The sequence below is a fragment of the Scyliorhinus torazame genome, chromosome 23 (genome assembly GCF_047496885.1).
Source record: "Scyliorhinus torazame isolate Kashiwa2021f chromosome 23, sScyTor2.1, whole genome shotgun sequence".
Taxonomy (NCBI): domain Eukaryota; kingdom Metazoa; phylum Chordata; class Chondrichthyes; order Carcharhiniformes; family Scyliorhinidae; genus Scyliorhinus; species Scyliorhinus torazame.
This window is the reverse complement of record NC_092729.1, coordinates 65,543,804-65,615,892: the sequence shown is the minus strand read 5'-3', so window position 1 is coordinate 65,615,892 and position 72,089 is coordinate 65,543,804. Positions and strand designations below refer to the sequence as shown.

The following is a 72,089-nucleotide window of genomic DNA, read 5'->3' as shown; positions in this document are numbered from 1 at the left end:
AGTAGATCCTGTCTCGAAGAATTCACTCCAGTATTTTCCTTACCATTGACGTAAGGCTCACCAACCTGTAGGTCCCTGGATTATCCTTGCTACCCTTCTTAAACAGAGGAACAGCATTGGCTAATCTCCAGTCCTCCGGGACATCACCTGAAGACAGTGAGCATCCAAAGATTTCTGTCAAGGCCTCAGCAATTTCCTCTCCTGCCTCCTTCAGTATTCTGGGGTAGATCCCATCAGGCCGTTGGGACTTATCTACCTTAATATTTTTTAATACACCCCATACCTCGTCTTTTTGGATCACAATGTGACCCAGGCTATCTACACACCCTTCTCCAGACTCAACATCCACCAATTCCTTCTCTTTGGTGAATACTGATGCAGAGTATTTATTTAGAACCTCGTCTATTTCCTCTTGCTCCACACATAGATTACCCCCCCCCCACTCTGTCCATCAGTGAGTCAATCCTTTCCCGAGCTACCCTTTTGCGTTTTATGTACGCGTAAAAAGCCTTGGGATTTCCCTCATCCCTATTTCCTAATGACTTTTCCTGACCCCTTTTAGCGCTCCTGACTCCTTGCTGACGTTCCTTTCTGCTTTCCTTATATTCCACAGAGACTTCTGTTCCCAGCCTTCTCGCCCTGATAAATGCCTCATTTTTCATTTCACGAGGTCTACAATATCTCTCGTAACCCAAGAATCCCGAAATTTGCCATATTTATCCCTATTCCCCACAGGAACATGCCGGTCCTGAATTCCTTTTACCTGACATTGGAAAGCCTCCCACGTGTCTGATGTTGATTTACCCCCAAACATCCGCCACAATCTATTTTATTCAGATCTCGCCTAATATTGTTATAATTAGTCTTCCCCCAATTTAGCACATTCACCCTCGGACCACTCGTATGCTTGCCCAGCAGCACTTTAAAACTTACTGAATTGTGGTCACTGTTCCCGAAATGCTCTCCGACTGAAACTTCTGCACCTGGCAGGGTTCATTCCCCAATCCTAGCTCCTGTACAGCCCCGCCCCTAGTTGGACTATTTATATATTGTTTCAAGAGGCCCTCCTGGATCCTCCTGAGAAACTCAACGCCATCCACCCCCTTAGCATTAAGTGAGTCCAGGTCAATATTGGGGAAGTTAAAGTCTCCCATCACAACAATCCTGTTGCTTTTAGTCCTTTCTAAAATCTGTCTACCTATCTGCTCCTCTATCTCCCGCTGGCTTTTGGGCCGCCTGTAGTAAACCCCCAACATTGTCACTGCACCCTTCATATTCCTGATCTCTACCCACATAGCCTCGCTGCTCTCTGAGGTATCGTCCCGCAGTACAGGTCTGATACTCTCCTGAACCAGTCGCGCAACTCCTCCACCCCTTTTGCATCCACCTCTATAACGCCTGAAACATCTAAATCCTGGAATATTTAGCTGCCAATCCTGGCCTTCCCTCAACCAGGTCTCTGAAATGGCGGCAACAGCATAGTTCCAAGTACTAATCCAAGCTCTGAGTTCACCAACATTACCTGTTATACTTCTTGCATTAAAACATATGCACTATTTTCCCTGTCTGCTCCGACTATTTTCCCTGTCTGCTCTTCCTCAGAGCCATAGTGGCCTTATTTCCTTGCTCTCCCCCAATCTTTTCACCTTCTGACCTATTGCTCCGGCACCCTCTCCCCCCTGCACACTAGTTTAACCCATCCCGTGTGACACTAGTAAACCTCGCGGCCACGATATTTATGCCTCTACAGTTTAGATGCAACCCGTCCTTCTTATACAGGTCACACCTGCCCCAAAAGAGGTCCCATTGGTGCAGATAACTGAAACCATCGCTCCATTGCCAGCTGTTTAGACACGTGTTTAGCTGCTCGATCTTACTATTCCTAGCCTCACTGGCACGTGGCACAGAGAGTAATCCCGAGATTACAACCCTTCAGGTCCTTTCTTTTAACTCTCTGCCCAGCTCTCTGAACTCCTGCTGCACGACCTCATCCCATTGTCTGCCTATGTAGTCACTACCAATATGGAGCACGACCTCTGTCTGTTTGTCTTCCCCCATCAGGATGCCTGCTACCCGTTCTGAGACATCCTGGACCTGGCACCATGGAAGCAACATACCATCCTGGAGTCTCTTTCATGTCCACAGAAACGCCTATCTGAGCCCCTAACTATAGAGTCCCCTATGACTTTTGCTAATCTGCGCTTTGACTGTCCCTACTGTACATAAGGGACAGCCGTGGTGCCACTGCACTGGCTGCTGCTGTTTTCCCCTGATAGGCTATTTCCCCCGACAATATTAAAAGGGATATACCTGATCGAGACGGGAACTCCTACACTGACTGCCTGCCCCTTCTGCTGGTCACCCATCTCTATGCCTGCACATTGGGTGCGACCACATTTCTAGAACTGCTATCTATGACGCTTTCCGCCACCTGCCTGCTTCTATGTGCATCGAAATGCTGCTCCAACCGAGACATGCGGTCTGAAAGGAGCCCCAGTTGGGTGCACTTTCTGCAGATGAATCGATCCGGGACGCTGGAAGCCTTTCGGACCTGCCACATCTCACAGTCAGAGCACTGCACCCCTGACATTACGTTAATTAATTACAAAATATTTTTTTTAATGTTACTGTTAACTCTATGTTTCCTGTTTATCTGTTTCCGAGCACACGATTTCTACTAAAAATGCAAAAGCTAAATACAGTACTCTCCGGTCTCTGGCTTAGATACCCATCTAATTTATGATTAAGTAATTAATTAATTATGTTTAATTATTTTAACAATGTTTAATTTTTAAATTTATTGCAGATTCCCTACCAGCCAATCAGGTCACAGCTTTCCGGTGACGTCACTTTTCAGAACCCACCCCCTCCCACTCCCAGTCAGATCACTCAGAACAGCAGAATATCCCCGGCTCTCTCTCTCTCTCTCTCTCCTGCTCCCGGAAACGAAGGCCGCTGGAACCTAGGGGTAAGAATTTATATCACTTACCTGTTCCCAAGCTTCTCCCCGGCTATCTCTCTCTCGCTCTCTCTCTCTCTCGATCTAGCTCTCTCTCCCGCTCACGAAAATGAAGGCCGCTGGAACCTGGGGGTGAGATTATATATCACCTACCTTCCCAGGGTGCTCCCTGGTTTTTTCCCTGCTTCCCGGAATGCATTAAGGATCTCTCCCTGTTGATGACCAGTTACAAAGCCAAACGATGGAAACAGAACAAAAAGGGAAACAGCACCCCCTCCCACTCCGTGCCGAATGATCACACTGCCCAAATTACCAAGTTCCAATTCCCACTCTGGCTGTGTCTCACTCACTCAGGGTGTCTCGCCTTCACCTGCGCAAAGCTTACTGCGTGAGTTTTCTGTCTGTCTTTTATCGAGGAGTCAGCTCAACAAGATGAGTCACACTATGTAAGCTTCAAACAGAAGAATACAATGTGCACCCTTGTGCCACTAAACAGACCTCAGGTGACTGACAGATAGCTGCCTCTCAGCAATTAGTGTTGGGGCAGTTTCAGCAAATCAGACACTGAGCTGCACACTGACCTTTTAGCTGAAAAACTGAAAAACGGTTTTGAAGATTTCAATTCGCCACTTTCCTCTTAACTTTTCAATGACCACACTGCCCAAATTACCAAGTTCCAATTCCCACCTTGGCTGTGTCTCACTCCCTCAGGATGTGTCTTCTTCACATGAGCAAAGCTTGGGTGTGGGTGTGTGCGTAAGGCAGGAAACCTGTGTTGGAATGTGGGCGAGCATGCGTTTGGATATGTGTGTCTGAGAGTATGGGTGTGGGTTTGTGTGCATGTGGGTGGGTGGGTATATGTGAGAGTGTTTGCGCGATATATGTGTGTGTGTCTGTGCGTGGGTGTCTGTGGGTGCGAGTGTGTGTTTCTTTATGTGTCTGAGGGAGTGTGTGCATATTTTTGTGGGTCTGTTTGTGGGAAAGTCTGTGGGTGTGTATGTGGGTATGAGTGTGTGTGTGTCTGCGTCTTTGTGATTGGCTGTGCATCTGTGAGGGTGTATGTTGGTTTGTAGTATAGGTTTGATTCTGTGGGCTTGTGTCCTGTCTGTTTTGGGGGTTGTTTTCATCCAATGTGTCCGTGTGACTGTATGAGAGTGTGTGTATGCGTAGTGGTGCATGTGTGTGTATGTGTGGGTAGGCTTGTGTGTGATGCGTGCATACTTCTTTGTGTGTGAATTTTTGTTTATATATGTTGCTGTGTGTGGATGTGTGTGTGAGTGGGTATGCGTTTCAAGGAGGGTGTCTGCGTCTTTGTGTGGGCGTGTGGGTGTAAGATTGTTCGTGGTGGGTGAGTGTTGGTATGTGTGGGTGAGTAGGTTTGGGAGTTATTTGTGAGGGCGTGTGTGGGTGCGTGTGTCTGTATGTGTTCGTGTGTGTGTGCTTGTGTATGGGGAAATGTGTCTGCGTTTACGGATGTATGTGGGTGCATTTATGGCTGTGTTTGTGTGGGGGGTACTGTGGGTGTCAGGATGTGTTTTTGAGGGCGTGTCTGCATGAGCGGGTATATTTGTGTGTGTGTTTGTGGGCGTGCCCGTGTGAGGGCATGTTTGTGTAAGTGTGGTTGCATGGTTTCAAATTTGTTTGTGTTTTTTGGGGGAATATTCTTGGGCGTACGGGTCTGTGTGTTTGTGGCGGGGAATTTGTGTTCTGTGTTTGTTGGGTCTGTGTGGATGTATGTGGGTATGAATGGATGTGTGACTGCATGTCTCTGAGTATGGGTCTGTGCAGGGAAATGTGTGGCTCTGTCGCTGAGTGGCTGGGTGTATGTGGGAGGTGTGTGCGTGTGTGCGAGGGACTGTGCCTGACATATTTGCGCGAGTGTATTTGTGTGGGTGTGTGTTAGGCTGTGAGGCTGTGTTTGGGCGTGTGTATACGTGCGTGTGAGTGAGTCGGTTTGCAAGTGTGTAGGTCAGAAGAGGTGTGTGTGTGTACCGCTGTGTGTGCGCGGTTGTGAGGATGGATGATGGGTGTGGGTGTGAGTCTATGTGGCTGTGTGACTGCATGTATGTGGGTTTGTGTCTGTGTATGGGCATGTCTGTGGGTGTGTCTGGTTGTGTGTGAGTGAGTGGGTGGCTGTATGTGGAATTGCGTGTGCATGTGTGTGAGGGTATGTGTGCGTGGGCGTGCTTGTGCGGGTGGGTTTGTGGGTGTGTGTGAGGGTGTCGATGAAATCATAAGGACAAATTCCTCGAGGTTCGAATTAAGGTAATTTATTTACACAAATATATTTGCAGAAAGAGTGTTCTAGCTGCAAAGCCAGTGCACTGCACTCTGAGATTCGATTGAAGACAGCATATTTGTGTAGTCTGAAATAACAGCTTGACATAAACAGGCAAGTTTATATTAAAGAGACCTTGGAAAGCACGTAAGATGAAATACATAGTACGCATGTTATTGCCCTTGGCTAAAACGACTCGAGTACACATTTTGTTATCTTTCGGAGGACAATGTGTTTTCATAATAAGGCCGAGATCATAATATTAAGCAGTATTTCATTTATGTTACTTGACCTACTTATTTTAATTCAAAAGCAGTGTTGAACTATAGTCAAGTATTTCTCAGCATGCTTCTAAGTTGGCAACTCATTAATTTCCCTTCCACAATTCCCTCCTTGTTGATCTTTTGATCAACACCTTTTAGTAAATTATCGTGTAGGGTGGGTTATAATGTAAGGGGAACTGACGTATGACAGTTCCTCGCCTGCTTTGAGCCTGGTAGCAAGGAGGCAAGGCCATCGTACAATAAAAATATCTTGAGCAACATTAAAACTGTAACCATACGACAAGCAATATTACAATGGCGATTATAATCCAGAATACAATCCTCTGCCCTGACGATCCTCACCACCCAAAGCCAAAGTCCCATCCCGCCTTTTCATGTAATCTTGTCATCTCTCTACGAATGTAATCCACCAGATTATCATTTTTTTTCTGAGTTATCAGAGATGTATGTGCAACAGTCAATTCCAATCAGGGCACAAGTGCCTCCCTTTTCAGCTAACAAGAACTCAAGAGCCCTTCTATTCTGCAGGGCAACCACTCTTATAGCAAACATCTCAGTTTCTATCTGGTTAACAGGTTTTGCAGTGTCATTAGCTACCTGCTCAAGGATGTCTCACAGTTCGCGTAGTTCGTATGTATTAGTGGCAATTCCTAAAGTGGAATCACTATTCCCAGCATTTGTGCCAATGTCATAATACATTGTGTCGTCCTGTGATGGGGATGGTCCTGCAATTGCTGAATGCGATGCACATAAGGGACTACCTATGTCAAATAGCAGGAGCCTTCCCAAAATGTTCTGGTAAGGCCACAGATAAAATACGTGCCGTTATATGCGGTCAGGTTCAGTCATCATTCGTCTAATCGATCCCCTCCCAGGAGCCTCCACTAGTTTGATTTTCAATTCCCGAACAATCAAAGATGAATAGTCCTTTAGGTGTAAGGTTGAACATAGGGGGTTGCCAATTCAAAGTCTGATCACACTGACTCGTGCTGCTGAGTGGGTCCCATATGTTTTATGATTCTTAAAGCATATACTTCCTTTTGGGACTCCAGTATAATTGGGAAGGATCAACCAGGGCGGTTGACGTGTTACATTAAACGTAGGCCCCCACCATTCCTCACAGCTGTTCATATCGTATCCAGCTAATCTCCAATCTAACATATTCTGTGTATCGTTACCATGTCTTGTACTATTTTGTCCTAGAGCCCTTTCTCCTATTTCTTAGCAGGTGAACGGGATAGGTCGCACAGGGAAGCCCTCGCCCAAGCATCTGGGAGTTTGTGTACAAACCCAACAACTAAATTTGTTTACCCTCTCTGCGTATGAGTGAGACATGTATATTAAGGTGTTAGTATGCAGTTTACCCTTTACATGATGTTGGATTAATATGATAATATAAAAACATCAATACCGTCATTCTCTTCAGGTTAGCGTCTCACTAGTACTCTCAAAGTTCCTTATGATATAGTTTACACGAGTTGCGTGGATCCTATCTGGCTTTTCTTTAATTTAACGGCTGTTCGGGTTGTTAGCAGCACTTGGTAGGGTATATTCCACCTAGGAGAAAAATAATCTTTGTTTAGTGCTTTCACATACACTTGATCTCCAGATGTAAAGGGTGTATATTTACCTATTTTGGATGCATCTGAGGCCTGTCGCACCTTTTCATTTTTTTTTCAGCGGTTTCACACATGGCCTGTGTTATTGAAAATATGGAAAGATGTGTAATTGGAAACATGGAAGTCTGGCAATATCTGGTCTGAGAGAAACATGAGAGAATACAGGGAAAGATCCCACAAAGGGTTAACAGCAGCTGCCAGGGAAGGATTGTAAAATGCAGATATCCTTGGTCAAGCGGTCTTATCAAACAAGACAAACAGGACTTTGAATGAAGCCAAAAACAATGGCTCACACCTTCATTGAAAGTAACTATCTTTGTAAGGATCTGGAAAAGCATGGATGAGGTTCAGTTGAATTTGGTGATAATTCTAGGTGTGAAAATTTGCTAATACCAGGTAAATTAAAGAAAACTGGAGATTATCAGTCGAAGAGAAACTTAATTCAAAGCCAATATCAAAGTCAAAATTGAGCTGAGGACAATTGGAAAATAAAACTATAGAAATGACGGGTATTACAAGTAACACCTCTTGAAGTCAAAGCATTTCGAACATCACAAAGGAAACAATGTACTCAGATCTATGAGATGAAGTCATGTCAAAATGAACACTTAGTTGGATTAAAAGGTTTAGATCAAAGAAACATTTTACAATCAAAGAAAATAAGAGTTACTTCACAATAACATCATAAAAACTTAATTGTTAGAAAGCAAATATAAACCTCGAGACCAGAGCAGGAACTACCCAGAACCAGAACTCAGGGAGAGAGAGAGAGGAGAGAAGCAGCCAGACAGAATACAGTCAGCTCGGTCATGGGAAAGAGACAGGGCAGAGCAGCCGAGCTAAAATATCTAAGTACATCTAAGGAAGACTAGAATTTAAAGAGTAGGCAGATTCAGCTCAGAGATAGCTCTCACAGCTCGGTCCATGGGAAAGATAGGTCACAGCAAATGAGCTCATCAGCGAATACATTTAAAGAAGACCAGATTTTAAAAAGAAGATTGATTGTCACGTTGGGCCTGAAGGTCCCTTCAACCAACCAGAAGGATCCAGAAGCAAGATCGTTTTACTTTTCTGTAAAGGCAGTGATTGCATCTTTTAGAAAAAGAGAAGAAAAAAAATAATAATAAAATAACTTAAAAGTTTTAACCTGAAACAGTGGTTATTAGTCTACTTTACTTACTTAGGAATGCGGGACCCAGGATCGATGCTACTAAGTAGTAAGTAGATGAAATCTTCGATGAAGGTATGGGTTATACCAGGGGATAACTTGAAAATATAGTTTGACCTGAATAGCACCCACTGAAGCTTGCATCCGAGTCGGGGAGTGAGAATCCCTGATCACCGTTTAGAATGTCGGCCCTTTTTGGTATAGGGGGACTTCAAAGAATAGTGGTGAGTTTTCAAAAACAGCTGGGCATATTTTAGTGATGTCTCATCTGCCCATATTAAGGCTGCTGCCGCTGGAGTCATTGCGGGATTTGTTCCAGTTGTCATGGGACGTTCCATTAATTTTTCAAACGGGGTTCAACCCGTATTACGATTTTTCTGATTTCTCAGTGCATGCATTACTATGGGTATGGCATCTGGCCATAGCAGCCCATTTTGTTGACACACTTTTGTAACTGCAGTTGTAATTAATCCACCCGCCCTTTCCACCATTCCTCAGGCTTGTGGCTGATATGGTGTACGGAATTTGCAATCAAATCCATGGCTTCTGTTAGGGTTTGGTCAATTTGCTAGTGAAATGAGTTCCCCTGCCACTGTTAATAGCCATTTGTATCCCAAACCTAGGTATTATTTCCTTTAACATAATATTTACCACTGTTCTAGCATCATCTCTTTTGGTTGGAAAAGCCTCTACCGACCGTGAAAACATGTCCACTATCACCGATCATTCCTTTGACAAATCAAACATGTGTGGGCTACTTTTCAAATTGTTACCGTAATACCTCGAGCATAGCATTGTTGACATATGGCATGTGTCATTCCTCCTTTGCCCACATGAGCCTACCCATGGGCAAGGCGGCACAGTGGCAAAAACAGACTTCTGGGGCATACTGCGCGGGTATCTGGGTGGATCCAGATTTGATGATTGTCTTGATAGCAACCTGCTTTTAGCCAAGAGCGATGCTCCTGTAGAGAGGCTTGCTCCTGTGCCTGTTTTAACTTTGGTTCTGTTATGGTAGGTGGAAGTTAACTGCAGCCGCTTGCAGTTGTGGCTGCTTTTTGAGAGCCAATTCCTCTGCCATTTTATCAGCAAATCTATTGCCGCATGAGACTTCGCGTCTGCGGTAGTATGCGCTTCACACTTTAAAATGGCCATATTGCTGGGCAGCTGAACAGCACCTAGTAAATTTAAAACCAATTTAGCATGTTTAATAGGTTGGCCGGAGGAAGTTATGAGTCTTCTGTTTTTCCATAATTGTCCAAAATCATGTGCTACCCCAAAAGCGGATCGGGAATCAGTATAAATATTGACTTTTATTTTTAGCGACAATACATGGTTTAGTAAGGGCAAACTATTCGGCCGCTTGAGCAGACGTTCCCGGAGGCAGTGCAAAAGGTTCCACTATCTTGAATGGAGTTACGATTGCATAGCCGGCCAGGAGGGTCATATCATTTGGTCGGTTTGCTGACCCATTGGTGAGAAAGATGATGTCTGGATTTTCTAGTGGGTGACTCAATAAATCGGGTCGAGGTGGCTTCAACGAATTGTAAACAGTCATGACCACATATACGTTCTGCTTCCGAGGGCGCGGGCAAGAGTGCAGCAGAGTTGACAGCTGGCGCTCTCTTGTAGGTAAAGTTGGTTTTGGCGAGGATTACTTCGTACCCTGTCTGTCGAGCCGCAGTAGAATGCTGTGTTGCGGGTGAATTAAGCAGCAGCAGAACTGATTTTCTTCTACTCTGGCCGCTGTGGCTGCTAATGCTCTTAAGCAACTCGGCATACCCATTACCATAGCACATAGGGCCACCGAGTAATAGGCAAAGGGTCGTTTCACTCCTCCATGCTCGTGCACCAGGACCCTTTTTGCAAATCCCCCTGCTTCATTCACATATAAAGTGAAGGGCTTGGTGAAATTAGGAAGTCCCAAAGCAGTGGCGTTAATCATGGCTTAGAACATTGAACATAGAACATTACAGCGCAGTACAGGCCCTTCGGCCCTCGATGTTGCGCCGAACTGTGAAACCACTCTAAAGCCCATCTACACTATTCCCTTATTGTCCATATGTCTATCCAATGGCCATTTGAATGCCCTTAGTGTTGGCGAGTCCACTACTGTTGCAGCAGGGCATTCCAAGACCTTACTACTCTCTGAGTAAAGAACCTACCTCTGACATCTGCCCTGTATCTATCTCCCCTCAATTTATAGCTATGTCCCCTCGTGCTAGACATCACCATCCGAGGAAAAAGGGTCTCACCGTCCAACAAATCCAATCCTCTGATCATCTTGTATGCCTTAATTAAGTCACCTCTTAACCCTTTTCACTCTAACGCAAACAGTCTCAAGTCCCTCAGCCTTTCCTCGTACGATCTTCCCTCCATACCTGTCAACATTCTAGTAAATCTCCCCTGCACCCTTTCCAATGCTTCCACATCCTTCCTATAATGCGGCGACCAGAATTGCACGCAATACTCGAAATGCGACCGCACCAGAGTTTTGTACAGCTGCAACATGACCTCATGGCTCCGAAACTCAATCCCTCTACCAATAAAAGCTAACACACCGTACGCCTTCTTAACAACCCTCTCAACCTGGGTGGCAACTTTCAGGGATCTATGTACATGGACACCGAGATCTCTCTGCTCAGCCACACTGCCAAGAATCTTACCATTAACCCAGTACTCTGTCTTCCTGTTATTCCTTCCAAAATGAATCACCTCACACTTTTCTGAATTAAACTCTATTTGCCACCTCTCAGCCCAGCGCTGCAGCTTATCTATGTTCCTCCGAAACTTGTAGCATCCTTCCGCACTGTCCACAACTCCACCGACTTTAGTGGCATCTGCAAATTTACTCACCAATCCTTCTACGCCCTCCTCCAGGTCATTGATAAAAATTACAAACAGCAGTTGCCCCAAAACAGATCCTTGTGGCACACCACTAGTAACTGGACTCCAGTCTGAACATTTCACATCTAGCACCATCATTTGTCTTTTTCCAGCTAGCCAATTTCTGATCCAAACTGATCACCCTGAATCTCATGCCTCCGTATTTTCTGCAGTAGCCTACCGTGGGGAACCTTATCAAACGTTTTACTGAAATCCATATACACCACATCAACTGCTTTACCCTCATCCGCCTGTTTGGTCACCTTCTCAAAGAACTCAATACGGTTTGTGAGGCACGACCTACCATTCACAAATCCGTGCTGACTATCAAGTTACAAAATGCTTGCTCCCTCTCTGGGGTCCAGGTCACAACTGAAGGGGCATCCTGTTGGGTAGCCTTGCGCAGTACTGCGTCCATCTCTCTATAACCCTGTATCCACTGCCTGCAATAGCCTATCATGCCGAGCAAGGTGAGGATTTTCTTTTTCGTACGCTGAATTGCAACCCTTGCTGCAGCCTGTATTCTTTCAGACCCAAGCGTCCGCTGCCCTTGGTGAAGCTGAAATCCCAAATACTGAACTGTCTCCTGACAGAATTGCAGCTTGTCCATTGAGGTCCTGTGCCCTCTTTCTGCCAGATGTGACAATAACAGAAGGGTATCCTGTTGGCAAGTTACACCCTTCTCTGATTCCAATTAGAAATCCTATTGTAACAGCATTGAGCCGGACGACAACTGGCACTCACCCAAGTCTCTTTCAACCGCCGCAGCAAATACTACCGGGCTTTCTGTGTAGCTCTGTGGGAGGCGCGACGAAGTGTACTGCTGATTCCGATGAGTAAAAGCAAATAGATATTGACTGTCCGGGTGCAATAGTACGGAGAAAAAGGCTGAGCATAAATCTATGACAGAGAAGGTGTCTGCTGTTGGTGGTGTAGAAGATAAAATAACGTTTGTGTCCAGCAGCAATGGGGCAATTGGGATAACAATTTTATTGACGGCTCTGAGATTTTGCACAAATCGCCACTCGTTGGTCTTCCTACTTTTGGAATGGGGATCATAGGGGTGTTACGGGGGCTTTGTGTTCTCTTCAGCACCCCTTGCTGTAAAAGTGCATTGGTCACTCCCTCTATCCCTTTTTCTGCTTCCGGTGCCAACCTGTATAGTTTTAAGCAGGGCAGGGCAACGTTCTTCTGTAACTGCACCCTGTGCACTAGGGCAGAATGTACATTTCCACCATGATTTTTACGCTGGGCCCGTAGATGTGCAAGGACCTGGGCCAGGATTGAAGGGAGTAAATGATGGCTGTCTCGGGGCGTTTGTTGTCTTTCAAGTGTAGCGGGCCATTGTTCATCTTTCCAAATCACTCTTCCCTCCTGTTTGCCATAAAACTCTACCAGGCAATTTCGTCCGTCTATTTCAACATCAACCTGATGTATGACTTTTTTCTTTCTGCCCCCTTTCATCAGTACTCCCATTTACTTTGCCTTAGCGGGATGTCTGACGGCCGATGTTAAATGGGGTTCTGAAGTTAATCCCATCCTAAAGAGGTCCCTCTGACTATTGGTCAACTGTACGAACATTCCTAATCCCAAAACACCGGAAAAAGAAATGGGGTGACATGCAATGTTGTCTGCCTTCCTAGGTGACGTTGCGCTTGTAAATTGTATGCGGGCTCATTCTCACGAGCAGACCAAGCCGTACAGTGGGCCACTCTGCTCTCTCGGCTGGTATCTATCAGGTGTTTTAACAGTTGCGCCCAAGAGTCGGTAAGCTTTTGTACAGCTTCCTGTAGTTGTTTAACGATGGTGCTGTAAAGGTTAATGCCCAGCTGCCAGCAATATAACACAGACACAGAGCGATCTGGCTCTTGGTCAGAAGCTATTAAATTTAATAACTGATGAGCTCGTATCTCAGGTAGTTCCATAAACAAGCCACTGTTAGTGCAAAGTATTATTGCCTCCAATTTGCAGAGTGTCTGTCTGCCAAGCAGAGGGGGAGGTGTAGTTTTTGAAATAATCATAGTATCGACCAGGGGGATATAATCAATTTCCAGGTTAGTCGGCGTGATACAGGCTCCGTCATGGGAATGCCGGCTACTCCCCACAGTGACAACAGAGGACTCGCTGGGAGCTAGTTCCACGGACGACATAGTAGCGCCGGTATCGACCAGAAGGTCCACCTAATGAACTCCTATTTTAGCCGTTGTCATAGGTTCGTCTCTTACTGAGTTGGACAGTCTGATCGTGGCCGCTTGTACCATCTTTTCTCCGTGGCACCCTTATTGGTTTTGATCAGAGTCCGGGTCAGATTACGTAAAGCGAGGCGGGGGAGGGGGCATGTTTCCAAGTGGGACGTCTCCTTCATGTGGGTTAAAGTTATAATCATGAGCCCAATGTCACTTTGCCCCGCCTCTTCTACATTGAGCGTGGGATTTATCCCTCCTTTGCTAATGTCCTCTGCCTCTACCCCTACCTCTCTTCCCTCTGCTGGCCTGCCGACCCCGACCCTGCCTTGTCTTTCCTTGGTAGAATTTCCCTGTGATTCTAGGCTTTTGATCTTTTGGGGATATGAACAGTCCCTCTATGTCCATGTTTACCAAGGAGGTTCCCACTGCCTTCCATGGCTGTGTTTGCCAGGTGAGATTAATCAATTTGTAACTTTGTGCATCCTCTGGTCTCATGCAATTCAACAATGTCTGCACTGCTAAAGGGCAATTGTCTTCTAATGCAACACAGGCATGTTCCTCCCAACAATTCTTAAATCTGACCTCAAATTGGGGCAGCCTCTCACCCTTCTTCTGCAAACACCATGTCACCTCGCCTATGTCACTATGCTTCTTGGCCTTTTGCATGATAGCTTATTTCTCCCTATTTGCTAACCAGTGTTCAAGGGACTCATTACCTTCATTTAAATGGTCATCATTGTGAGCCCAGTCTCCGTTTATACCAGGTGGGACCGCGATCCTGTCTTTTAAAGCTGGCCAAGATGCACCAAAAGGGTATTTTAAAAGCAGCAAAACAACCCCTGGGAGGGTCTATAAATAGCACACATTCGCTGTAACCAGTTGTGGAATGCGAGAGGTTTCTTTATTGGGTGCGGAGTCTCATGATCCATAGCCCTTACTGCAGCAGGGGTCCAAGGTTTTAGGACAGGTACATCTCCTATTATTATCTTGGGGTGCTGACTAACAGGTCCTGCTGACCGAAGCTGTCTGTCGGGCACTGTACTGTTGGGCAAAGTCATACCCCTATGGGAGAACTGTCCGGAGGCCGCCGGTTCTACCTCCCCTGCAGGGGCGGCGGCTACATCAAGCTGATCATGTAGCAAACTGCTCTGTGCATTACTCCTTATCACCGGCTGCCAGGCCTGCCCCCCCTCCCCCCACTGGCTGCTGTGCTCTCATCGCAGCTGCCATCAGTAAAAGTGTGTTGCATTCTTCTGACGGTGCAGTTGCCTCACTTAAATCTTTAGGATATAGCCCTGCTGCTGTGCCGTCTCTGTCTGTTTATTGTCATTCTCATTCTTTACTGTATCTTTACTCTCTCCACCATTCTTACATTTGATCTTTGGGTTCTCATCCTTTACTGTATCTTTACTCACTTCGCTATTCGTACATTTGATCTTTGGGGGCTGGTGCCTCCTAGCCATTTCCTTCCATGTCTGAAAGCACCACAGCATATAATTAGAATCCCAATTAGGATCTCCACTCCCATGTTTCAATCAGCGGTAATTTAAAACCCCCTACGGTCATGCGCCGTGGGACCACTCATACAAATCGCTACTGAATGTTACCGCGTATCGAAGTTCTCCGGTTTCTCTTATCACAGTGTCAGTTGGTGATCCCGACGGGATGAGGGGATGTCCTATATTTCTCCGTTGCCTCACGATTGTTGTTATCCGCTGTCCTGGTATCTTACTCATTTTCGCTCACTTATCCGTCTCCTTTGCAGCGTCCGGCATCTTTATTGCCCCGAACGTCTGTACCGTGGCTTCGGGGTGACCTGTCAGGGGGCGTCCGAGTTTTTGGCTCATCGTGACTTCTGAAAAATATTTTAAAGCATACACATATAACAGCAAGGGCCGCGGTAAATTATTAACAAAAACTACAAGGAGCGCTCACCCGTGTTAGTCCTTTTGCGAATCTTGAAGCCTGCTGATTGTTCAGGTTTATTTTTAGTCTCTAACGCACCTTTGTTCTTCTCATTCAGCTATCATTAATTTATTAATTAAGATAGCTCTCCTAGCATGAGACACCTGGCCAGTAATTAAAGCTGCCGAGCAGACCCCCCTTTCAGCTGGTGTCGCGCTATGGCTCCCTCCCCTCCAGCTGAGAGAGTCCTGTTTAGAGATTCGTTTCGGCGTTGACTTCCCGTTAAATTAGGGAAACTGCAACGACTACGCCAATAGTCAGCCCTTCGAGTTTTGGCCAAATGTCCTTTATTTAACATTAAGATCGTGGGGGGATTAGATCTACGAAAGTCATTCCAAATGTCCCCGCTTTAGAACAACAAAGAACAAAAAAATGTACAGCACAGGAACAGGCCCTTCGGCCCTCCAAGCCCGTGCCGACCATGCTGCCCGTCTAAACTACAATCTTCTACACTTCCTGGGTCCGTATCCCTCTATTCCCATCCTAGTCATGTATTTGTCAAGATGCCCCTTAAATGTCACTATCGTCCCTGCTTCCACCAACTCCTCCGGCAGCGAGTTCCAGCACCCACTACCCTCTCTGTAAAAAAAACATGCCTCGTACATCTACTCTAAACCTTGCCCCTCTCACCTTAAACCTATGCCCCCTAGTAATTGACCACTCTACCCCAGGGAAAAGCCTCTGACTATCAACTGTCTATGCCCCTCATAATTTTGTAGACCTCTATCAGGACACCCCTCAACCTCCGTCGTTCCAGTGAGAAAAAAAACGAATGTATTCAACCGCTCCTCATAGCTAATGCCCTCCATACCAGGCAGCATTCTGGTAAATCTCTTCTGCACCCTCTCTAAAGCCTCCACATCCTTCTGGTAGCGTGGCGACCAGAATTGAACACTATACTCCAAGTGAGGCCTAACTAATGTTCTACACAGCTGCAACATGACTTGCCAATTCTTATACTCAATGCCCTGGCCAATGAAGGCAAGCATGCCGTATGCCTTCTTCACTACCTTCTTCACCTGTGTTGCCCCTTTCAGTGACCTGTGGACTTGTACTCCTAGATCTCTCTAACTTTCAATACTCTTGAGGGTTCTACAATTCACTGTATATTCCCTACCTGCATTAGACCTTCCATAATGCATTACCTCACATTTGTCCGGATTAAACTCCATCTGCCATCTCTCCGCCCAAGTCTCCAAACAATCTAAATCCCGCTGTATCCTCTGACAGTCCTCATCGCTATCCGGAATTCCAGCAACCTTTGTGTCGTCTGCAAACTTACTAATCAGACCAGTTACATTTTCCTCCAAATCCTTTATATATACTACAAACAGCAAAGGTCCCAGCACTGATCCCTCTGGAACACCACTGGTAACAGCCCTCCAATTAGAAAAGCATCCTTCAATTGCTACTCTCTGCCTTCTATCACCTAGCCAATTCTCTTCAGTAATTTCCCTACCACTGAAGTAAGGCTCAGCGGCCTGTAGTTCTCTGGATTAACCTTGCTACCCTTCTGAAACAAAGGAACAGCATTGGCAATTCTCCAGTCCTCCGGGACATCACCTGAAGAGAGTGAGGATGCAAAGAATTCTGTCAAGGCCTCAGCAATTTCCTCTATAGCCTCCTTCAGTATTCTGGGGTAGATCCCATCAGGACCTGGGGACTTAGCTACCTTAATATTTTTCAAGACGCCCAACACCTCGTCTTTTTGTATCTCGATGTGACCCAGGCTATCTACACACCCTTCTCCGGACTCAACGTCCACCAATTCCTTCTCTTTGGTGAATACTGATGCGAAGTATTCATTTAGTACCTCGCCCATTTCCTCTCGCTCCACACATAGACTCCCTTGCCTATCCTTCGTGGGCCAAACCTTTCCCTGGCTGCCCTCTTGCTTTTTATGTACGTATAAAAAGCTTTGGGATTTTCCTTAAACCTATTTGCCAATGAGTTTACCGTGACCCCTTCTGGTCCTCCTGAAATAATGTTATACTACCCAGGGACCACTGTAAATTATGAAATTAGATCTTCCAAAATGAATCACTTAACGTTTATCTCTGTTGAACTCCATCTTTCACTTATGAGCCCTACTCTGCATCCTGTCATTGTCCTGTTGTAACCTGTAACAGCCCTCGATGCTATCTACAACTCCATCAACCTCAGTGTTATCGGCAAACATACTAATCCACTCTTCAACATCCTCATCCAAGTCATTTACAAGGAGCAGAGGTTCTAGAACAGATCCCTGAGGGACACCACTGGTCAACGACCTCCAGGCGGAATACTTTCCACCCACTACCACTCGCTGTTCACTTACGGCCAGACAATTCTGTATTCAGACAGTCAAATTTCCGTGTATCCCCTGCCCCCTGACTTTCTGACTGAGCCTCCCATGCGGAACCTTAACAAATGCCTTACTGAAATCCATATATGCCACATCCACTGCCCGACCTTCATCAATGTATCTGGTCACAGCCTAAAATAATTCAACGAGGCTTGTGAGGCATGTCCTTCCCCTCACAAAGCTATGCTGGCTATCTCTAATCAAACTATGTTTTATTTCTAAATAATGATAAATCCTGCCTCTCTGAATACTTTCCAGTATTTTGCCCGCCATGGACGTAAGACTGAATGGTCTGTAATTCACAGGGATTTTCCTATTCCATTTCTTGAACAGGGGAACAACATTCGCATCCCTCCAATTCTCCGGTACTACTCCAGTGGAGAGTGAAGACGCAAAGATCATCGCCAACGGCGCAGCAATCTCATCCCTCGCTTCCCGTAGTAAACTTGGGTAAATCCCACCTGGCCCAGGGGACATATCTATCTTGATGCTTTTCAAAATTCCACGTACATCTTCCTTCTCAATATCAAACTGTTCGAACCTACTGACCTGATTCACACTGTTCTCACGAGCAACAAGGTCCTTCTAAAAGGTATTAAGGTGGACAAGTCCCCAGGTCCGGATGGGATCTATCCCAGGTTACTGAGGGAAGCGAGGGACGAAATAGCTGGGGCCTTAACAAATATCTTTACAGCATCCTTGAGCACGGGTGAGGTCTCGGAGGACTGGAGAATTGCTAATGTTGTCCCTCTGTTTAAGAAGGGTAGCAGGGATGATCCAGGGAATTATAGACCTGTGAGCTTGATGTCAATGGTAGGCAAACTTTTGGAGAAGATACTGAGGGATAGGATCTATTCACATTTGGAAGAAAATAGACTTATCAGTGATAGGCAGCATGGTTTTGTGCAGGGAAGGTCATGTCTTCCAAACCTAATAGAATTCTTTGAGGAATTGACAAAGTTAATTAACGAGGGAAGGGTTGTAGATGTCATATACATGGACTTCAGTAAGGCGTTTGATAAAGTTTCCCATGGCAGGTTGATGGAAAAAGTGAAGTCGTATGGGGTTCAGCGTGTACTAGCTAGATGGATAAAGAACTGGCTGGGGAACAGGAGACAGAGAGGAGTGGTGGAAGGGAGTGTCTCAAAATGGAGAAAGGTGACTAGGGTGTTCCACCGGGATCCGCGCTCGGACCACTGTTGATTGTGATATACATAAATGATCTGGACGAATGTATAGGTGGTCCGATTAGCAAGTTTGCAGATGATACTAAGATTGGTGGAGTTGCAGATAGCGAGGAGGACTGTCAGAGAATACAGTAAAAATAGATAGATTGGAGAGTTGGGCAGAGAAATGGCAGATGGAGTTCAATCCAGGCAAATGCGAGGTGATGCATTTTGGAAGAAGTAGTTCAAGAGCGGACTATACGGTCAATGGAAGAGTCCTGGGGAAAATTGATGTACAGAGAGATCTGGAAGTTCAGGTCCATTGTACCCTGAAGGTGGCAACGCAGGTCGATAGAGTGGTCAAGAAGGCATACAGTATGCTTGCCTTCATCGGACGGGGTATTGAGTACAGGAGTCGACAGGTCATGTTGCAGTTGTATAGGACTTTGGTTAGGCCACATTTGGAATAGGGCATGCAGTTCTGGTCGCCACATTACCAGAAGTATGTGGATGCTTTAGAGAGGGTGCAGAGGAGATTCACCAGGATGTTGCCTGGTATGGAGGGTGCTAGCTATGAAGAAAGGTTAATTAGATTAGGATTGTCTTCGTTGGAAAGACGGAGGTTGAGGGGGGCACCTGATTGAGGTCTACAAAATTATGAGAGGTATGGACAGGATGGATAGCAACAAGCTTTTTCCAAGAGTGGGGGTGTAAATTACAAGGGGTCACGATTTCAAGGTGAGAGGGGGCAAGTATAAGGGAGATTTGCGTGGAAAGATGTTTTATGCAGAGGGTGGTGGGTGCCTGGAACGCTTTGCCAGCGGAGATGGTAAAGGCGTGCCCGATAGCATCATTTAAGATATGCGAACGGGCGGGGAACAGAGGGAAGAAGATCCTTGGAAAATAGGTGACAGGTTTAGATAAAGGATCTGGATCGGCGCAGGCTGGGAGGGTCGAATGGCCTGTTCCTGTGCTGTAATTTTCTTTGTTCTTTATTCTTTGCTCTTCTATTTCGTGACCACTGAATCAAAATATTCATTTTGGGATCCCGAACCTACTCAGACACTAGACACAAGCCCCCTCCACTATCCCTGAGCATCCTTGAACATCTAACAACCATTCCTGCCCTACTCTCATTCTGATCGCCCTCATATTTCTCACATAATTGTAGAATGCCTTGGGTTTTTCCCTAATCCTTCCCACTAAGGCTTTTTCATGCCCTCTTCTAGCTCTCCGAAGTCCATTTTTGAGTTCCTTCCTGTCTACCTTGTAACTTTCTCGAGCCGTTCCAGATAATTTCTTCCTCAACCTTACGTAAGCTTATTTCTTCCCCTTGACTATAAGCTCCACTTCTCTTGTTGCCTGAGGTTCCTTCACCTTACCATTGCTTCCATGTCTGAGTGGGACACAACTATCCAGCAGCCGCAGCAAGCGCTCCTTAAACACCCCCACATCGCTGTTGTGCATTTCCCTGAGAACATTTGTTCCCAATGTATGCTCCTCAGCTCCATTCTAATAGTAATATAATTTACCCCCCCCCCCCCCAAATTAAATACATTCCCATACTGTCAGTTCCTATCCCTCTCCATGACTATGGTAATGGTGAAGGAGATGTGGTCACTGTCACTGAAATGCTATCCCGCCGAGACACCTGACACCTGGCCTGGTTCGTTGCCATGTACCAAATCCAATATGGCCTTCCGCCATGGTGGCCTATCTACATATTGAGTCAGGAATCCTTCCTGTTCGCAGCTCACAAAATCTGCTCCATCCAAACCATTTGCACGAAGGAGGTTCCTCCATGTCTCTGCTGCAATTGGGGGTCTATGGAAATATGCCAAAAAAGTGACTACTCCTTCCGTGTTTCTGACTTCCACCCATACTGACTCAGTAAACAAAACCTCTTAGACTACCTCCTTTTCTGCAACTGTGATGCACTCCCTAATTAACAGTGCCACTCCCCCTCCTCTTTAACCTCCCTCACGGTTCTTCTTTAAACATCTAAACCCCGGAACATCTAACAACCATTCCTGCCCCTGTGAAACCCATGACTCCGTAATTACCACAGCATGGTGGTTCCAAGTACTGATCCATGCTCTATGTTAATCTCCCTTATTCTTGACACTCCTTGAATTGAAACAGACACACTTTAACCCATCCCACTGAGTGCAACTTTGCCCTATCAACTATCGATCGTTTCTCACAGACTCGCTGCATATTACTGCTGCCCGTTCAATAGCTACCCTATCATCTGATCCGTATCTCTGGTTCCCATACCGCTGCCAAACTAGTTCAAACCCTCCCGAAGATCTGCAGCAAATCTCCCGGAGAGGGTATTGGTGCACCTTCAGTTTAGGTGCAACCCGTCCTTCATTAACAAGTCTCACCTTCCCCAGAATGTATCCCAATGATCGACATATCTGAAGCCTTCCCTCCTGCACCAGCTCTGTAGCCACGCTTTCAGCTGCACTCGCTCTCTGTTCCTTGCCACACTAGCACGGGGCACCGGCAGCAATCCTGAGATCACTACTCTGCTGGTCCTGCTCTTTAGTTTCCAACCTAACTCCCTAAAATCACTTTTTAGATCCACAACCCCATTCTTAGCTATGTCTTTGGTGCCAATGTGCACCACGACTTCATGTTGCTCCCCCCCCCCCCCGCACCCCCTCCTGCCCCCGCGTTAAGCATCCAGTATACTCGATCCATGATATCCCTGACCCTCGCACCCGGGAGTCTCGTTTCCCGACCACAGAATCTACTATCGTTCTCCGAACCATTGAGTCTCCTATCACTATCGGTTTTCTATTCTCTCCCCTTCCCTTCTGAGTCACAGAGCCAGTCTCAGTGACAGACACCTGGCCGCAAAGACGTTGCCCTTGTAGGTCCCCCCTCCCCCCTAACAGCACCCAAAACGACGTAAATGTGTTGGATTGAAAGGGGTTAACCTGCCCTGTTTGTTCAGTGACTGTAATTAATGTCAGTCTCTATGGATCCTAACCGTGTCACTGGAGGGTTTCCCTCTTCCATTAATAAAGGATTCCTTTCAATGTGTTATTGCAAACTGTCAGCAGGAGCATCAACCCCAACACTGACAGAGATCAGCCGCTCCAGAGAGACCGAGAGGAGGGAGCAGAATCTGAGAATAATCGATCGGAACGTTGCAGCAATGGATCAAAACCTGTCAAGAATCGATGGGAGCGTTGCAACAATGGATCAAAAGCTGAGAACACTCGAATGGAACCTTCCAACAATAGACGGGAGTTTAGCCCTGGGTTTCCTCTTTTACACTCAAGGTTATATCCCTTTAGCATGGAGGATCATGGACATTCTTATTAGAATTCAAAAGGGTTATTATCCCCTCCTGGCTATTGTTGGCGTCCCTGGTAAGTCTCCTTGCACAGTTATTCATTGTATGAACCACATGAAGTGGATTATTGCTGTCGTCATTTACTTCTTGGAAAGATTGAATCCGTGTTCTTCAGTTCCAGTCACTAATGTAATTTCCTGTGCTGTCTTTTCATTCCGCTCTCGGATTGATGTTGGAGGCTGGTTCTAACCTTCACCCTCTCATTGACACTGAAATGATTTATATCCAAATCGTCTCTACATTCCAACCCTACAACTTGCTATCGCCACCTCATTCTTAACACGGCTTAAATCCGGATTCGACTATTCCAATGATATTCTACGCACACAATTAATGTTTCAAAACTTCATGAAGCCCAGCTAATACTCCACTCAGCTGTCCATATCCTACTTCCCACCCAGTCCCTGCTACCTATAATCCCTGTGCTCACTCATTTACATTGGTTCCCAGTCTAGCAATGTTCCAATATAAACATTTTCATTCGGTGATTGAAATTCTCTCCCACCAATTGAGACCATTCCCATGTCAATTTCCAATCAATGTGAAATGAGTTAATGTTCATTACTTGTCCAGTTGTGTAACTGGAATGTTAGTGGAGTTTCTGGAGGTTTTATTGCGTGCTGCTGCTTATATTCAGGGAGGTCAGAGGATTTGATGACACAGCTTTGGAAGAGGTATGGGGACTGTAGTTACCGTGTATCTGGATCTGGAACATGACTAACACATGGAGCAAAGGCTTCAAAGAGGGGGAGCTCTGTGTAGAGAGACGTGGAGGGGGCTCTGTCCTAACAACCCGGTTTTCACAAGAACACTTTTACACTTTAGCCCACACGTAGACCAGGTGCAGAGTATGTGGCGACCCTGATTCAACCAGGAGATTGTCACAGCGCTGTGTCACCGCCTTCAGTACGAGCTGGAGTCTCACTCAGGGTGAGGATGGTGTTGCCAGTGTTCGTGTATGTGACTGCTGCATTGACCTTCTCTTTTTCCACAATGTAGAAGCTCGTCTCTGCCATGGTGACGATGGAACTACGGTAGCATTATGGAGGATTATTGTATAACAAAACTGGTTTATTGAGAACAAGGAAAGGGTGAACAATATACAAGCAAGGGGGGCTCAGAAACAGGTGTTCACTCCACAGCTGCCGAAACCACGTTGCCCCTCCCGTTCTCCCCCCCCCCCCTCCCACACACACACACACTTGTTCACCATTCACCCTAATGAGGTAGTATTGGTTGAAGTCAGAAATAGGAAAGGAGCAGTCACCTTGTTAGGAGTTTTCTATAGGCCCCCCAATAGTAGCAGAGATGTGGAGGAACAGATTGGGAAACAGATTTTGGAAAGGTGCAGAAGTCACAGGGTAGTAGTCATGGGTGACTTTAACTTGCCAAATATTGAGAGGAAACTCTTTAGATCAAATAGTTTGGATGGGGTGGTGTTTGTGCAGTGTGTCCAGGAAGCTTTTCTAACACAGTATGTAGATTGTCCGACCAGAGGAGGGGCAATATTGGATTTAGTACTTGGTAATGAACCAGGGCAAGTGATAGATATGTTAGTGGGGGAGCATTTTGGAGATAGTGACCACAATTCTGTGACTTTCACTTTAGTAATGGAGAGGGATAGGTGCGTGCAACAGGGCAAGGTTTACAATTGGGGGAAGGGTAAATACGATGTTGTCAGACAAGAATTGAAGTGCATAAGTTGGGAACATAGGCTGTCAGGGAAGGACACAAGTGAAATGTGGAACTTGTTCAAGGAACAGGTACTACGTGTCCTTGATATGTCTGTCCCTGTCAGGCAGGGAAGAAATGGTCGAGTGAGGGAACCATGGTTGACAAGAGAGGTTGAATGTCTTGTTAAGAGGAAAAAGGAGACTTATGTAAGGCTGAGGAAACAAGGTTCCGACAGGGCATTGGAGGGATACAAGGTAGCCAGGAGGGAACTGAAGAAAGGGATTAGGAGAGCTAAGAGAGGGCATGAACAATCTTTGGCGGGTAGGATCAAGGAAAACCCCAAAGCCTTTTACACATATGTGAGAAATATGAGAATGACTAGAGCGAGGGTAGGTCCGATCAAGGACAGTAGCGGGAGATTGTGTATTGAGTCTGAAGAGATAGGAGAGGTCTTGAAGGAGTACTTTTCTTCTGTATTTACAAATGAGAGGGGCGATATTGTTGGAGAGGACAGTGTGAAACAGACTGGTAAGCTCGAGGAAATACTTGTTAGGAAGGAAGATGCGTTTGGCATTTTGAAAAACTTGAGGATAGACAAGTCCCCCGGGTCTGACAGGATAGATCCAAGGATTCTATGGGAAGCAAGAGATGAAATTGCAGAGCCGTTGGCAATGATCTTTTCGTCCTCACTGTCAACAGGGGTGGTACCAGGGGATGGGAGAGTGGCGAATGTCGTGCCCCTGTTCAAAAAATGGACTAGGGATAACCCTGGGAATTACAGGCCAGTTAGTCTTACTTCGGTGGTAGGCAAAGTAATGGAAAGGGTACTGAAGGATAAGATTTCTGAGCATCTGGAAAGACACTGCTTGATTAGGGATAGTCAGCACGGATTTGTAAGGGTTAGGTCTTGCCTTACAAATCTTATTGAATTCTTTGAGGAGGTAACCAAGCATGTGGATGAAGGTAAAGCAGTGGGTGTAGTGTACATGGATTTTAGTAAGGCATTTGATAAGATTCCCCATGGTAGGCTTCTGCAGAAAGTAAGGAGGCATGGGATAGTGGGAAATTTGGCCAGTTGGATAACGAACTGGCTAACCGATAGAATTCAGAGAGTGGTGGTGGATGGCAAATATTCAGCCTGTATCCCAGTTACCAGTGGCGTACCGCAGGGATAAGTTCTGGGTCCACTGCTGTTTGTGATTTTCATTAATGACTTGGATGAGGGAGTTGAAGGGTGGGTCAGTAAATTTGCAGACGAAGCAATACGAAGATTGGTGGAGTTGTGGATAGTAAGGAGGGCTGTTGTCGGCTGCAAAGAGACATAGATAGGATGCAGAGCTGGGCTGAGAAGTGGCAGATGGAGTTTAACCCTGAAAAGTGTGAGGTTGTCCATTTTGGAAGGACAAATATGAATGTGGAAGACAGGGTTGACGGTAGAGTTCTTGGCAATGTGGAGGAGCAGAGAGATCTTGGGGTCTACGTTCATACATCTTTGAAAGTTGCCACTCAAGTGGGTAGAGCTGTGAAGAAGGCCTATGGTGTGCTCGCGTTCATTAACAGAGTGATTGAATTTAAGAGCCGTGAGGTGATGATGCAGCTGTACAAAACTTTGGTAAGGCCACATTTGGAGTATTGTGTACAGTTCTGGTCACCTCATTTTAGGAAGGATGTGGAAGCTTTGGAAAAGGTGCAAAGAAGATTTACCAGGATGTTACCTGGAATGGAGAGTAGGTCTTACGAGGAAAGGTTGAGGGTGCTAGGCCTTTTCTCATTAGAACGGAGAAGGACGAGGGGCGACTTGATAGAGGTTTATAAGATGATCAGGGGAATAGATAGAGTAGACAGTCAGAGACTTTTTCCCCGGATGGAACAATCCATTACAATGGGACATAAATTTAAGGTGAAAGGTGGAAGATATAGGAGGGATATCAAAGGTAGGTTCTTTACCAAGAGAGTAGTGGGGGCATGGAATGCACTGCCTGTGGAAGTAGTTGAGTTGGAAACATTAGGGACCTTCAAGCAGCTATTGGATAGGTACATGGATTATGGTAAAATGATATAGTGTAGATTTATTTGTTCTGAAGGGCAGCACGGTAGCATTGTGGATAGCACAATTGCTTCACAGCTCCAGGGTCCCAGGTTCGATTCCGGCTTGGGTCACTGTCTGTGCGGGGTCTGCACGTCCCCCCCGTGTCTGCGTGGGTTTCCTCCGGGTGCTCCGGTTTCCTCCCACAGTCCAAAGATGTGCAGGGTAGGTGGATTGGCCATGATAAATTGCCCTTAGTGTCCAAAATTGCCCTTGGTGTTGGGTGGAGGTGTTGAGTTTGGGTGGGGTGCTCTTTCCAAGAGCCGGTGCAGACTCAGGGGGCCGAATGGCCTCCTTCTGCACTTTAAATTCAATGATAATCTAGGCAAATGTTCGGCACAACATCGTGGGCCGAAGGGCCAGTTCTGTGCTGTATTTTCTATGTTCTATGTTCTATTCGTCGGGGTTAGTATATTCACACATGATATGGCCTGAGCTGGTTACGTGAGCAGAAAGAGGTCACCCGTTAAAGTAGCAGCGCTATCACGTTATCGCCTAACGTTCCTCTGTCACATGCAAACAACGTGGGTCATTTACAGTGTACAAGGAAAGGTTGAGACATGAAAATCAGGCAGTCCAGAACATTCTTTCAGAGGGTTAATCTGTCAGGATTTTCTAAGCCTCGGTTGCTCGCCTCAGTCCGCTACCCGGCTTCTCCAGCAATGAAGAGTGGCATTGCCAGCAGCAGGAATTTACCTGGAGGGTCCGACCACTACATTTGGTTCCCCCCCTCGACAACTCCCTCAGGGGTCAACGGTGAGTCCGCTTTTGAACCCTCCAATTGCTCCTTTCCGCATCTGATGCGAGGGCAATGTGATGCCAGATGGTTCCAACTGTTCAGCCATTGGTGTGTGGCCTCAGAGCTCCTTACATGGCCACCGGCTGTCTTGCAGGCCCACCATATATGAGGGTGGGACAGATCACCACAATTCTAAAACCAAAGTGCGCCTGAAACAAAATGTATAACAAAGACTTGGCCACCCACTTTAAATGACGTCTCCTTTAAACAAGTCCTGCTGCGTCTTTTGAAAGACCTGCTGCACCTCCAGTCTCCCCGCCATATTGGGAAAATTATGTTCCTTCGCTCTGCTAGTTGATTCCAGATGGTATAAGATTTGGTAGGAGCGCGGTGGGGGTTGTGTGATACGAGAGAAGGTCGTTAGGCAAATTGAACAAAGAACAAAGAACAAAGAAATGTACAGCACAGGAACAGGCCCTTCGGCCCTCCAAGCCCGTGCCGACCATGCTGCCCGACTAAACTACAATCTTCTACACTTCCTGGGTCCGTATCCCTCTATTCCCATCCTATTCATATATTTGTCCAGATGCCCCTTAAATGTCCCTATCATCCCTACTTCCACCACCTCCTCCGGTAGCGAGTTCCAGGCACCCACTACCCTCTGCGTAAAAAACTTGCCTCGTACATCTACTCTAAACCTTGCCCCTCTCACCTTAAACCTATGCCCCTTAGTAATTGACCCCTCTACCCCGGGGAAAAGCCTCTGACTATCCACTCTGTCTATGCCCCTCATAATTTTGTAGACTTCTATCAGGTCGCCCCTCAACCTCCTTCTTTCCAGTGAGAACAAACCGAGTTTATTCAACCGCTCCTCATAACTAATGCCCTCCATACCAGGCAACAATCTGGTGTCGTTCCTACCAGTATCCAAAGCGGTTCACTTGTTACTCAGGGGAACGACCACAGGAGATCCCTGTACTGACTGCTTCCTCCTGTATGTGTGTTTGTCTATCAGTATCTGTGCGTATGTGAGTCTATGAGCTTTTGTGCCTCTGCGTATGTGTGTGTCACCTGCGTATGGGTGGATGTGAGTTCCTGTGAGTCTCCGTGTGTTTGTTAGTTTGTGTAGAGGTGCGTGTCTCTGGGCATGTGTTTGTGTCAGTGTCTGGGTGTGTGTGGCTCTGGGTGCGTGGGTGCTAATGTGGGTGTGCATATGTTTGTGTGTGTGTTCATTAGCTTTGCATGTGCATGTGGGTGTGTTTGTCTGTGTGAATATGTGTGTGGGTCGATTCCGTGTGTTTGTGGTTATGAGTGTGCGTGCGTCTATGTGGGTGTGTTTGTTGGTGAGTCAGTATGCGTGTGTGCTTATGGGTGTGTGCCTGTATGCGTGAGTGTGTACAAGTGTGTGTGCCTGGCTGTGTGTCAGTAAGTGGATGTCTGTGAGTGTCCATGTGAGTGTGTGTCTGTGTGTAAGCGTGTGGTTTTGTGGGAGAATATTTTGGAGCAATTCTATGTGTATGAGTGCGTGTGTGCGTTTGAGAGTGATTATCTAAGTGTGTGTGAGTATGTGTGTGTGGTGTGTGTGCGCATGTGAGAGTGAATATGTGAGTGTGTGTGCCTATGTGTGTGTATTTACATGTGTGTGAGAGATTGTTTATGGATGTGTATGCCAATTTTCTTTGTAATTTTCTGACTCTGGGAGTGTGGAAGTTTGTGCGTGTGGGATTTTGTGTGTGTGTCGGAGTGCGTGTGGGTATCCTGCATTGTGGCGGCTGGTGTGTGTGGATGCGTGTGTGTGCGTAAGGGTGTGTGTGGGGCTGTTTGCGTGTGTGTGAGTGTGGATGAGTGTGAGTGAATGTGGGTGCATGTGTGTGCATCTGATTATGTACGTGTAAGTCTGCGTGGCGAAGTGTGAGAGGGCCTATGAGCATATGCGTGTGGGTGAGTATGTATGTTTCTGTGTGTGAGCGTATTCGTGTGTGTATGCTAGGTATGTGTGCGGGTGTATTTGAATGGGTTTGTGTTGGTGGGGGTTTGTGCAGGCATGTGCGTGTGCATATCTGGGCTTGCGTATGTGTTGTGTGTGTGTGTTTGTGTGAGTGAATGTTTGTGTGTCTGCACGTACAGTTAGATGTGCATTGTAGCTGTGTGTTTAGGTGAGTGTGTGGATGTATTTGTGTGGATGCCTGTGTGCGTGTGAGTATGTGTGCTTTTGTGTGTGTCTGAGTGTGTGGCTGTCTGACTGCTTGTGTGTGTGGTTGCGCATATGTTTGAGACAGAGTGTTTGTGAGTCTTTATGGCGGTGTGTGTGTGAGTGAGTGCTCATGTCTAGATGTGTGTGCGGCTGCTTGCCTAGGTGTGGGCGTGTGTATGTTTGGATTTTCAGTATGTGTGCGTATCTGTGTATATGAGCTTTTGGATGCGTGAGTGTATTTCTGTTTCGCTTTGAGTGAGCGCCTTTCTGTTTCCATGTGTGTGTGCTTGTGTCTCTCTGTGCGTGTGTATTAATTTTCCTGTGTCTGTTTGTCTGAGACTGTGAGTATCTGTGTCTGTGTTGCCATCTGTTTTGAGTGTTGTGTATTTGTGTCTGGGAGTCTGTGTATTTGTGTCCCTGTGTCTGTAAGAGGGCATATTTGTCTCATTATGTATCTCTGAGTATGTGTCTTTCTGTCTCTCTGTGTCTGCGAGTTTCTGTATTTTTGTCTCTGAGTCTGAGTGTGTCATAGTGTCTCTGTGTATGTGATTATATGTATCAGTCTCTGTGTAATTGTGAATGTGTTTATTTGTGTCTTTGTCTTTGCAAGTGTCTGCATTGTGTGTCTCTGAGTGTGTACTTGTATCTGTGAGTGTTTTTATTTGTGTCTCTGTTCTTGTGAGTGTGTGTTATGTGTCTCTGCTATCCCTTTGTGTCTCTGTGAGTGTGTGTATTTGTGAGTCTGTGTATTTCTGTCTCTGAGTGTCTGTGAGTTTGTGTATTTATTTTCCTGTGCCTGCGAGTGTGACTTTTGTGTCACTTTGCGTCTGTGAATGTGTGTATTTGTGTCTCAATATATGTGAACGCGTGCATTTGCATCTCTGTTTCTGTGTGTGTGTGTATTTCTGCCTGGGAGTTTGTGTATTTCTTTCTCTGTCCGTCTGTTAGTTTGGTATTTGTGTCCCTCTATGTCTGTGAGTGTATGTATTAGTGTCCCTGTGTATCTGTGACTGTGCATTTGTGTCGCTGTTGCTGTGAATGTGCTGGGATGTGTCTCCGTCTTTCTAAGTGGGTGCATTGTGTGACTGTGAGTGTGCATTTGTGTTGCTGTGCCTGTGAGTGTGTGCATTTGTGGCTGTGTCTGCGAGTGTGTGTATTAGTTTCACTGTCTCTGTCAGTGTGCGTTTTTCTGTCCCTGTGAGTGTGTGTATTCTGTGTCCTTGAGAGTGCGTGCGTATTTGTGCCTCTCTGCTTCTGATACTTGTGTCTCTGTGTGTCAATAAAAATATATTTGTGCCTCTGTATATCTGTGAGTTTCTGAATTGTGTCCCTGTGTTTCTGTGAGTGCGTGTATTTGTGACTCTGTGTCCGTCAGTGTGCATATTTGTGTTACTACGTGTCTGTGAGTGTGTGTATGTGTGTGAATCTATTTGTGTCTTAATTTGTCTGTATATTTTTGTCTTTGACAGCCCCACCTCAATCAACCTGGTAACTTTTTCCCCAGCCTGATGTATAATTTCATTGTTTATTTCCCTTCCTTTCAGCGAACCTCATCACAATTGTGATCCTGAAGAGAAAGAACTGCGGACTGTCCGAATGTGTCACTTGTTACCTCGTGGCCATGGCAGTAGGGGATCTACTAGTCGTGATTCTCGACCTGATATTGAGACACATTCCCCTTGTTTTTGCTGGAAGTTTTCAGTTCCTGTGGGACTTCCCCGTGTGTAATATCCACGCCGTCCTGCTTTATGCAGCCACTGACTGTTCTGTCTGGTTCACCGTCACTTTCACCTTTGATCGATTTGTGGCCATTTGTTGCCCGAAGCTGAAAAGTAAATATTGCAGCGAGAAAACGGCGGCTGTGGTTCTGGGAACAGTGACTGTGCTGAGCTGTTTGAAGAACATTCTTTGGTATTTTATGTTTACAGATGACTATAGGTTGGGGAACAATCCCTGGTTTTGTGAAGTTACAATGGATGTTCAGTACTCTCCGGTCTGGGGAGCGATCGAATTCATTCACAACATTCTAACCCCGTGTGTTCCATTTGTCCTGATTTTGCTGTTCAATGTTTTCACCGTCAGGCACATTGCCGTGAGCAGCAGGGCCCGCAGGAGACTCCGGGACCACGGCAGTGGGGAGAGTCCCAGAGACCCAGAGATGGAGAGTCGTAGGAAATCCATAATTTTACTGTTTGTTATATCGGCCAATTTCATCCTGTTATGGTCATTGTTAATGTTTTATTCTATATGGTGCCGGATGGATTATCTGGGGTATAAAACTATAAAGTTAGATTATTATGTTATGGAATTAGGATTCATGTTGGAGCTCCTGAGCTGCTGTACAAACACTGCGATTTACGCCGTGTCACAGACTCAGTTCAGACAGCAGTTGAAGAATGTGCTGAAATTACCCTTTAATACAATTCTTCAATTCATTAAATCCTGAGAAGAAAAGACACACACACTCTCTCACCCACTCCCACACCTCACTGCCGGTGAAACTGCCCATCGACAGCCATCCTCACCCTGATTTGCCACCCTGCGTGGCCAGGGGAATCAGTGGGCGGCCATTTTGCGTTGCAAGGTGAGAAGGGCATGATCATGTTGGTTGCCGAGGAGTCGGTCGGGGTCCATCTTGCATTGTGGGGGGAGATAGTCGGCGGCCATCTTGCATTGCTGGAGATACAGTAGGAAGTCATCTTGCGTTGCCGGAGAGTTGGTCGTCGTGTCTTGCACTCTCTGTGCGTGTGGGAGGCGCTGTCAGGTGTGCGTTGCCAAGGGGTGACTCCGAGAGGAGTAGCAGCCGACGCAGCGAGAACTGTAGCGGCCCCTGGCGGCACGAGAGGAGAAGGAAGAGGAGGAACAACGACAGCCACAATGGGGAAAAGACTGGAAGACATCTCAAAATAAATTTATCCACTAACAGAAATATTCTGTTGATGTTTCCAAACATATTCACAGAGCCAAGTTTGTGAAATGAAGATATTTCCCTTCTCAGCCATTTAATGAAAAACAGCAACAACATTTAGAATGTGTCAGGGAATGAAAGAGTTTCAGCAAAGATTCCACGAACGCGCATTCTGAATAGGATTAACTTCTGATAACTACCCCCACATTTACTAATTGCAGCCTGAGATCATGCCCTGCACTCGAGGAGTTTCCCTGATAAACGGTGGGTGGATGGCTGAGGGGTGATGGATACAGTTCACCAACAGTGCGCTTGATAAATGGGTGTTGGTGGGATGAGAGACAGAGTTCAGCGACAGTGTCCCTGAGAAACGGGAGGTTGGGTGAATGAGGGACAGAGTTCAGCGATAGTGTCCCTGATCGACGGGGGTTGGAGATAAAAGCACAGCGTTCACCGACAATGTCCCAGATAAAATGTGTGTGTGGGGGGGAGGGCTATGGATTACGAACAGAATTCACCGACAGTGTCCCTGTGATATGTTCTTGATTTATTTATGTATTTATTCATGGGTTTGAGTACTAATTGAATGCATGGGTGAAAAGCTGAAATGATTTAAGAAGACAATGACTGTGGCAACACAGTAATTGTTTCAACTATTCAACTTTGGTGTCATGGCTGTGCAGACATTTTTTCACAGAATGTTTCACGTAATTAATTGACTAGAGCATAATATGACAATGAACGTTTTTCAAAAATTGAAAGACTTGTATTTGGGGAACTTAGTAATAAAATGTGTCAATTTAATTTGTTACATCACGGTCTGTGTTCAGGCGCCGCGTGAGAAATGGTGTGAATTCTGCTGAGATTACGCTGAACTAACCTTGATGGTCATCTGTCAATCATAAGCATCGGCCTATGTTTCATCAATAAATCATCCTCTAGGTAAAGATATCCATTTGAACGAAGCAGGAGGTTTCAACTGGCTATTCGAAGCCAATGAGAGGGATTAGAGCTTAGATATGGATTCCCTCAAAAATAAGACCTCGTGGGCGATGGTTTATTCCGAATTCTTGAAACATCTATGGATTTATTTTTGTTTAAAAGTGATTTATTTATACTTTGTTATGAATTAATGTTTGTGCTTTTCGCTTTGTTCTGACCAGTTTCTGTATTATTTGATCAATATTTTTATTCAGTTACTTTTTGTATTTCTGAATCAGCAGAATGGCCCATTTTCCAAAGCATCGCCCGTTTTTCTCAAGTTCGATAGGTAGCCAATACACATAGGGGAACAAAAATCCTTGCCTAAGTGATAAGGAAGGCTCAGTGGTGGAGGTCTGCAGGTTACCCATTGACTAACTTTTCAGGGTGGTACCAACCAATTTACCATCGGCACCTGAATCCTCTCCCTATAAATCTACCACCACCTTTTCTGAAAACTGACCAACATGTTTGACAAGTCATCACCCGAGGGACAGGAAATGGGACACATTATTTTCATGTAAGTAGGGCTTACAAATACACTTTAGTGCTAATAGAGGATTCTCTTGTTTCCTCCCCACCGACAGGTCTGTACAATTTACTGCTGTTGGGAATTCCACAGACCGATGGCATGCAGAAGCTGTTGCTCACTTTACTTCCTATAATGGTGCTTATTTTGTTTGTATCTACAGAGTCTCTCCTTGTGTCTTACGTATTTGGAGAATGTTCTGTGGGTTATATGACACATGCTATTCGTCATTCACCTTGCACTTGATAAACAGGCGGTGGCTGGGGGGAATGACGGTTAGTGTTCACCGACAGTGTTCGTATCAAATGGGAAGTAGGGGAGAACTGAGGGACAAAGTCCACCGACAGTGTCCCGGATGAACTGGGGGGGGGGGGCAGAGTTCACCGACAGTATCTGTAGTGTTGGGTGTTCTGATGTACAGATGAACCAACACGGTTGTATTTGGTACAACGCTGTTTTATTTCAACTTGGTATTTACAGTTCTGTCTTGATACTCTGCACGTGGTGACTCCCTGTGTGTGATGTTAATCAGGTCTTGTCCTTGTCCTGGTCTTCAGATCTACTGGCCACCAGGTGTCGTGTTTCTTCTCTTATACTGTCTCTGTCCTTGTCTATGGTTGGTTGTCGTGTTGTGTGTGCTGATTTGTCTGTTGGTGTGTCTATCATGATGTGTGTGTTTGAATATCATGACATCTTCCCTTTTTTACAAAATTATGTGCCTACGTGGTTATAAATACGAATGTGTCGTGAGTGCATTTAAAAGTATGTGTGCGTGATATTTACAGCAGGTGCATGTGGCATAACTATATACATGGGGCTATGTCGGGTGTGTCATGCTAACGAGGTTGTACCATAACAAAACAGGAAGACGAAAAACTTTGAAGTGTGGTCCGGTCAAATGATATCTGGAATGATAAAACAGTAATATGTTACAATACATTAGTGTTTCAACTTTAACGTGTGAACAGCCTCATAAGTCCAATCTAGTAGGTGTGCGACGAATTCGGGTTGACCGTCAGTGTGGCACTCCATTCATCGGCCGGATTGATGGTGTTGACCCTGTTCACATCAATGACTGAAACCCGGAAGGCATCTTGGTCATCTGTGTCATTTGGCTGGACGGTCCTGACGTGTCTGCGAGGTTGTCGGCGATGTGTAGGATCCATCGGTTGAACCGCTCGACAGTAGGCAGCGTAGTGGCCCATCTTTCCAATGGTCTGAGTCTCAAAGTGGCATAGGCCTGCATTTTCATGATCGCCTTGAACGTCTCTAACAGCAGGTCGATTGGAAGCAGGGTGGTAGAGAGCTGTCCAACCATGTTGGATACCGTGGGTCTTCATGAGTTATAGCACTGAAGACTTGTGCTCCAGAACTTGCTCGATCCCGAGACAAGCTGTTCCAGGACGGCTATAACACTGGCATCTACCCGGCAATGTGGAAAATTGCCCAGGTGCGTCGTGAGATAAAGAAACAAAGCAGCCAATTCCCGTCCTATCAGTCTATTCTCCATCGTCAGCAAAGTTATAGCACGGTGCTATCAAGCGCCAGTCACTCAGCAATAACCTGCTCACGGACGCTCAGTTGGCGTTCCGACAGGTTCACTCAGCTGCTGACCTCATTACAGCCTTGGTTCAAACCTGGATAAAAGTTCTGAATTGCAGAGGTGAGGCGTGAGTGACTGCCCTTGACATCAACGCAGCATTTGACCGAGTAAGGCATCAAAGAGCCCTAGCTAAACTGGAGACAATGGGAATCAGTGGACGACTCTCCCCTGGTTAGAGTCATACCTGGCACAAAGGAAGGTGGTTGTGGTGATTGGAGGTCAATCATCTCAGCACAAGGACATCACTGGAGGAGTTCCTCCGGGTAGTCTCCCCGGCCTAACCATCTTCAGCTGCTTCATTAATGACCTGCCTTCCATCATGAGATCAGGAGATATTTGCGAATGACTGTATAATGATCAGCACCATTCACAACTCCTCAGATAATGAAGCAGTCCGTGTCCAAATGCAGCAAGACCTGGAAAATATCCAGGCTTGGGCTGAGTTATTCACACCACACAAGTGTCAGGCAATGACGATCTCCTACAAGAATGGTTGGTATCATATCCCTTTGATATTAAATTGCATTACCATCGCTGAATCAACCATTGTCAACATTCTGGGGGTTACCATTGATCAGAAATTGAATTGGACTAGCCACATGAATATTGTGGCTTCAAGGGCAGGTCAAAAGCCAGGAATCCTACGGCGCGTAACTCACCTCCTGCCCCCAACCCTCCCCCTCCCCCCAAAGCCAGTCTATCACCTACAAGTCACAAGTCAGGATTGTAATGGAATACTCTCCACTTGCCGGGATGAGTGCAGCTCCAACAACACTCAATAAACTCGACACCATCCAGGACAAAGCAGCCTCGCTTGATTGCTCCTCCTGCGTCTATTGCTGCGTCCGGGTATTTGAATGCCCATGCCAGTACGCCCGCACTTACGGGAGGTCACGCTGTGTATGTGCGGCACACCAGTCACTTAAGTCGCTGGCTGGAGAGAAAGTTCCAGATCATTTTTCCTGAAGGAATCTGTTGAAGTCATCCCGTTTACTATAGGGCCCTGTTTAAATACACACTGTTAATTATAGGGAGCTGTTTAAATAGACATTGTTTACAGAATGACACGATTTAAATACTTGAGTGGAACATAGAACATAGAACATAGAAAATACAGCACAGAACAGGCCCTTCGGCCCACGATGTTGTGCCGAACCTTTGTCCTAGATTAATCATAGATTATCATTGAATTTACAGTGCAGAAGGAGGCCATTCGGCCCCCCGAGTCTGCACCGGCTCTTGGAAAGAGCAGCACACCCAAACTCAACAACTCCACCCAACACCAAGGGCAATTTGGACATTAAGGGCAATTTATCATTGGCTAATTCACCTAACCCGCACATCTTTGGACTGTGGGAGGAAACCGGAGCACCCGGAGGAAACCCACTCAGACACGGGGAGGACGTGCAGATTCCGCACAGACAATGACCCATGCCGGAATCGAACCTGGGACCATGGAGCTGTGAAGCAATTGTGCTATCCACAATGCTACCGTGCTGCCCTTAAGAACAAATAAATCTACACTATATTATTTTACCGTAATCCATGTACCTATCCAATAGCTGCTTGAAGGTCCCTAATGTTTGCGACTCAACTACCTCCACAGGCAGTGCATTCCATGCCCCCACTACTCTCTGGGTAAAGAAACTACCTCTGATATCCCTCCTATATCTTCCACCTTTCACCTTAAATTTATGTCCCCTTGTAATGGTGTGTTCCACCCGGGGAAAAAGTCTCTGACTGTCTACTCTATCTATTCCCCTGATCATCTTATAAACCTCTATCAAGTCGCCCCTCATCCTTCTCCGCTCTAATGAGAAAAGGCCTAGCACCCTCAACCTTTCCTCGTAAGACCTACTCTCCATTCCAGGCAACATCCTGGTAAATCTTCTTTGCACCTTTTCCAGAGCTTCCACATCCTTCCTAAAATGAGGCGACCAGAACTGTACACAGTACTCCAAATGTGGCCTTACCAAAGTTTTGTACAGCTGCATCATCACCTCACGGCTCTTGAATTCAATCCCTCTGTTAATGAACGCGAGCACACCATAGGCCTTCTTCACAGCTCTTTCCACTTGAGTGGCAACTTTCAAAGATGTATGAACATAGACCCCAAGATCTCTCTGCTCCTCCACATTGCCAAGAACTCTACCGTTAACCCTATATTCCGCATTCATATGTGTCCTTCCAAAATGGACAACCTCACACTTTTCAGGGTTAAACTCCATCTGCCACTTCTCAGCCCAGCTCTGCATCCTATCTATGTCTCTTTGCAGCCGACAACAGCCCTCCTTACTATCCACAACTCCACCAATCTTCGCATTGCTTCGTCTGCAAATTTACTGACCCACCCTTCAACTCCCTCATCCAAGTCATGAATGAAAATCACAAACAGCAGTGGACCCAGAACTGATCCCTGCGGTACGCCACTGGTAACTGGGATCCAGGCTGAATATTTGCCATCCACCACCACTCTCTGACTTCTCTCGGTTAGCCAGTTCATTATCCAATTGGCCAAATTTCCCACTATCCCATGCCTCCTTACTTTCTGCATAAGCCTACCATGGGGAACTTTATCAAATGCCTTACTAAAATCCATGTACACTACACCCACTGCTTTACCTTCATCCACATGCTTGGTCACCTCCTCAAAGAATTCAATAAGATTTGTAAGGCAAGACCTACCCCTCACAAATCCGTGCTGACTATCCCTAATCAAGCAGTGTCTTTCCAGATGCTCAGGAATCCTATCCTTCAGTACCCTTTCCATTACTTTGCCTACCACCGAAGTAAGACTAACTGGCCTGTAATTCCCAGGGTTATCCCTGGTTCCTTTTTTGAACAGGGGCACGACATTCGCCACTCTCCAATCCCCTGGTACCACCCCTGTTGACAGTGAGGACGAAAAGATCATTGCCAACGGCTCTGCAATTTCATCTCTTGCTTCCCATAGAATCCTTGGCTATATCCCGTCAGGCCCGGGGGACTTGTCTATCCTCAAGTTTTTCAAAATGCCCAACACATCTTCCTTCCTGACAAGTATTTCCTCGAGCTTACCAATCTGTTTCAAACTGTCCTCTCCAACAATATCGCCCCTCTCATTTGTAAATATAGAAGAAAAGTACTCGTTCAAGACCTCTCCTATCTCTTCAGACTCAATACACAATCTCCCGCTACTGTCCTTGATCGGACCTACCCTCGCTCTAGTCATTCTCATATTTCTCACATATGTGTAAAAGGCCTTGGGCTTTTCCTTGATCCTACCCGCCAAAGATTGTTCATGCCCTCTCTTAGCTCTCCTAATCCCTTTCTTCAGTTCCCTCCTGGCTATCTTGTATCCCTCCAATGCCCTGTCTGAACCTTGTTTCCTCAGCCTTACATCAGTCACCTTTTTCCTCTTAACAAGACATTCAACCTCTCTTGTCAACCATGGTTCCCTCACTCGACCATCTCTTCCCTGCCTGACAGGGACATACATATCAAGGACACGTAGCACCTGCTCCTTGAACAAGTTCCACATTTCACTTGTGTCCTTCCCTGCCAGCCTATGTTCCCAACTTATGCACTTCAATTCTTGTCTGACAACATGGTATTTACCCTTCCCCCAATTGTAAACCTTGCCCTGTTGCACGTACCTATCCCTCTCCATTACTAAAGTGAAAGTCACAGAATTGTGGTCACTATCTCCAAAATGCTCCCCCACTAACAAATCTATCACTTGCCCTGGTTCATTACCCAGTACTAAATCTAATATTGCCCCTCCTCTGGTCGGACAATCTACATACTGTGTTAGAAAAGCTTCCTGGACACACTGCACAAACACCACCCCATCCAAACTATTTGATCTAAAGAGTTTCCACTCAATATTTGGGACGTTAAAGTCGCCCATGACTACTACCCTATGACTTCTGCACCTTTCCAAAATCTGTTTCCCAATCTGTTCCTCCACATCTCTGTTACTATTGGGGGGCCTATAGAAAACTCCTAACAAAGTGACTGCTCCTTTCCTATTTCTGACTTCAACCCATACTACCTCAATAGGGTGATATTCCTCGAACTGCCTTTCTGCAGCTGTTATACTATCTCTAATTAATAATGCCACCCCCCACCTCTTTTACCACCCTCCCTAATCTTATTGAAACATCTATAACCAGGGACCTCCAACAACCATTTCTGCCCCTCTTCTATCCAAGAAGAGGGCTTTTTTAGACTGTGTAAACGTTAGAGAGCTACTTAAGGCCGTTAACAGATGGACCCGGTTCAAATAGACTCTATTTACTGTACAATACTGTTTAAATATATTCTGTTTTCTTTAGGGCACGGTAAAAAATCAATTCAGATCATCGAAATAGACGCTGCTTACTGTAATTAACTTATTTACAGGATTGTGTTTACCAGAAGACTCTGGTTAATTACAGTCGGATTTTTTCATGTCGGCCACGTTTTAAACGGAGTCCGTTGACAGTAGAGGACTGTTAAAATATACTCTGAATTCTATAGGTCATTCTTTAGACCGTTTAATCTGGGGCACTGTTGATGTCGACTATGTTAACAAAGGACATTATTTAAAAATACTTCTTTTACTGTGGGATAATGTTTAAAGAGGAACTGTCGACTGTAGGATACGGCTTCATTCTACTGTATTTGTCCTGTAGAGCACTGTTTAAATACATTCTATTCACCGTCGGGCGCTGCTAAGAAATCTGTTTGAGGGTTCTGTTTTTAAAAAATGATTGCTATGAGTAAAGTAATACTGTAGGGTATCGTTTCTGTAGTTAGAGTTTACTGTATGTTACTGTTTCCATAGATGTTGTTTACAGTAGTTATGGTATACATAAACACTGTTTATTGTCGTGCTATGTTTACATACAATCGTTTTCCATTGGGCCCTCCTTCAAGTAAATTTACTGCAGGTCATTGTTTAATTACACTGTTTACTTTAGGGCAATGTTTCAATACACTCTTATGCCCGTAAGTCACTGTTTAAAAACAATCTGTATACTCCAGGGCCCTGTTCAAAGAGATTTCATTTACAGCAGGACACCATTTAAATAGATTGATCAGAAGAACATGGTAGCGTGCGTCAATGAATACTGACCGGTGGCCCTAACGTCTATTATCATGAAATGCTTCGAGCGGAAAGTCATGAGATGGATCAACGGCAACATCCCAGACGGTCTCGGTCTATTGCAGGTTGCCTACCGTGGCAACCGATCCATAGCAAATGCTATCTCTCTGGCCCTACAATCAACTCTTGAACATCTCGACAACAAGGACACCTACGTCGCACTGCTGTTCATAGACTACAGCTCTGTCTTCAACACCATTATCCCAAAAGACGAATAACCAAACTCTGCAACCTTGGACTTGACCCCTCCCTGTGCAGCTGGATCCTTGACTTCCTCACCAACTGACCGCAATATGTCAGTTTAAGTAACAACACCTTCTCCACAATAGTCCTCAACATCGGGGCCACACAAGCATGTGTGCTCAGTCCTCCACTGTACTCCCTGTACACACACGACTTGTTGCGAGATTCAATTCCAATTCAATCTATAACTTGGCTGATGGTGCGACTGTGGTTGGTCTTATCTCAAACAACTATGAATCAGAATACAGAAAGGAGATAGATCACTTGGTTACATGGTGTACTGAACACAATCTCTCTCTAAATGCTGGAAAGACCAAGGAACTGATTATCGACTTGAAGAAGCCGTCGGTTAATGATTTATATTATTATTGTTTACATTTATCAATATATATAAAGGAAAATAAAATTAAACGAAACTGATTTATATTTAAAAGATTTATATATATTGCAGACGGCTGCGATATGGATGAACGGACATCGCGCGACTCTCGCCAGGCAGGAATGTTCCCTTCCAGTTGGGGAACATGTCAGCAGTCAAGGGCATTCAGCCTCTGATCTTCGGGTAAGCGTTCTCCAAGTCGACCTTCAGGACGCGAGACAACGCAGAATCGCCGAGCACAACTTATAGTCCAGTTCCGCACATATAAGTACGGCCTCAACTGGGACCTTGGATTCATGTCGCATTACATTCACCCTCCCACCATCTGGCCTGGGCTTACCAAATCCTACCAACTGTCCTGGCTTGAGACAATTCGCACCTCTTTGACCTGGGACTACCCCTCACTATGGCTCTGTAAAGACTTAATTACCTGCAAATGCTCGCATTCAAAGTATCGTCTTGCATCTTTGACTTGGTCTATATATATATATGATTCTCCAATCCACCTCTTCATTCACCTGAGGGAAGAGCAGTGCTCCGATAGCTAGTGTTTGAAACAAACTTGTTGGACTTTAATCTGGTGTTTTAAGACTTACTACATAAAGTGAGTTTGAAGTCAGAGGAGATTACTTTAGCAATGGCTTAACATGAGGCTGTTAATTCCATTGTAGGAAGGATAATGGATAGAATGTGGTGCACACTCACTCTCCGGGAGATTGTCCGACTAAGATATACGGGTTCGCTGGCCCCGGGTTCTCTGGGTTCTTGTGTCATTGATGCGCCCGATCCTAGATCATCAACTTAAATCACTCACTTGGCAGCTGTTTTTAAAAGTTGGGATTGGCCCTTGAATACTGGTCGCGGGAATTGCTTTGTGGATTTCCTTTTTCCGGACCTCCTCTTGCCGTCGAGTGTTCCCGAAAAACCGTGATCCTAGTTAATGTATTTAAACGTTGCGAAAAAGTTAACAAAGTCTATTTAAACAGTCACCTACAGAAAATTGAATCTAGGTAATCATGCCCTAAAGTAATCAGTCTGTGTAAACAGTGCCCTGCAGCACACAGTCTGTTTAAAAAGTCAACTGCCGCAAATTGAATCTATTTAAACAAAGCCCTGCAGTAAATTGGGTCCAATTGCACAGCTCGATAAAGAAAACCGAGTCTATTTAAACAGCCTCCCTGCAGGAAACAGATCATAAACACCACTCCCGACAGTCGTGTATTTAAACAATAAACTAAACTTTACAGTGCTCTGCAGTAAACAACGTCGACATAAACGGATGCCTAAAATAAACAGCCTAATTAAGCAGTGCACTATAGGAATCAGACTGTATTCAAAAAGAGCTGTAGAGCAACCAGTGTTTATATGTAAATCGTGCACCGCATTAAAACAGTCGATGTTAACACTGTCCTACATTAAAGAGTCGATGTAAACTGTGCACTACAGTAAACAGTCAATGTAAACAGTTCCCAACAGCAATTAGAGTCGATGTAAACAGTGTCAAAACAGTAAACAAGCGATGTAAATCGTGTCCTACTGTAAATAGTTTTTGTAAACAGTGCACTACAATAAACAGAGGCTATGTAAAACAGTGTGTATTGTCACGTGTACTGAGGTGCAATGAAAAGTATATTTCTGCACAGTCTATGTTGAAAGTGCCCGACAGTAAACAGTGTTTATCTAAACCGTACACTATTGTAAACAGAGTCTATGTAAACAGAGCCCAACAGTAAACAGTGTTTATCTAAAGAGTACACTATTGTAAACATAGTCTATTTAAACAGAGCCTGACAGTAAACTGTGTTTACCTAAACAGTACACGATTGTAAAAAGAGTCTATGTAAACAGAGCCCGACAGTAAACAGTGTTTATCTAAACAGTACACTATTGTAAACAGAGTCGATGCAAACAGAGCCCGACAATAAACAGTGTTTACCAAAACAATACACGATTGTAAAAAGAGTCTATATAAACAGTGTCGTACAGAAAACAGTCTATATCAACTGGACATTGCTGTAAACAGGGTCTTTGTAAACAGTTCTCTAGAGTAAACAGTATTAAACCTTACACCACTATAAACAGTCTATAAAAACAGTGCCCGGCAGTAAATTTGAAAGGGAGTTGAGGAAAAACTACTCCCAAAGGGTTGTTAAACTGTGGAGTTTTTTACCCCAGAGTGAGGTGGATGCTGGGACAGTGAGTTACTTTAAAAAGGAGTTAGACAGATTTTTAATTGGTAAAGGATTGAAGGGTTATAGAGAACGGGCGGGACGGTGGAGTTGAGGTCAGGATGGGATCAGCCATGATCACATTAAGGGTGTTAGGCTCGGGGGGTTAAATTGCCTACTCCCGCTTCTAGGTCATGTGTTCTAGGGAGGAGATGCTCTGGCTGATTTCGCCATCCAGCTCTTGGCCTGGAGCACTGGAGGTAGAACATGAGGAACATATCAGCCATGATATGATGGCGGAGCAGACTCGACGGGCTGAATGGCCGAATTCTGCTCCAATATATCTGATGAACTTATATATCGACCACAGATAACTTGATGTATTTATCTGAGAGGAATCCTCAGTCTCCCCTTATTCTGCATATCTTAATTGTCAACGAGATCGGCTGATATTAAAATGATTTGTTCCGATCGAAGGGCAGTTTGTTAATCATTGACATATTTTCTTAGGATGCATTCCCCTAACTGCAAAAGAGTAAGCCGACATTTCACATTCACACAACATTACTGCTGATTGTTTATGATCACTAACAGCCTGAATGTTAGATTTACTTTTATACAGACAGGAAACGCCGTGCATCTGACGGATGCTGACATTGCCATTCAATTTAATCCGGATAATTTGTGCTCCTGGGGCATCTGACTTTCCTGATTGGGTTGACTACATACAATTTAACCAGATTTGTTGATATTTTGTGTTTGCCGTATTGGGAAATGTACACGGACTATGAGATTATGAGAATTGTGTACTGTGATTCGGTATTTGTGGTGAGGAGACATCCATGTATATATACGCAGCTATGTTGCATTGCGATTGAACTAATGAACTTCCCAGGAATATTGCAATGTGATGGTTTATGGGTTGATTAATGCAGTGAAAATAAAATTCGCAGTGAAATATTCAGATAGCCACGTTGCAAGGGAGCAACAAACCGAACATGAGCATGGAAATGCCCACACAGCCAGGTGTTTCCTGTTCCTTCAGACAACAGCAAAACATACAGTGACAGTTCTGAGCCTCTGCACACTGCGAGCTGTTTTTCTCATACTGGGCGTGTGGGCGTCTTTCTTGATTGCAAGCAATGCCTTGCCAGAAAGCAAATTCCTTCTTGTTAGCAGTGAACGCATTGCCTCCCGCCCGCTAAAGTTCAACAAGTGTAAAATTCCATATTTCGTTATTAACATTCAATGTAGCCATATGTTCTGATCTTGCTGGGAGTCACTACCTGATCATATTTCCTTATAATATTTTGCAAGCCATATCACCTATATATGGTATGTCGTTCTGCAACACTGCTCGCAGCTGGAGATCATAAAGTCTTCAGCTCAGTAATCAGCTCATAAATCTGTGTTTGTAAAATAAAAAGATCCCTTCATTGCTGTTTACATACAGAACGAAATTGACAGTGAGAGCTCAGACTTCAGTGCCGCATTTGGTAAAGACTTAAAACAAGGAGGCCCCTTTGCTACTCTCGGGAAAACCCATTCTCCAGTTTCTCCACAATTGTAACTGATATGTTCTAGTTTCTTTTAAATAACGTCAGTCACATCCTGACCGCTTTCTTTTTGCCAATGGTATTTACTTAGCTAAAAGGAAAATTCATGTTGTGAATGCTGCAAATTTGAAATATGAACTGACAATGCTGCAAATACGGGTAAGGCCAAACGCCATTCACAGAAAGGCAAACGGATTATATGATCAGCCACGTGACTTTTTATTAGAACATGAAAATTGATGTTCTCGCAATTTGCATTCTCACAGAGACATTGAAAGGGGAATTGACGCAATAGGTTAAAAGGACTGAAGAGAAACTCTTAGAATCCGGACAGTACAAAATGAGGCTATTTGGCCCATCGAAGCTCCTGTGAGCCTCCGAAAGAGCTCTCCACCTAGATCCACTGCGAGCTAAATCCCTGACCCCATAACCGGTATATGGACACTAATGGACAATTTAGAATGGTCGATCCACCTCACCTGCACATCTTTGCATTGTGGAGGAAACCAGGAAACCCGGAGGAAACCCAAGAGGAAAGTCCTTCTTGTTAACAGTGAACACATTGCACTCCCTCCCGCTGCAGTTCAACAATTCCATATTTCGTTATTACGATTCAATGTATCAGCATGTTCTGATCTCGCTGAGAGCCTCCCTGTCTGATCATGTTTCCTTATAATATCATGGGGAGAACGTGAAAACTCCACACAGACAAGGCTGGAAGTGTCCCTCGAGCTCTGGGGCCGCAGTGCTTACCACTCGGGCCGCAGTGCTTACCACTCTGCCACCGAGCCGCCTTAAGGTGATCAGCAGCAGTGACTAAATAAAGAGCAGTTTTAACTTATCTGATCAAAAATGAGGTCATTAAATTCCGGATTTCGTTGCACTTCATGGAGTCCCAGGCGGAGGAGAGAGAAAGATCAGTGGTGGTGCAGGACAGAAAGTTGGATTGTGAACTGACTGGGAGCTCAGTCTCACACCCGGAGATAACAGAGCGTCTCAGCAAACAATGTGATGATTTGTTTAACATTCCGCATCGTGCATATAAATAAATTAGCAGTTACAAATAGTGGACGATTTTATTTTGGATGGCGGGTTTACGGAACTGACAGGTCAGAGAGAGAACGTGAAAGCGCAGCTGCTGCACATCCGCCACTTCAAACAAATGTGTCCTTGAATGATAAGAGCGTGTTCTTCATGCGGCAATAATGGCGGAGATCTCGAGGAGGGAAGGTTGTGCGCCAAATTCTAAAAGTAGGGAAGCGGTGAGTATATGTCTGGTAGCATTGCATAGAATATAGCCACAGAATATAGCATAGAATATATCTTCCACAGACCCCAAGAGGCCAACAGCAAACCCAAGCAGACTACCAATGAACCGGAACAGCAGACCGATGCGGCAGCCGAAGAGGAAAGAGTCGAATTGGGCCCCTCCGGAAGGCCGCTGCCTTAGACTCGACATGGATGCTCAAGCCGTCAGGAGTCGCGTCAATGCCAGATTCACCAGTCGCATTCACAAGACAGCCCCGCCCGTCACCCAAGCACAACGCAATGCCATCCGCACTCTCAAGACCAACCGCAGCATCGTCATCAAACCAGCAGACAAAGGAGGGGCCACTGTCGTACTGAACAGAACGGACAACTGCAAAGAAGTATACCGACAACTGAACAACCAAGAACACTACAGACAGTTACCCGCAGATCCGACCAAGGAACACATCCGCCAACTTAACAGACTGATCAAGACCTTGGATCCAGATCTTCAGAGCACCCTACGTGCTCTCATTCCACGTACTCCCCGCATTGGAGATCTCTACTGCCTCCCGAAAATACATAAGGCCAACACACCAGGCCGCGCTATCGTTTCAGGCAATGGGACCTTGTGTGAGAACCTCCCTGGCGACATCGAGGGCATCTTGAAAGCCATCGTACAAGGTACGCCCAGCTTCTGTCGCGACACGACGGACTTCCTACAGAAACTCAGCACCCATGGACCAGTTGAACCAGGAACATTCCTCGTCACGATGGACGTCTCGGCACTCTACACCAGCATCTCCCATGACGACGGCATTGCTGCAACAGCCTCAGTACTCAACACCGATAACTGCCAATCTCCAGACGCAATTCTGCAACTCATCCGCTTCATTCTGGATCACAACGTCTTCACCTTCGACAACAAGTTCTTCATCCAGACGCGCGGAACAGCCAAATTCGCACCCCAATACGCCAATATCTTCATGCACAAGTTTGAACAGGACCTACTCACCGCACAGGACCTTCAACCGATGTTATACACCAGATACATCGATGACATTTTTTTCCTTTGGACCCACGGCGAAGAATCACTGAAACGACTACACAATGACATTAATAAGTTCCATCCAACCATCAGACTCACCATGGACTACTCTCCAAAATCAGTTGCATTCTTGGACACACTCGTCTCCATCAAGGACGGTCACCTCAGCACTTTGCTTTACCGCAAACTCACGGATAACCTCATGATGCTCCACTTCTCCAGCTTCCACCCTAAACACATTAAAGAAGCCATCCCCTATGGACAAGCGCTCCGTATACACAGGATCTGCTCAGACGAGGAGGAGCGTAACAGCCAACTACAGACATTGAAAGATGCCCTCGTGCGAACGGGATATGGCACTCGACTCATCGATCGACAGTTCCAACGCGCCACAGCGAAAAACCGGACCGACCTCCTCAGAAGACAAACATGGGACACAACCGACAGAATACCCTTCGCCGTCCAGTACTTCCCGGAGCGGAGAAACTACGTCATCTTCTTCACAGCCTTCAACACGTCATTGATGACGATGAACATCTTGCCAAGGTCATCTCCACACCCCCACTACTTGCCTTCAAACAACCGCGCAACCTCAAACGAACCATTGTTTGCAGCAAACTACCCAGTCTTCAGAACAGTGACCACGATACCAACGTTGTCTACCTCATACGCTGCAGGAAAGGATGTCCCGAAGCATGGTACATTGGCGAGACCATGCAGACGCTGCGACAACGAATGAACGGACATCGCGCAACAATCACCAGGCAGGAATGTTCCCTTCCAGTCGGGGAACACTTCAGCAGTCAAGTGCATTCAGCCTCTGGTAAGCGTTCTCCAAGGCGGCCTTCAGGATGCGCGACAACGCAGAATCGCCGAGCAGAAACTTATAGCCAAGTTCCGCACACATGAGTGCGGCCTGAACCGGGACGTGGGATTCATGTCGCATTACATTCATCCCCCACCATCTGGCCTGCGAAATCCTACTAACTGTCCTGGCTTGATGCAATTCACACCTCTTTAACCTGGGGTTACCCCATCTCTGGAAAGATTTAATCACCTGCTCATGGTCGCATTCCAAGCATTGTTTGGCATCTTTGAATTTGTCTATATATGTGTTTCTGGAACATACCTCTTCATTCACCTGAGGAAGGAGCAGCGCTCCGAAAGCTAGTGACATCGAAACAAACCTGTTGGACTTTAACCTGGTGTTGTAAGACTTCTTACTGTGCTCACCCCAGTCCAACGCCGGCATCTCCACAGCATAGAATATAGCGGCAGATGCAAATAATGAGGCCTGAAAATGGAGGCTTTTGATTTGTATTTTACGGAGAATGAAAATATTACCACGGTGAAGACAGGGATGCGAATGAGAGAGATTACAGCTCTATGCTGTGGAAATTAAGCATTGGATGTGCGACACTCCTGGTGGAAGAGAATACACAATGGAGAAAAATGGAATTCACAGCAGAAGTACCGTTGTGGACGGTGTGATTGTCAGTAAGGAAGTGAGAGAAACTAATAATTTGGTAGTTAGGAAAAGCATGCTCCCAGGAGCAGAATTATTCAAAGTAACTGTGATCAGTTTACTAAAAGTACAGAGTTGTTGACAGGGATATTAACTGGCATTTCCCTCCGCCTCGATATTTGTCCCCATGCTCCCAGCTCTACCCCTCGCTGAGGCACATATTCTGTAAGCATTGTTACACCAGATATATTCCCTTCCATCACAATGACAGATCCTCCGGATCAATACGTTCTGTCCTCAGTTACCGAGAACATTCGCTCGCCTTTCTGTGTGGAAATCTTGGGTCATCACAGATGATCTCGGAAATTTTCGTTTTGGGAGATCGCTGTATCAATTAACTGTCCCTCCCAATCTAACAGCAATAACTAAATTGAACACCAAAACGTTAGCAAAATTAATTCGCCGTACTCTCCTACATTCGTATCACCACAAAAATAATCAAATACGAACAGAACGTTAAGTCTCCGATGAACAAGTGGAATGAGGTTGTGCTCCGTTGGCATTCAGGTTGCTATAGAACTGTCCTCTGTTAGAGAGGGAGATGGAGCATGAACTAGGAAAACAAATGATATGTTGGCCTTCATTGCAAAAGGATTTGCGTTCAGAAGTAGGAATGTGTACTTCAGTAATACAAGGCCTTGGTGAGACCAGAGCTGGGGTATGAGGTGGAAATTTGCAGGAAGTATATACTTTCCGTAGCGGGAGTGCAGCGGAGGTTCACTGGGCTGATAATACGGTTGGCGGGACTCTTTTCTGAGGAGAGATTGGTTCGACTGGGCTTGTACTCACTTCAGTTTGGAAGGATGAAATGAGATCGGGTTGCAAGGTATACAATTCTAACAGGGCTGGGCAGACTGGATGCAAGGAGGATGTTTTCCCTGGTTGGCGAATCATTCTCTGGATACGGGATTGACAATTTAGGACTGAGATGAGGAAAGATTTCTTTACTCAAACGGTATTGAACCCATTGAATTAGCTGCCACAAAAAGCTGTGGGGGCAAAGGAAACGGAATGTACAAAAGCAGTTGGTATTTATTTTACATTTTACTGGAATCGAGGGTTATGGGGGAACGCAGGAATATGATATTGACATCGAGGATCAGGCCTGATCATACTGAATGGAGTAGCGGGCTCAAAGGGCCGAATAGCCTATCCGTGCTCCTAACTTCTATGTTTCTCCGTATCTCATTGCCTTCATTGAAAAGGGAGTGAACTCTTTAAACTACACCTCTACAAACTCACTGTGACAGTCTCTGTTGTCGTGGTGTTTTCACTAATGGTCCAGATTTGGAATTCGGCAGCATATTAATCTAGGACAAAGGTTCGGCACAACGTCGTTGGCCGAAGGGTCTGTTCTGTGCTGTATTTTCTATGTTCTATGTTCTATATACCGAATTATATCACAATCAGGCGCGTGAATTCTAGACAAAGAACATGACAATGTAAATACCGTCCTGAGTGTGCATATGGAATCCATTTTGAGAAACATTTAAACCAATAGGACGCAGAGAGGTAAGAATAACACAAGGCATTTCAGGTTGCAATTGATCAGGTAAGAGCGGCCAGTATAATTAACATTTTAATAATATGTGCTTACAACGCTTGCAGTTTGTAATTGACAGCAAACACTATACACCACACGTCAACGCATTTAATAAAATCAAATGTGGAGAGAGCTTTATAGGGGTGCAGTGGGTTAACCAATCCAATGTTGCCCTGTTTGGACATAAGGCGACCAATGTGTCTCTGAAATTACAAATATATGTGTTCTTAACATACTTAGTTCCATGAACAAACATACATTCGAAGCAAATGCATGAATTATTCCCCTGATTTGATTCAAAACCTTGTACAGAATGATATGGAATATCTTTCAAAACATGTGACTACATTTGAAGGCTCGCATTGATGTCTGGAATACTCAATGCAGTGCGTTCCGCAGTTGGGAGAAACATGACGGTTAATCTAATTATTCTCTTGCGGGAATTTCCTCGGGCAGACAGGGTGTAGGGGATAGAACCACAGAAAAGGTACAGCACAGAAGGAGGCCATTTGACCCGTCTTGCTCATGCCGGCCCGATGAGACCCAGGTTTCCTATCTAATATGGACGATAAGGGAATAGATGGGCTTTAGAGTGGTTTCACAGATCGGCGCAACATCGAGGGCCGATGGGCCTGTACTGTGCTGTAATGTTATATGGTCTATGCTCTATGTTCTAATCCCACCTTCCTACATCTGGCCCATAGCCCTACAGCGTAAAGCAATTAAGGTGCAGAAAGCGGTACATTGAAGAAGAGTTTGAACGCCTCTTCCTCCACTACCTACGCGGGCAGGTAATTCCTGACACCTACTATCCTCTGCTTAAAGCAAATCTGCCTCATGCCCCCTCTGCACATTCTGCCACTTGTCCTGAATCTATGCCCATTGGTACAGAATTCTCCATCAAGGGAAACAATGTTATTCTAGCTACACTATCTCTTCTCCTCATAATTGTGCACACTTCAATAAAGTCAACGCTCAACCTTCTTTGTTCCAGGGAAAGGAACCCTAACCTATCCAATCTCTCCACGTAACTGCATTGATCTAGCCCTGGCAACATTTTTATAAATGTCCTCTGCGCTCTCTCCAGTACAATTACACCCTTCCTATAACGTGGTGCCCAGAACTGTACACAATGCTGCAATTGTATTCTCACCAGTGTCGTTTACAATTATATCCTTATTTTTTATTAATTCTATATCCTTGCCAATGAAGGAAAGTATTCCATATCTATCTATTTAAATAGCATGGGACTGGGGGAAATGTATTGAGGTGGATAGAATACTGGTTGGCAGAGACGAAATAAAGAGAAGGGATTAATGGAACCTTCTGTATTGGTAGTTAGTAACCAGTCGGGTACTACATGGATCGGTGCTGGGACCCCAGCTATTCACAAGAAATATTAATAATTTGGATGAGGGAACAAAATGCCTCATCTCAAAGTTTGCAGATGATACCAAATTAGGTGGGAGGATGAATTGTGACGAGGATGCAGGGATCCTACAGCACGATCTGGACAGGTTGGGCGAGTGGGCAAACCAATGGCAGATTAAATATAATTTGGCTAAGTGTGAGGTTATTCATTTTGGAAACAAAAACAGGAAGGCAGATTACTACCTGAATGGTTGTAATTTGGGAGAGGGGAGTGCGTAGTGGGACTTGGGTGTCCTTGCGCACCATTCGTTGAAGGTAAACATGCAGGTGCAGCAGGCGATAAAGAAGACGTATATTGACCTTCATTGCAGGAGGTTTCGAGTATAGAAGCAGGATGTGTTGCTGTAATTGTACAGGGCCTTGGTGAGGCCACACTTGGAGTGTTGTGTGCAGTTTTGGTCACCTTCTCTGAGGAAGGATGTTCTTGCTCTCGGGGGAGTGCAGCGAAGGTTTACCAGACTGATTCCAGGGATGGCGGGACTGCCATATGAGGAGAGATTGACTGTGTTGGGATTGTTCTTGTTGGAGTTCATAAGAATGAGGGGGGGGGGAGAATCTCATATAGACTTATAAAATTCGAACAGGACTAGACAGGGTAGATGCAGGGAATATGTTAGCAATGATAGGTTTGTCCAGAACCGGGGTCACAGTCTGAGGATTCAGGGTAAACCAGTTCGGACAGAGATAAGGAGTCACTTCTTCACACAAAGAGTGGTGAGCCTGTGGAAATCATTACCACAGGAAGTAGTTGATGCTAAAGCTGTGAATATATTGAAGAGGCAGCTGGATATAGCACTTGGGGAGAATAGGATCAAAGGCTATGGGGAGAAAGCAGGATGAGGCTATTGAGTTGGATGATCAGCCATGATCGTGATGAATGGCGGAGCAGGCTCGAAGGGCCAAAAGGCATCCTCCCGCTCCTATCTTCTATGTATCTATGTATGTATCTATATGCCTTCTTTGGAACATTGCCTACTTGGACTGCTACCTTTAGGGACCTGTGCACTTGTACACAAAGATTTCTCACTTTATCAACAATTCTCAATATATTTCCATTTATTATGTACTCTCTATAACTGTTTGGCCTACCTTAATGCATGATCTCACACTTCTGTGCGAAAATCCATCTGTCACGTTACAGCTCACCCCACCATCCATCTCTATCGTTTACACTATCCCCTATTCGGCAAATCTTTGTGTCGTCCGAAAATGTCCCAATCACGTTCACGTCCAAATCGTTAGAATATAACACAAACAGTAAGCGCCCCGGAACCGTGCCCTTGGATTATCACTTGAAACAGCTTTCCATTCGAAAGGGCAACGCTCGGCCATATTTTCTGTCACTAAGCCAACATTTTATTCCGTTTTCCACATTACTCTGTATCCTATGGGCTTCTTTGTTGCCCTATCTGCCATACGAGGCCTTGCCAAACGCCTTGCTAAAATTCATGGGTACCAAATGCACCACACCAGATTCGACAATTCCTCTTGCAACTGCCTCGAAGATTTCTATCAAATTTTTCAGGCACCGATTTCCTTTCCAAAATCCATGCTTATCTTTCTTGACTAGTCCAGGCCTTTCTATGTGAAAGTTACTCCTCGCTCTCAGGATTGATTCTACTAATTTGCCCACCGCCGACGCAATACTAAGTGGTCTGGAATAGTTTGGCATTTCCTTTGATCCCTTTATAACAATTGAAATACATTTTAATTTCTCCAGTCCTCCTGTACCTCCCTTCGTCTGGTGAAGATTGCAAAATCATCCTCAGAGCATCTAATAGTACTTAATCTCTCTTTATGATTATCACATCCAATATGTCACAGTGCTTCTCCTGTACTGATATATTTGCATCACACATTTCTATTGTAAATATGGAGACAGCATGTAATTTAAACCCGTCCCCACAGTTTCTGCATCCAGAAGTTCTAGATTTGGCAGAAACAATCTTTGGAGGGAAAATTAAAATGACAGCAGGTGCAGTATTCCAAAGTGATGGGGGGGGGAGGGGGTGGGGCGGGCTGGAAGGGCCGGATTGTTCTTGTATGGTTAGGGTGTGTGAAGATTGAGATGGGGGGGGGGGGGGATGTTTACCATACCATGTTGATGTCATTGTCTATGTTATGTTTATCAGCAAATTCACATACCTTAATAAAAATATGTTTTAAAAACCAATCTTTGGAGGGGACATTTATACTTTCTACATTTAGGATCACCCTGTTCTAATGCTTCCCACTGCTTTTCCACTTATTTATCCTCTGGCAGTGCTGTCTAATCCACCTCTGCCAAGTCCCTTCTCATTTCTGCAACAGCTGCCTTCCGCAAGTTCAACATTTTTACTCCTGCTTTATATCTGTTGTTTTCCATCGTAGTACGAAACCTATTTGAATTGTGATCAGTATGCCAGATATGGTCGTCAATTGTCATTTCACACACTTGACCTTCTTTTTTCCCGAGACTAGGTCTACTATTGCATCTGTCTTTGGTTTGTCACGAATAGGTTGAAAAAAATCCCTGGACATACTACATTAATCTTTCTCCCTCAGTGCCCCTTATATTGTTGGAATCCCAGTTGACATTAGGAGAGTCAAGGTTTCCTCTAATTATTGCCTTCGTGTTCTTATAGGCAGAGAACTGCCTACATATTTACTCTTGTATCTACATTTCACTATTTGGGGGGTCCGTAGTATATTCCCAGTAGTATTTCTGTCCCTTTTTATTCTCAGCCCAACACATAAAACCTCGATTGTTGCTGTTGCTGTGTTTTTTGAAAATATTTTCATTCCGATGAGGACGACAGAACAACATAACAACATACAAACAATCAGTCAGTCACAACACAAACAAAATACTATTCTCCTCATTTGACATTTATTCCTTAATTTCCATTAAACCCTTCCCCTCTTCCCTCCCCTTACCCACTGGCAACAAACAGATCTGTAAAAACAGACAAGAACAGCTTCCATCTCGTCCAGAAATCCCCATCTGAGCCACAAAGGGCTAACTTTAGTTTCTCAAGATTAAGGAATTCCGCAATATCCCTCAACCATGTCGATATTTTTGGCGGATCTTCTGACTTCCCTTCCAATAAAATTAGCCTCTGGGCGATCAATGTGGCAAAGGCCACCACATCGGCCCTGTCCTCATCTATTAGTCCCGGTACTTCCGACACCCCAGAAATTGCCTCATGTGGTCCCAGTAATATTTCCACCTCCACAACTTGTGTTCGTGTTTTAAATAGCGAGAGCCGGAAGCCCAATAATCGTGGACGTGACCAGAAGCTGTGGACGTGGTTCACTGGTCCTCCTTTACACTCTCACATTTATCTTGTTCCTCTGTGAAGGATCTGCTCGTTCGTCCCTGTGTCATATCGCCCCTGTGTACATCCTTGAATTGTATCAAGCCCATCCGAGCACGTGAAGATGTCGCATTGACCCTGTGTACAACCTCACTCCACAGTCCTCATTCCAACGCCACGTCCAACTCTCCCTTCCACTTTTCTTTCATCTCTTCAATCGCTGCTTTCTTTCTGTCCATCAGCCACCTGTAAATGTTAGTAATTCTCCCATCACCAACTCAGCTGGGAGGAGCAATTTACCCAGCAGCTTGTTCTCTGGTAGGCAACGAAAGAGGACAACTCCTTGTTCACCAAGTTCCATCTTTGAAGATAATTAAACTTCACCTCCCTCTGCATTTTATGTTTCTCCCTCAATTCTTCAAATCTACTTTCCAACAACAAGTCTGTAACCTGCCTCAGCCTAGCTTTATGCCACTGTTTAAATATTGTATCCAGTCTTGCCGCCGGGGTGAATCGGTGGTTTCCGTAAATAGGGGCTCGCACCGTCAAGTTAACCAAAGCAAAATGGCGTCTTCGCTTTCTCCAGATGTTGAAGGAAGATGCCAGCACCGGGCTTTGTGTAAACCTCCCCGGGGGAAATGGGAGTGGGGCCGTAGCGGAAGTCTGCAAACTAGCCCCCTTACTCGGTATTGCACCACCTGTACCCATTCCGCTTCCATTTACTGATGGACAAGTGATCTGCCGCATTTTCTATCTGTTTAGAGCAGGGTGTCTGTGTGAGGGTAAGTGTGTTACTGTGTGTGTGGACGTTTCTCTATCTGTCTATCTGCCAGTCGCCCTGGTCCAAGATTCTGTTTCTCTCTCCACAGATGCTGCCTGACCTGCTCAGTATTTCCCGCATTGGTACAAGAGCGAGGAGGTAAGGCTGAACTTATACAAGACACTAGTTAGACCTCAGCTGGAATATTGTGGACAGTTCTGGGCGTCACACAATAGGAAGGGTGTGAACACACTGGAGCGAGTGCAGAGGAGGTTCACAAGAATGGGTCAGGGATGAGAAACTTCAGTGATGAGGATAGATTGGAGAGGTTGGGTCTGTTCTCCATGGAGAGAAATGGCCAAGAGGAGATTAGATAGAGGTGATCAAATTCTTGGGGGTGCCGGACAGAGTAGATAGGGAGAAACTGTTCCCACTATTAAGAAGCTCAAGAACGAGATGGCACAGAGTGAAAGTGAATTGGAAAATAAGCAAATATATGTGAGAAAATGGAAACAGTATAGTGTAGAGAGAGCCCTGCTCGGTATCACACCCCGTGCTGTACCTGTCCTGGGAGTGTTTGATGGGGATAGTGTAGAGAGAGACCTGCTCGGTATCACACCCCGTGCTGTACCTGTCCTGGGAGTGTTTGATGGGAACAGTGTAGAGAGAGCCCTTCTCGATATATGACCCCCTGTTGTACCTGTCTTGGGAGTGTTTCAGAGGGACAGTGTAGAGAGAACCCTGCTCGGTATCACACCCCGTGCTGTACTTGTCCTGAGTGTGTTTGATGGGAACAGTGTAGAGGGAGCTTTACTCCGTATCTAACCCCGTGCTGTTCCTGTCCTGGGACTGTTTGATGGGGACATTGTAGAGGGAGCTTTACTCTGTATCTAACCCCGTGCTGTACCTGTCCTGGGAGTGTTTGATGGGGATAGTGTAGAGGGAGCTTCACTCTATATCTAACCCCGTGCTGTATTTGTCCTGGGAGTGTTTGATGGGCACAATGTAGAGGGAGCTTTATTCTGGATGTAACCCCGTGCTGTATCTGTTCTGGGAATGTTAGATGGGAACAGTGTAGAGGCAGCTTTACTCTGTATATAACCCCGTGCTGTATCTGCCCTGGGAATGTTTAATGGGGACAGTGTAGAGGGAGCTTTACTCTTTATCTAACCTCGTGCTGTACCTGTCCTGATGTGTTTAATGGGGACTGTGTAGAGACTGCCCTGATCGATATCTGACCCCGTGCTGTACCTGTCCTGAGAGTGTTTAATGGGACAGTGTAGAAGGAGCTTTACTCTGTAACTAACCCCGTGCTGTACCTGTCCTGGGTGTGTTTAATGGGGACAGTGTAGATGGAGCTTTACTACAGAGTAATCTAACCCCGTGCTGTACCTGTCCTGGGAGTGTTTGATGAGGACAGTGTCGAGGGGGCTTTACTCTATATTTAACCTCGTACTGTACTAGTCCTAGGATTATTTGATGGGGACAGTGTAGAGGGAGCTTTACTCTACATCAAACCCCGTGCTGTACCTGTCCTGGGAGTGTTTGATGGGGACAGTGTAGAGGGAGCTTTACTCTATATCTAACCACGTGCTGTACCTGTACTGGGAATGTTTGACGGGGACAGTGTCGAGGGGGCTTTACTCTATATCTAACCTCGTACTGTAACTGTCCTGGAAGTGTTTGATGGGGACAGTGTCGAGGGGGCTTTACTCTATATCTAACCCCGTGATGTACCTGTCCTGGGAGTGTTTGCCAGGGACAGTGTAGAGGAATTTGTGTCTAATCCCATGATAATATACCTTTTCTGGTAGCTTTTGACGGAGTTTCAAAATCCCAAATAAATGTCTTCTATTAGTTTCTCCATCTGTCTGTTTGTGCTTCTCTGTCTGTCTGGGAATAATGTCAAAAGAAAATCCACGATCAGCAGTCAGCCATTTTAAGTTACTTAATGGTGGCCATTTTAGGTGAGCACAGCACATTCATTTCTGACATTTGTACACGTTGGTATATCAAAATCCTGATGGAAAATGTCTGATTTAAACAGTGATTTGTTGGGGAATGTGGATGTAGAAAGGGAGCTGGCTGTCCTTGTACACCAGTCACTGAAAGTGGAGAGAGGGGTGTAGCAAGCAGTTACGAAAGCCAATGATATGTTGGCCTTTATTGCAAGCGGGGTTTGAGTTCAGAAGTGGAGATGTCTTACTGCAGTTACACAAGGCCTTGGTGAGACCACACCTGGAGTATTGTGTACAGTTTCCCTCTCCCTAACATAGAAAGGATATAGTTGCCAGAGAGGGAGTGCAGCAGAGGGTCAATCGGCTGATAGGGAGGTTGCCGGACTGTCCTCCAAGGAGAGATTGGTTTGACTGTGGCACAGTGGTTAGCACTGCTGCCTCACAGTGCCAGTGACCAGTGTTAAATTCTGGCATTGTGTGTCTGATTATGTAGAGTTGGCAGTTTCTCCCTGTGTGTGCGTGGGTTTACTCCGGGTGCTCCGGTTTCCTTCCACAATCCAAAGATGTGCAGGCTAGGTGGAATGGTTCTGCTAAATTTCCCCCTCGTGTCCAAGAAAAGGCCGAGAAGCGATACCCAATTATCTTGAGCTGCCCAAGTGCCAGGTGCCTTCCCTCTTTTACAGCAGTCTGACAGCATTCAAAGACTTTCCGATGTAAACACTGAGACTTTCACTCTTGGCTTATTGCTCCTGGCCTTTCTCATTGGAACAGTAGATTCATATTTACAGAGCTTGCCTCTTTCCCCCTTTTTCAGCCAGACCGCATGACATCTATGTAGATGAGGAGTACGCCACCAATCAGATGGGAGAGGGCGGTGCCTATCCACAAGCACGTCACTGTCACAGGCAGCTGCTGCAGAGCAAGCTTTTGAAAACACTTGAATGAGCAGCAGCAGAGGGAACGAACTCGCAGGGTGCCACTCGCCCTGCCTTTTTCCATAGCCCTGCAAATATTTCCCCTTTAGATAATTACCCTTTTGAAAGGCAGGCTTGGAACTCTCATGATGTGGAGATGCCGGCGTTGGACTGGGGTGGGCACAGTAAGAAATCTTACAACACCAGGTTAAAGTCCAACAGGTTTGGAAGGAGCAGTGTTCTGAAAGCTACTGATTTGAAACAAACCTGTTGGACTTTGACCTGGTGTTGTCAGACTTCTTATTGTTGAAACTCTCAGGCAGTGCATTGCAGATTCTAACCACTCGTGCTGTGCTATTAAAAATAGGCGTGTTCGGGATGCATTTGGCAGTCCTGTCAGCTTCAGGGAGGAGGAATTGAGGTATAGGGACACTGCGGAGTGTGGGTTGTTTTGTTCCCTTTGTGTCTGCTGTGTGTTTCCAGCATTTTCTCTTATAATTCAGAATTCAACCAAGTTATTTTCTCTTTATTTCTACTTTGCCTGTTTCCTGCACCTCCATTCTGGGATGTTTATTTCATGTCCTTCTTCTGACTGATTTCTTTACTCCATTACTGTGCATGCCTTTTCCCTCATGATGATGATGCGTGTCTGGCATTCACAGATATCTCTTCCAACTTTTCAAAATACCTTTTTTTGTTTACTCGGTTCCCCTCGCTTGTCCCAGTACAACCCCACCCCTCCCCACAGTGCTCCCACTGAGCACTGACCTCTGTTCTCCTATTAACGCATTCTGATATCTCTCAACTTTATGCCGCTATTAACACTTCTCCCCCCCCCGTCCCGTCCCGTCCTCGATGGCACCATTAACACCCCAATTGTCTCATGACCATGACATCTTTGTCAATCTCTCCTCAGCTCTGGCCTTCCATTCTGCCCCACCCACCTCTGTAATTATTACATTTCTATTCATCTTCAGCTCTGTGGAAGGGTCAAATGAGCTCTATTTCTTCCCTCCACAGCTGGTACCAGGCCTGCTGTTTACCCAGCATTATCAATTTTTATTTCAACGTTAGAACATAGAATATACAGTGCAGAAGGAGACCATTCAGCCCATCGAGTCTGCACCAAACCACTTAAGCCCTCACTTCCACCCTATCCCCGTAACTCAATAACCCCTCCTAACCTTTTGAGACAATTTAGCATGGCCAATCCACCTAACCTTTTTAAAAAAATATATGTTTATTCAGAATTTTTCAACAAAGATTTTCAACCATTCAAGCCCCCCCCCCCCCCGTAACAAAAAAAAGAAAAGAAAAGTAACAGAACAAGACATAAACATATACATCCAACATAATACAGAATTTGTACAATGGGTTCCTCCCGCACATATTGACTTTCCCACATGTTTATGTTTTTCCTTTTTCAAGTGCCCCTAGGAAAAACCCCTTCCCCGCCCACCCATATACCACCCCCCCGAAAGAGACCCCCCCTCTCTCCCTGGGTTGCTGCAAGAGAGGGCGGCAAGGCAACAGCTGGTCGATGCCATCTTGCAGGTAGACAGACAATACTCCGAGGCCTAATCCGTAGAGCTGCTGGCGGAGAAGAAAAAGCTGCAAATGGACATTAACCTGCTATCCACCAGGAAAGCAGTGTGCCAATTCGACAAGACACAGGAGTTCTCTTTAAATGGACACACATGTTCTTTTACGAACACAGAGAAAAGGCAGGCCGCCTATTGGCTCACTAGCTGAGAAAGCAGGCAGGCACGAGGGAAAGAGCGCATGTAAAGGATAAAAGAGGCAGACAAGGAGCGGAACAAAAAGAGGTCAACCAAGCATTTGAGATCTTCTACTGAGGACTGCACACCTCCGAACCCCTCCCGACGGAGACGCGGGGACAAAACAGTTGCAGATCCTAAAAGAGTTCGGAACCTTCTCGGGTTACAAACTCAACCTGAGCAAAGGCGCGGCATTCCCAGTGAACTCAAATTGGGGAGGGACAGGGCTAGAGGGACCTGTTCAAAATAGCCCAGAACAGATCCCGATAACTGGGGATTCAGATGACCAGAGGTTGGACACAGATCCACGAATGGAACCTTACCAGCCTGGTGCAGGAGGAAATGTAAAAACACCTACAGAGGTGGGACGCACTCCGATCCTCCCTGGCGCGAAGAGTGCGGCCGATGAAAATGAACGTGTTGTCGAGGTTCCTCTTCCTGTTTAGTCCATACAGATTCTGTAGTCTCCCTTTTATTCCCTGTGTACGGTATGTGTTGTCTGCATAGCATACAGGAAACAATACTGTTCACTGTATACTAATACATGTGATAATAATAAATCAAATCAAATGCAAATCAAATAAAAAATAATGCTAACATGTCTGCCTTCCACTGCCTACCGATAATATGTCACAGAATCCAACAAGGAATGGTGGCACTCATCCTACTCGGAAGCGAATCTTATACATTTACTTCAAACAGAATGTAGAACACTAATTATAGACCACTTTAAGCAATGTCAGTTTTTAAACGAACAATTGAAGCAAAACATAATAGCAAATAAATCAATTGGAAATGCAGAATAGTATTTTTTTACATTCATTCAGGGGCTGTGGAGCATCGCAGGCTGTGCCCGCATTTATTGGCCATCCCTAATTGCCCGCGAGGGAGCAGTGAGGAGTTAACCACATTGCTGTGGGTGTGGAGGCACATTTTGTGAGACCAGGTAAGGACGGCAGATTCCCTTCCCTACAGGGAAGCACATGGATCATTCCGACCATTGACAATGGTTCCATGGTCATCGTTAGACTTTTAAATCTAGATTTGTATTAAATTCAAATTTCATGTGCAGCAGTGGAATTTCATCCTGGTACCCAGAGCATTTTTCTGAATATCTGGTTTACTTGTCCAGTGACAATACCACTATGCCAATGGCTCCCACTAATTATAAACAGTAGTCAATGCAAAGTCCAACAACAACCATAAGAAACTGAAATATTCGAATAACTATGAGGAATTATATATTAGATTTGTAAGATAGAGCACAGCATTTTAATTTCAAAAAACACCTTCGGTATTCAAAATAAAACACATTCATGGCTCATTTCAGCACGTGTGAGTTTAGACGACAAGTATCAGAAAAGTCAAGAGGAAAAATGAAGTTGGGGTACAAGGCAGTTACTCAGCTCCACAGAAAGTATGCAGAAACCATGGTGAGAACATTCCAGGATTCGGCTCAAGAGGCGGACCTATTGAAAGCTGCAAAACTACAGACAGACCTGGCTCCACCCCTTAATTACGTCAGAAAACATTCTTCTGTCTCTTCTCTCTAACACGTCCCATGCCTTGTGTATTCAGGATTAAAGACCATCCGTCACAACACTACCTCCACAGCAGGGATCCTTCAAAATAAAAACCGTTTCATTAACGGATAGCACAAATGCTTCACAGCTCCAGGGTCCCAGGTTCAATTCCGGCTTGGGTCACTGTCTGTGCGGAGTCTGCACATCCTCCCCGTGTGTGCGTGGGTTTCCTCCGGGTGCTCCGGTTTCCTCCCACAGTCCAAAGATGTGCGGATTAGGTGGATTGGCCATGCTAAATTGCCCATAGTGTCCAAAATTGCCCTTAGTGTAGGGTGGGGTTACTGGGATAGGGTGGAGGTGTGGACCTTGGGTAGGGTGCGCTTTCCAAGAGCCGGTGCAGACTCGATGGGCCGAATGGCCTCCTTCTGCATTGTAAATTCTATGATAACGACCTATCAGCAAACAAGTAAATGGTTGAAAGCAATAATGACACGCGGTATCCAGCCGTTAATCAGAGCATTAGCAGACATTATGTCTGTGTTAAACCAGAGTTTTTAAGACCGTTACGGCAACAAATATTACATATAAAGTGTAACAACTTCCTACGTTTATCACTGAGATTGTGGGGCTGTGAAACTTTGTTACTGCTTCAAGCTTGTGAGGCAGAGACTGGACCATTAAGCCATACGCCACAGGAGCAAAAGTCCGTCATTCGGCCCATCGATACTGCTCCGCCATCCAGTGAGATCGCGGCGTCTCTGATAATCCTCAACTTTACTCTCCCACCTTATCGCCAAAAGCCTTGAACCCTTACTGAGTAAAATAATGTATTGTGAACCTTGAACATACTTAGCGACATAACCCATACAATTCTTTCCAGTAAATACTAACCTCTGTGAGGAGAAATTCCTCCTCATCTCTGCCCGAAATGCGTGACCACATATACTGAGAATATGACCCGAGGACCTAGACTCTCGCACAATTGTAAACAGACTCTCAGTATCCACCATGTAGAGCCTCCCGTCCATCCCATATGTCTCAATAAGGACGCCGCTGATTATTCTAAATTCAAATGAGCACAGGTGTGTGTTTGAGTGAACTAGTTTACATGACCGCGGACGCTGTGAGTCTGTAAGTCTGTGAGCGATGGAATGTATGGGTGTGAGTCTGTGTAAGGGTGAGCAATAATATAGATGTTTGGAAGTGGGTGGAAAGTGAAGCGTGGCTACCTGCAGGGACAGGTGTTGCATTTATTGCACAGCAACATGAAGACAAGCGGATGTTGGGTATGATTGCGGAGTGTTCACAATACAATGTAAAATGTTTATTCCATTTAGTAGCATGTAATACATGTAGTGGAGCTGAACGTTGTACATGTTCGGGACTTGTTTTCTACAGCACCAGACCAACCCCCAGTTTATATTCGGAAATCGGGTGAGAAATCCCAACAATCGGTTCAATTTGTAAACTGTGAGATAATGATGCTTCACTCCCAGAAGGGATTCTTCTGACAAGTAGGGATTTATGGTTACTTAAAAAATCTTTATTTTGAACACACGATTAACTCTGTTAGCATTCAAACAAAATAAAAAAGATCATATTTGGTGAACCGTTAAGCAGTTTTTATAATAATAAAGAGCGGTCTGTGAGCTCTTCCCTATCTACCTATAAAATTTGAGTGCAGCAAGTCCTTGGGAGAGACGCTATCAGAAGTCTGTCTGGGAAACACAACTACTTTCTTCTGAACCCAGAGCAGAACTGTGACACGAAACTAAAGACAACAGGCACAGGGCAGGGCTGGCAACTGAACTAAAAAAGCAGACCCAGCCATCCCGTAGTTGACATGACAGACTGCCGAGCTGTTAACTAATTTGTCACAGATTAAGACGACTTATCATCTGAATAGATTCACCTAATTTTTGAAATAGCATTACTGCAAAATACACATACGCATAATACAATATATATATACATTTCCTACATTCATCACGTTTTGTATTGTGTTTTCTCTCGTAACTGAGAAAGTATTTAACGATATTAAATCTGACACTGGGCAGAAGAAAACCGATCTGGGACAGGTGGACCATACAACATGTAATTAAGTATGAAAGTCCTTGTCATTCCTAAATGAGTAAACAGACGATGGGAGAAGATTTATTTTTAGTTCAAACTCAAATATGTAGTCGTAAGATAATGCAGGATTATTTCAGTGGTAAAAAGGGCTGAAGATCTTGTTCGAATTGTTGAGTTTGAAGAAATAAGGGGAGAATAATATATTTGAATAAGTGGACATCTCAATGCATGGAATCCATATTATAATTCAATGTCCCTTTAAAGCTTTACGCTGTCCCAGAGGGATCATCCACAGAACTGCAATGGAGGTACTGACGTGGTTCAGTTTGAAATGGAAGAAATTGATACATTGTATTTGCAATTTTGCTGCATCAAGGTGAAGTCAAGGGGGATTTCGCATTATTTCAGCCATGTGGGGAAGGAACGGAACCAGGAACACGGCCGATTGACTGAACCTGGCAGAGTGTCCCTTCAAACACTGTGGAGGGGAACCTGGGTTACTGGATAATGCATACATTTCAGGAGCATATTGCAGGGAAGCATCATCGTTTGGTACGATGTGGAGCAAGTCGTACATATTGCAAATGAGTCTTTTGTGTAAGTAGTAGAGGCTAATACTATATTCAAGGCAGGTGAGAAAGTCCGGGATATAATAGCATAAATTAGTATGAAACGAGGGAAGGGAATTTTCTGTCAGAGAGAGAGCTTGTGGTGAGGACGGCGGTTGAATGGAACAATTATGATGACATTTCCCAAGACAAAGCAAATGATGATTTCACCATAGAGTCAAGAAATTACCCGTAAATATACACGTGAGAAAGGAGACAGAACTGGCCCAAATATCTGACATAGCTTGAACACAGATAGACAAGTTACTAAATTAAAGGAGGAGTTTTCCAGATTTTTAATTGTTAATCTGTGAATAGTAATAATGAACGGGCATTTGGAAAGATAGGCTGTATTGAACACCAGGGGACAGAGAACAGGCCCCGCTACCCATACCTCCCCAGTTCAATTGAACAATACGTTTCGTCCAGAACTGACCCTCAACGACCCCTCTATACCAGGAGACAAACACAGGTCTTGAAATAAGTCAGATGGGAATGAGAACTACCACTTCCACACACCCTCCCACCCCTTTCATAAAGCATCCAAATCTCACCGCCCGGATCGAAAAATGAACCCACCACCCTGGTATTGATAAACAGGCCGTTACCCAGGCCCCAGGCCGGGACCAATTCACTCCCTCAAACCCCTAACAAAGCCCCAACCCCCTCCACACAAATGCTTTACAGCTAATGACCTAGATAATATTAAATGTGGTCATTAAGCTGACAGTTCAGGGAAGGTTGAAGGTCATTGGTCCACAGCAGGATCCCACTGACAGCAATGTGATCCAATCCGGGTGCGGTGGTGGGAGATGCACATTCCTTCCCCTGCCTGGTGTCATACTAATTACCAGTTCCCTACCCTCATCTACACCCTCTCCCCCTGGATTGCCCCCAGAAATAGATAAAATCCCCAATTTAGACTTGGAAACCAGCTGCCCATTCCATAAGCAGACTTTTTAAGATCGCCCTCTTTGCATATATTCCTAATTATTTCCCATTTCAGTAAATCCCGAGAAAAGTGTGACAGAGGCGCCCACGCCCCCCACTGAGACTGGAAACTGGGTACTGACTTGTCACTGAATACCCCCAGATACTGTGCCCTCCCCACACGCATTTGACACACCAACTAAACTCCACCTGGTACGATGGTGAAAAAGACAGAGACTGAGAATGTTGCAAGCAGAAACTCAGTAAAAGTCACTTCAAACGGTCCTTTGGGCTTTTACATGGAACCGTGACATGAATGACAGTAAAACACGGCCACTATAAAATTGGAAAAATGTCTAAACTAAATTGAATGAAAGTCGCTCTTTAAAACTCACTTTGGGGTGTGGGTGCTGGGGGAAAGCTTGAAGTCTTTAGAGAAATCAATGAGGCTGAATTACCACCGCCCCCCCTTCCCCTCACCCTATAGGCTACTCCTTCCCATCACCAATACCACTGACCAGTCCTGTTAATCACCCAGTCTTCAGCGCAGGAGATATTCTGGAATTATAAACAATCCTTTACAGAGTCTCGCATTTAGAAATTCATTTTCAGGACCTCGGCAACGTTATGAATGTCGATCCGGTCATGTTTACATGTTGCAGTGCACAGCAGGATCCCAGAAACAACCTCATGAGCGATATGGCCACGGGAGAGCAGCCTAGATCTTGTGTCTGTCTTAACAAACTCCCCAAACCCACTCCAGCACACACAAATCCCGCTCAACTCCCCCTCCTCCATCTTCCAAATTCGTACAACGACAAATCATACTGGTGTTTTTTTTTCATTTCAAATTCTCCCTCACCCCCTCAGATATGTCTCTTTCGCTCTGGGGAGCGGTCATTCCCTCGGGAGACAGCTTCAAATCGACTGTCTCAGGATTGTAGTTTGGTCCAACTCGCACATTCTAAAAAATTGTATCTGGGCAGTCACTGCACTCTTGGCCCCCGCCCACAGACCCCCACCCCCAGACCCTTTGCCCACACCTGTTCTACTTGGCTTTATCTTCCCCGCTTTCCCCAGCCCCTCGCCTTTCTGTCTCCCATTCTCTTTTTCACTATCTCTCTCTTTCTCCACCGTCTCTCTATGTTTCTCTCCCTTCCTTTCTCTTCTCTTTCCATTCTCCCAAACGCACTCTTTTTGTCCTCTCCCTCTTTCTGGCATTCCCGGAGATGGGAAAGGGAACAATCATAATCCCAGCAATCTGAATTCAAATGGCCCCCGATGAACTTCATTTCACCCTTATATTGAAGTCTCGGTGTAAAACACAGGCTCTATTCCAGCATTATATCCGCTTTAAGTAAATAGGCATCAATTCCCGGCCATCAATATCATTTTACAGTCAATGGACTGATTTTTAAGTGACCCCACTGTTGTTAATTTGGGGAATTCTGCAGGCAGTTTTTGCATCGGGAGATCCGAACAATGGTTACGCTTTTAAAATTGAGTTCACAGTTTCTGATAGTGGAATTGTCTCTCTCTCCCATCTCTCTCACTCTATCTCTCTCTGTATCTCTCTCTCACACACACACTCTGCATCTCTCTCTCTCGCTATCTCTCTCTCCCCTTACCATTTCTCTCTCCCCCTTTACATTCTCTCTGTCGCCTCCTTTCCCATTGTCTCCCTGCTCCTTTGTCTCTCTCCTCTTTCCTGTTCTCCGTCTTCACCTTTCCCATTCTCCCTCTCCCCCTTACCCATTCTCTCTCTGCTCCTTTCACATTGTCTCTCTCTCCGCTCTCCAATTCTCTCTCTCCTCATTTCCCATCATCTCTCCTCCTGGCATCGATAAAGAATCCTGGAGTGTATCTTGAAGCGGCCGAGCAGTGAAACTCGGGTCCTCTATTCAATAGTTTGGTTGGAAGCAGCCCTGACTTTCTGGACAGAATCTTCAGAGACTTTGAGAAGGCAGCTATCGATCATTCAGACGATGAACTTCCCACTGATTGGAGATTCCGCTTTGTCTCCTTTCTTGAAGGGGCTGACGGTGATGGGTTCCCGGAAATGGGCAGGAATTTCCTCTCCGTCCCAGATTTTCAGCAACAACTGATGGACATTCTGGGTGATCTCACGTCCTCCAAGCATGAAAATGCTCTTTGGGATCCCGCCCACTCCTGTGGCTGTTCTATTCATGACGGAAATGGCGGCTTTGACTGCGTCCACTCTTGGTGGGAGTCAAAAATCATATTTGGTGGCGAAGTCCTCCGTTTAAATCCTTGGGTATTGGCTCAATGTATTGTCTTGTTGCACTGAACAAGCCCTGGTTGTCATGCTTGTCACTGAGGAGTTGCAGCCCCCCCCCCCCCCCCCCAGTAAGAAACCTGTGGAGATTTTGGAGAAGACGCTGGTGGAAGTTTGCGTGCATGCTTTGTTCTTGAAAGTACTCAACTTTTCTCTTGTTTCCCAGCTGTTTCTTCACCCTCAGCTGCTTCTGGTAGAATTTGATGGACAGAGGGTACTGGATGGACCCGTGGTTTTGCCTGCTGTCAGTTGCACTTGTCATCGCTTGATCGTGAGGACATCCTTTCGATCTCAGGACCGGACGATGACAAAGACGATCATTTCCCCATGTTCCCATCATGGATGTCTCCAGGAAGTGTTACACTTGTGATTTTGGCGGAAGAAAGCGCTAGTGATGACAAGCTGATGTCCTGTGTATTTGGAGAGCAGGCGAACCACGTTGAAGTTGCAATTCTCAACCGCTTCTTTTCCCACTGTTCCTTTCCAGATATCGGAATCCTATCAAGCCCTGGCGTTGAAATGCCGAAGGAATATGGTCTTCTTTTCCTTGGTAATGTTGGGCAATCTCTTGGCCATAGTGGAGTCGAAGCCGCCTTTTCGGTCATCATTGGTATCGAGGATTAGGGCACAGGATCTCATGATTCTTGTCTGCTGCTTCTTGGAATGTTTGGGACAGACGATTATGAGGCGCTCATTAATGCCGATTGGGAGCCCTGAGAGTCAGTTGATTATTCCGTTCTTGATGCTAATACCATTCTATGTGTCCTAGACTGATCCTTGGCTTTTCCTCGCCAGAGGAATGTGTAACCACCACCATCTTTCCTCGGCTACCCTTCGTCTGCACATCGGATTGGTGCAGAGCAGCGACGTCAATGTTGAAGTGCCTGGGTTCACGCAAACCAGTTTTCCGTTCCGGCCCATTGCTCATTATCCCGGTGGGGGTGAACATTCCAGGTACCGAAATTCAGTTGAACTTAGATGTTCTGACCTCAGGTAAATGCAACTGCTGAAGTCTGTTTTTCAGCCATGTTAGGGACGGAACTGTATAATTTTAGGGCATATTCTATGTGATTCTTGCCATAATTGGTGTTTCTGGTAAGCGTATAATTTCTAGCCCTTTCCCCTTGCGTCGGCCAGAGTGTATGCTGAAGTGGGTTGCTCAGTCGGCACGATAACAGCCCCAAACACTCTTCTGCTCCGATTCCAAGATCGAGACGACAGAATAAAGCTGCAACTCCTACGTTCTGGTCCGAAGCTAGTGTCTTTCAGATATGGCAGTCCTGTCCCCGTTACCTCTCAGAGATGGCACCAGGGCTCGTCAGTGTGGGGGTTGTGCCGGTTTCCCACGGGTAGGCGCCTGGCGTGGTCCAACTTCTAACGTTGGTTTGCACATCAGCAGGCAGAGCGGGTGGGTACACTTCCATTGGCAAAGGAACATCCATCACTGGGGCTGGCCCTGCTGCTGCAGCCTTCATCCGCCATCGCAGCCATTGATGACATGCGACTTTTCTACGCTTGATCTTCCGTTAAGGTGTTCTTTTCTGTTCCGCTTTGTCTGGTTCCTCTGCCGCGACCGTAACGTCATCATAACCCAGCCAGGAGTTTAACACTCCAGGTGGCATTGCTCTTGCGAACAACGGATCAAATACACCTCTCCACAAGGATAAGGTGGCAATCCAAGGACAGATTTAATCACTTTCCTTATTGTACAATCGAGAAACCGCAGCTGTATTTCTGAGTGCAGTAGAATATCCCAGAGTAACATTTGTAATTTAATTTGTAATGGTAAAGTTCTTGAGAAGGACGAGGCAAAACCAACAGGAACTCTGCAGGCGCGACTGCTCAGCTCCAGTGGGCAACTCCATTTGTTGGAGATTACAGCTTGTCATTTATTTTTCTAATCATTGTGATTAGAATTGACCATTTTTTAAATATGTTAATAGATCTCAAAAATATTCATTGTCTGTCTTTCAAATCGGTGTCACAATCTGTTCAACTGAGAAACAAACCACCTCAACAATATCTCATCGTAAATACTCTGGGGATGATCCTACGAGATACAAATAAAGGTTTCTGAGATTGTATCACCTCAGGGTTCAATTCAGGGAGATTGATCGGAGCTCCACGGGACTGATCGCCGTGCACAGAAAATGCTGGAAACGTATCATATGATCGCTAAAATATTCTATGTGATTCTTGCCATAATTGGTGTCCCTGGTAAGCGGCGATTGAAATTATGTAAACATCTATCTGAGCTTCTTTCTGCTTTTCCTCTGTTACTGATAGTATCATACGCTGATTTATTGGATATTCATTACACAGACACTGCAACAGTGACAGCCTTTGCTTAGATTATATTTCTTGTTTTATGAAGGGTTTTATTTTACACTTCCTCAATTTATAATGAACCTGGTTCTGTAGCATTGGCTCTCTGGATTATCAAGTTGTTGCACTTCGTGGGATATCGTGCAATGTCATATCAGAACGGAGTGAAGGTAAATTTATACAAGGCAGTTATTATTGGGAGACTTGCTAAAATCTCCCTCAATCTGAATCATCTAATATACTGGAACTCCTGACCCCTCGTATCGGGTATAACTCACTAAACAAAGTTCTATACCTAACAGCGAGTAAGGACATATTACTGGGAGTATCTGTCAGTGCAGAATTTTAAGATGTGAATGTCACTAAACAAACTGGAGTAGCTGAACCCAGCGACTGTATGTTACCGGGAATGTCTGTCCGTGTTGAATTGTGCTGCATATGGTTAACTGGAGAGAATTGACTCATGACCACAGTAACCATATTCCATTGGGCGTCCATGCCTGTCCTTCGTCCTTAGTATGGACACTATCTAGAAGAATTGATATCGGTTGCAGTTTTAGTCGTGTTTAATGTCATCATTAATAATAATATATTTGGGGATTTTATTCCGTTCGGTTGAATGTCTTTGCGTTTTACAAAAGCAATAGAGTGGAAAAGTATTGCTTTTGCCGACGATGTTTCAGGACGTTTGAATAAGTTGGAAATGTTCGATATTTCTCTGTTTCTTATTCAACAGAAGGACCAGATCGAAAGATAACCTCGTACCTGACGCTTCGCTTTAATGATTTTAAGTTAACAGCAAAAGGTGCAATGTAGATTTGTATTAATTGGTAACACAATGTTAGGTGTTTTGTTGCGTGTTTCCTTGGTGTCCTTCCAATTTCGAACACAGTCTTTCCTCTTCCAAGTCCATTCCCTGTAAAACTGATGACGAGCATTGACCACTGAGTTGATGTTTGTGCAACGCAACACAGCAGCTTTCACCAATCTGAATAAATCCATTTATCTCTACTCGCTTTCACTTTTGTAACCAGCTTGCTACCCATTCCCAGGAATTTCCTACTCCATTTGCTCTAACATTATAAGTCAATATTTGAAATTGTAGTTCGCAACCAATGCTTATTGCATCAAAATGCCTGGCATATATTGTACGTTTGATACGGTAGATAGTTATTCAAACAATTAAATGTCGCTGGTAAATGCGACCCTACTGAAAGAATGCTGTTGTCAACTCTAAGAGGTAAATGGGTGACTCAAAGATTGGTGTGGGAGAAATGTGTTCATGGGAGATTGGCCCCTTTGCTGGTGAAGGAAGGAGCTTTTCCGACAGTGTTGATCTCCTATTTTCTTTCTCTGTCAGTCTGGCCTCAATAAAAGTTGAGACGGATTTGCACGTAAACAGAAGTTATTTATTTAGCTTGCAAGCTTTATCATCTTACAGAATGTAACAGGACGTCCTGCCTCTTACACTCCAGAAAACGACTGAACTAACAGACAAAGGAATCTCTGCAAAATCAGTTCAAATGGTATCAAGTTTCACATACTCGACGGACATAGGTCAGCCTAGGTCCCTCCTGACCTGTTTAATCCATTCTGATTGGCTCACTTCCAATCCCTTTCTCTGGCCCTTATCAATGCATCCTCACTCTTATAGACACACCTCTTCCTGCTTTTTCCATGCGGTCCCAAATTCCTTTGTCCCTAACTAAAAGAATCAAAGTGGCTTATTTCTACATTACATTAACTAGTATCTCTAAAGTAACTATTTTATATCACATTCGTCATTCCCTCCTTTTATCATTCCATGATAACCGAACTATCCAATCTATAGCTACGGTTCCTCATCTAAAAAGATTCGTCGCTGCATTTCCAATTCCTGTCTTAGCCCCCCTTCATCTGCTTCACCCTCATGGATTTTAACAGTTAAAATCTTTTTCTCGGTGATTGGGGCGGTGATCTGATCCAGTGCACCCCGCATTTTACCCATCACACATTTAAGGATGGCCAGGCCCACAAAGATGCAGCCGATAGCTACCACTAGATACATGGCCATATTTATCAACCAGTCCTTCCATCCCCCAAATCCCCAGTTACCCCAAGAGCCAGGATCCTGCATCCCGTCCAAGTGATCCCGTATGTGATCCATAAATTTAGTGATGTTAGCGGTCAAGTCTTGAACACCCATAATACACTTGCCCTGTACTATGGCGCATACCCCACCCTCACGGGCCAGAAGATAGTCAAGAGCATACCGGTTCTGCATTGCAAACAACCGTAGCTGAGACAACTCCTTAGTTATTGCCCCGAGGGCTCCCAAGGTTTCATTTCCCAAAAGGGTAAGGCCGCAAATAAAATAATTCCGATCACTAACAGCCAAGGAACCCCCCACACCTCCCAGTGTCAATACGCTCAGAATGCCCCAC

The 72,089-nt window shown here is 45.3% G+C and overlaps 1 protein-coding gene across 1 annotated transcript; it reads left to right on the top strand.

Annotated features, from left to right (window-relative positions):
- The first annotated feature begins 21,953 nt into the window (after positions 1–21,953).
- On the top strand, positions 21,954–31,469 carry LOC140399770 (probable G-protein coupled receptor 139). The gene is made up of 2 exons (XM_072489259.1): positions 21,954–22,238; positions 30,460–31,469. Exons 1-2 carry the CDS (start codon positions 22,022–22,024, stop codon positions 31,359–31,361), a joined length of 1,119 nt encoding a protein of 372 aa, XP_072345360.1. The 5' UTR covers positions 21,954–22,021; the 3' UTR covers positions 31,362–31,469.
- The last annotated feature ends 40,620 nt before the right edge of the window (positions 31,470–72,089 follow it).

What these genes read in the sequence shown, in the direction of transcription:
- LOC140399770 (XM_072489259.1), top strand. Translation starts at nt 22,022, where the DNA reads ATGGATCAAAACCTGTCAAGAATCGATGGGAGCGTTGCAACAATGGAT. An exon ending in GGCTATTGTTGGCGTCCCTG is followed by an intron (nt 22,239 to 30,459) that starts GTAAGTCTCCTT and finishes CCTTCCTTTCAG; the next exon opens with CGAACCTCATCACAATTGTG.